Below are 72,089 nucleotides of genomic sequence, written 5' to 3'. Positions count from 1 at the left end.
GGCACCAGTGAGTCAATTCACTTAGATCAAAATCTCCAATGGGATTACTCCTAGGCATTTCATGGACCAATGGGAGCTTTTGACTCCATCGTCGATTACAATAGGCCTTTCCTGGTTTGGAATGGGAGAGCTGTAATGCAAGTGTTGTCTGGTGTCTCTGAGAGACCCTTTTCTTTGTGATTCTTCCCAAATCTTTCCTAGTTGTGCCTATGTCAGATGTGTATTTGACCAATAAATGAAAATTTTTCATAAAATACTCCTGAAAAATGCTCTTTGGATCAGATTGAGTGTTTATCTAAGAAAGAAGATTGATAAGTAGTGCTTCTCAAAGTGAGGTTTGTGGACCCCTGAGGCCCTTTTAGGGGATCTGTGACTTTAAAATTATTTTTATAATAATGCTAAGATGGTTTTTGCTTTTTCCAGTGTATTGATATTTGAACTGATCATACAAATGCAGTTTCATCTGTTGGCACCTTAGCACAAATCAAGCAATGTCATCAAACACTACTAGTAGTCACTGATTCCTCCCTACCACTGAGCTTGCAGTAAAAACAAATGAACAAAATGCCAGTTCCACTTAAGAATGTCCTTGATGAATCAGTAACAATTATTGATTTTCTTTAAACTCAACTTTTGAGTACACATCATTTTAATATTTTGTGTATTTGAATGGGAAGTGCATATGAAGCACTTCTCATGCACATCAAAGTAAGGTGATTGTTGGAGCAAAGGCGTTGATGCGATTGAGTTGTACTTTCCTCATGTAACATCATTTTTAATTGAAAAGACAGTTGACAGACTTGCTTATTTATACCTGGATATTTGGCAAACGTTTTTTGGAAAATGCATAAAGTGAGTCTATCACTCCAAGGAAAGCAACCAACAGTCTTTGTTGCCAATGAGAGCATTTGAGCTTTTAAGAAAAAATTAGAATTTTGGGAAACTTGTGCCCACTGCTCTGAGTTTGATAACTTCCCAACACTTAAAGATTTATCTGATGAGATTAATGATAGTATTAACAAATATGATATTTTAATATTGTACAATGAAATGTGCCAATATCTGGAAGATACAGATAAGCCAGTGGACCAGTATTTTCAAATGACCAATGCATCAGGTTACAAAGTATACATGGATAAAAGATATATACAAAGTGTAAGATAGATCAATCAATTTAATATAAGGGTGTAAAAATGTCACAGATTTCACATAGCAGCTAACCTTTCAGAAACGGTCACTCGTTGAGCTTTGATGTATTACTGACGAGGAAAATGCACAATTCTCTGAAAGCTATTAAATTAAATACTCCCTCCATTTTCTACTACATATGTATGTATGAGGGCAGATTTTCTTCATATACTTCAACTGAAACAATATGTCACAAGAGATTGAGTAAAGAGGCAGATATGAGAATCCAGCTGTTTTCTGTTAATCCAGACATTAAAGAGAATTGCAAAAAGTAATCAAGCCCACTTTTTCAAATAATTTTTTTGTAAAATACTTTTTTAAAATGAAGATGTTATTTAGGTTAACATGTAATGATTTATAATTGTACTTTTAAATGATTTAAGAAATATTTAAAATTTTTCAGTTTTAATTTCTAATATGTTAAATATCAATACATATAACGCACATAAATAAAGTATCTTTGGGATCCTCAATAATTTTTAAGAGTCTAAGGTAACCTGGAAACCAAAATTTTTGAGAGCCACAGTGTTAAAATATTAACCAGTTTCTGTTGCTTTCTCTTGTCCTATCTTGATTGCTAGTTGAAGAATAAATTTTATAGTTAATATGTTTTGTTATTACAGTATAGGGTATATCCTATTAAAGATGGGGAAGATGGCAAATCTCTGTCATTTATGTTGTGTGATTCCATGGGGCTGGATGAGAAAAAGGGAGCAGGATTGTGCCTGGATGACATACCCTACATCTTAAAAGGCTGCATACCAGACAGATATCAGGTAAGAATTCTCCAATCTCTAAAACATTTCAAATCATTTTAGTCAGTGCTTTTTGTTGAATTTTAACCCAATAAAGCTGTTTCAACTGTCATAAGGTGGTCTCCACATCAACCGATGCTACTTTACTTTAAATGAATAAGTATTCACGTAAGTAAAGAACAGTAACTGCTCTTCTAGCATTCTAGCATTAAGAAATATAACCAAAAGGCAGGATTCTATTCCTACAAGTTCCTGGCAAAGGTCAGGAGAAGATTGTGCTTGTATCCCTCTTTGCAATGATGTAAAGTAATAGAAAAGTAGTTGAATCTCCTGCACTTTTTTGATCACTTAGACAAAATACTGGAACAATTAACCACTCTTTCTTGATGTGTGATGTTATGCTGTAAGTGCGTAAGCTTCGCTACTTAAATACTACATAAACACCTAGACCCAAAGTGGTCTCTGTCACTAATTAGATGTGTACCCATAAGCAAGTTACACACTTGTCTCTGTAAGTCTTAGTTTTTTCATGTGTGAAATGTAGGTAATAACAATGCTCATCTCATGGGGTGACTGAGAAGATTAAATGAGGTGATGTACTCTAAATTCTCAAAAATTAACAATTATTATCACTTTTTTTTAGGTATTGGGTGTAAGACAATCAGCCTCAGTTTCTAAACAGTGACTTCTTTTGCCTCTCAGTTGTCCTTGATCGGAAACCTTAATTAACCATGTACTCATTTATTCAAAAACCATTTATTAAAAATCCAATTTGTGCCAGACATTATGCTAGTTACTGGAAACACATGGTTGAATAAGAACATAATTCTTGTCCTCATGGAGCTCACAATCTAAGGAGACATAAGATACAGGGAGAAGGAACAGAGCAGAGAGATGGGAGAAATCATGAGCATACCAACACCTTCATTTTTCACAGCAGAGAATCAATCAGTCAGTCCAACATTGAAATACATAGTTAAAAAAATAATGAAGCCAGCCTTTTATTATGTTTTGTAATCTATTTTCTTAATCCTAGAGAGTATTGTCTTGTGGGAAGGAGATATTCACATGAAATTTGGTATTTCTTCTGTTTCACTTTAGTTTCTTTTTCTTCTGTAAAATTAAAAGAAATCACAGTATTTTAGTTCAAATGGAATTTTCAATATATCTTTCTCTCTCTCCATGGGTCTATTTAAATAGGCAAATGCTTGGAGATGGGTCTTAAATAATGTGTAACAGGGGCTGGCCCCATGGCTGAAAGGTTAAGTTTGCGCACTCTGCCTTGCTGGCCTCGGGTTGCACCAGTTCGGATCCTGGGTCCAGGCATGGCACCACTCATCAAGCCACGCTCTGGTGGTGTCCCACATAGCACAAATAGAATATACAACTATGTATTGGGGGCTTTGGGGAGAAGAAGAAAAAGAAAAAAAAGAAGAAGAAGATTGACCACAGATGTTAGGTGCCAATCTTTAAAAAAAAAAAGTGATGTGTAACAAATGTTAATGGTAGTCTTCTTCTGGAGATTGAGATTGGAAGTTAGCTGTTTAAAAAAACATTGTTTGTACTTTCTTGAAATATAATGTAAATTATGGATAATTATCATTTTCACCAAAGTAATAAGGTGATTTTTCTGTAAAAAAGGTATAATGGCATTATGCTCACAGTGGAGAAGTATGTAAGGGGTACTACTAACTAATCTGGGAAGGAATAGCTAGGGGGAGGGCAAGTTTTGGGTTGGAGGTTAGTGGTGGTCATGTTTGAAGCATGAATTGTGTCTGAAAGAATTCATCAGAAACTCTGTAAATGTTACCTTATGTTTTTATAACAGTTTAGTCCCCACAAACCAGTTACACCCAGTCATCCTACTTTCATCACCTCTCCGTCACTGAAGGAAAGGATTCACTGTGTGGCTTATGTCTTAGATATCAACTCTATCAGCAATCTCTCCTCTAACATGGTGGCCAAACTCAAACAAGTTCACAAAGAAGTGTTAAACTGCGGTGAGTCTCATTGTACTTATCAAAAAATTTTTATTACAAAATAACTATAGATTCACTGGAAGTTGCAAAGAAAGCACAGAGAGGTCCTGTGTACCTTTCATCCAATTTCCTGAGCCCTGGGTTGCTTGGTAACAAGAGCAGGCAGAGATCATTCACAGGCTTGACTGAAGGAAAGGCCCTAAATCCTAGTCGTCAGTCGTTAAATACTAGAATGGCCATAGTTTTTTGTCATGTGTGGTTTTCCTATGGCTTGATAGGGGACTCGTCTCCCTACATTATGTGACTAGATCAAAATCCTCACTGTTATAATGTGTGTGTATAGCTCTACGTCATTTTCTCACGTTTAGATTCGTGTACCTACCACTTCGATCAAGGTACATAACTATTTCATCAATACAAAAATCTCCCTCATGGTACCCTCCTAATCCCTTACCATCTCTAAGTCTTGGCAATCACTAATCTCCATTTCCATAAATTTGCCATTTTAACAATTTTATATAAATGAAGTCATACGGTATGTCATCTTCTGAGACTGACTTTTTTCACTCAGCCTAATCTTCTTTGAGGTCCATCAAAGTTGTTTTGTGTATCAATTATTTATTCTTTTTTATTGTTGAGTAGTATTCCATGGTGTAGATATACCACAATTTGTTTAACCATTCTCTATCAAAGGACATTTTGATTACCTTTAGTTTTTAGCTATGACAAATAGAAGTCCTATGAACCTTAGTGTACAGGTTTTTTGTGTAGACATAAGTTTTCATTCCTCTGGGATAATTTTTCAGCTGTGTGATTGCTGGAACCCATAAGTGTTTAATTTTTAAGAAACCACCAAACTACTCTCTAGAATGATTCCACATTTTATATTGCCACAAGCAATATATGAGAGATCCAGTTTCTCTGCATTCTTGTTAGTATTTGGCATTATTGTTACTTGTAAAAATTTTAACTCTTCTGATAGGTGTGCAGTGATAGGTCACCGTGATCTTAATTTGCATTGTCCTAATGACTAATTACATTGAACATCTTTTCATGTGCTTCTTTGCCTCTGTATATCTTCTTCAGTGAAATCTCTCTTCATGCCTTTGGCCTATTTTCTAACTGGACAGTTTGATTTTTTACTATGGAGTTTCAAGAGATCTATGAATTCTAGATATGAGTCAATAGTCAGATATACGATTTGCAAATATTTTCTTCCAGTGCCTAGTTGGCTTCTCACTGTCTTAACAGAGCCTTTCACAAAACAAAATTTTAAGAATTTTGATAAATTGAACTTCAATTTATCAATTTTTTCTTTTAAGGATCATGCTCTTCATTTTGTGTCTAAAAATTCTTCACCAAGCTTTAGGTCCATCAATTTTTTCTGTTTTCTTCTAAAGGGTTCATAGTCTTATGTTTTACATTTAAATATATGATCTATTTTGAATGAATTTTTGTGTAAATGTGAGGTTTAGGTCAAGGTTCGTTTTATTTTATTTTTGCCTGTTAATATCCAATAGCTCTAGTACCAATTGTTGAAAAGACTGTCATTTCTCCTTTGAATTGTTTATGCTTCATTGTCAAAAATCAGTTGTCTTTACTCTTGTGTGTCTATTTCTGTCCTCTCTGTTCTGTTCCATTGATCTATGAGTTTATTCTTCCACCAACACCATACAGTTTTTATTAACGTAGCTACAAAATAATATAGTAGGTCTTAAGTTGGGTAAAGTGATTTCCCCTACTTTATTCTTACTTGTCAAAATTGTTTTAGCTATTCTAGTTCCTTTGCATTACCATGGGAATTTTATAATTACTTTGTCTATTTCTACAAAAAATCTTGATGGGATATTGATAGTAATTACATTAAACCTGTATAGAAATTTTGGGGGAATTAATATCTTTCCCATGTTGGGTCTTCCAATCCATAAATGTACTATATCTCTCCATTTATTTAGATCCTTGATTTCTTTCATCAGTTCTCTGCAGTTCTCAGCATCCAAGTCCTGTACATGTTTTATTAGATTTAAACTTAAGTATCTACTTCTTTTGAATGCTTATGAATGGTATCATATTTATAATTTTGGTTTCCACATGCTTATTGCTAGTATATAAATTTACAATAGAATTTTGTATACAGATCCTATTTCCTGTGACCTTGTTGAACTCATTTATTAGTTGTAGGAAAATTTTTCTTGATTCTTAGGGATTTTCATGCCATCTCAAATAGGGGCAATTTCTTTCTTTTCAATTTGTCCTTATTTCCCCTTTCTTGACTTCTTGTCCTGGCTAGGACCTCCAGTGCTATGTTGAATAATAGTGGTAAGAGCAACACCCATGCCTTATTTCTGATCTAAGGGGGAAAGTATTCAGTGTTTCATCATTATCACCCATTAGCCATGGGTTTTCTATAGTTGTTCTTTATCAAGTTGTGGAAATTATTCATTATTTCTAGTTCTCTAAGAGGTTTTTGTTTTTTTTAAATCATGAATGGGTATTGAATTTTGTCAAGCAGTTTTTCTCCATAGATTGATATGATCGTGGGATTTTTTCCTTTTTATCCTGTTAATATGGTGAATTACACTTATTAATTTTTGAATCTTGAGCCAGCCTAGTCTTCTTAGAATAAAACCCATGTATTTCATCGCCTATAATTTTTTTTATATACTGCTGAATTCTATTTGATAATATTTTATTGAGAGTTTTTACATCTTCGTGTTTGAGGGATATTGGTCTGTAGTTTTCTGTTTTCCTATGGTCTTTCTCAGGTTTTGGTATCAGGGTAATACTTGCCTCATAAAATGAGTTGGGAAGAGATCCTTCTTCTTCCATTTTCTAGAAGAGATTATGTAGAAATGATGTTAATTTCTTTTTAAATGTTTGGTAGAATACTCCAATGAAACCATCTGGGCCTGGAGATTTCTTTTTCAGGAGTTTTTAAAACCAAAACTTCAATTTTACAATAGTTACAGAGCTATTAAAATTATCTATTTCATATTAGGTGAGTTGTGGTAGTTTGTAGTTTTTAGTTTTAGTCTATTTCAACTAAGTTGTCAAATTTATATGTGTAGAGTTGTTCACAGCATTCCTTATTATCCTTTTTACATTTGTAGGGTCTGTAGGGATACCCCAGTCCTTCCTGATATGGGTGATTTGTGTCTTCGCTTTTGTTTTTCTTTGCCAGTGTTTCTAGAAGTTTGTCAATTTTATTGATCCTTTCAAAGAAGCGTTTTGGTTTCATTGATATTTTAAATTGTTTTCGTGTTTTCAATTTATTCATTGATTTCTGCTCTTTATGATTTCTTTCATCTTCTTGATTTGGGTATAATTTGCTCTTCTTTTTTCTAGTTTCTTGAGGTGTAAACTTAGATTATTGATTTTGGACTTTTCTTCTTTTCTATTATAAGCATTGAGTGCTACATATTTTCCTGTCAGCACTGCTTTAGTCATGTCCCACAAATTTTGATATGTTGTGTTTTCATTAACATCCAGTTTAATGTATTTTTCTTTCCCTTGAGAATTCCTCTTTGACTCAGGAATTATTTAAAGTGTACTTTTTAACTTTCAAGTGCTTGAGATTTTTCCTGTTACCATTCTGTCATTGACTTCTAGTTTGATTCCATTGTGATCAAAGGACACACTCTGATTTAAATTCTTTAAAATTTTTTGACGTTTGATTGATGGCTCAGGATGTGCTATATCTTGGCAAATGTTCCACGGATACTTGAAAATAATATGTATACTGCTGTTTTTGGTGCCATGTTCTCCAAATGTCAATTAGATTGGATGTTCTCCGTTTTTGGTATAAGTGATTTTTTTATTATAGCTTGGGTATTTGGGGTATTCTGCTACCAGACTCTGGATTTTATTTAAATCCTGTGTCTTAGCAGACCTCTTCTGACACTGTGCTGGCGAGAGTGAAAGTACAGCTTCCCCACTAGGCCTTGTTTGACGCCTTTTACTGGGAACAGCACTTTGTTATTACTCCCCATGTGACCTTCACACATACCCCAGGGAGGTAGGAGCCTCCTTCAGGCTGGGTGAATGGTGGTTAAAGTTGAAGTTCCTCACTTGGGCTCCTCTGACACTGGTAGAGAGGGAGAGGGGTACCTCATTACTGTTAGTTGTGGTGGATGTCCAGGATCCCCAAGTAGCCTGCACTGACACCATTAGGGGCACCTAGTACAGTGCAGGTATAAAAGTCCTGGCTACCTACTTGTTCTTCTTCTATGATACTACCCTGGAAGGGGGTAGAATTTGGAGAAGGGAAGATACATTTCCACGAGTGGGACTGAGGTTATTTCAGTGGTGTTTGGATGGGATAGTGTGGCTGTTGTCTGAAAGTTTTGTGTCTTTCTAGGTTGCACCTTTTCTCATGCTTTGGCTGGAGAGACAAACTTCTTTCCCTTCTCTTTCCTCTTTTGTCCTTCCCTTCCCTTCCCTTCTTTCTCTTTCCTTTCATCCTTTCTCTTCCTTTCTTCGCTTCTCTTCCCTTTTCCTTCCTTTCCCTTCCCTGCTTCCCCTTCCTTTTTTCCCCTTTCTTCCCTTCCCTTTCCTTTCTTTGATTTTCACCAGCTCCAATTGACATTTCCTGCTTCTCCAGTAGCCAATATGGGATATACAAAGTAAAGGGAAAACCTAGAGAACTCGCCACCACGTTGTTCCTTGGTTCCCAAGGTCCCTAGCCAGTCTACCTTCTCTCCATCTTTCAGTCTTTGCATTTGATTTACATGTAATATTCAATGCCTTTAGCTGTCCTTAGCAGGAAGAATAAGGAAAAGTGTGTCTACTCCCTTTGGTCCAGAACTGGAAGTCCTCTCATTGAACTTCCAAAAAAATTTAGCGTAAAGAATTGTCTGGGCATTTATACTCTAGAGCCTTATTGTTTAGTATATCAATATGAAGACAGATTATATTTAGGGTCTGAAAAAACTGTGCTGTTTAATGTACAGAGCATGGTCTTAGTGGCTAAGTAAATCTAGATTTTTTAATAGTCATAAATTTTGATCTTGATAAAGTTAAGTGCACTGAACTTTAGTTTCTTCTATATAAGATGAGAACAATAAGTTCTGCATCTAAAGATTGTAGTAAACCTTAGATGTACTCAATGTAAGTATATAAACATATACAAACATTTACCAGCTCTAAAATTATGGTGAGTGTGGGATAAGACTCAGTTACAGAAGGGCTAAGATTTGAGATAAGTTTTTCAGGGGCACGTGACTAGATACCATGCTGGGTGGCAATGCTTAATGCATCTGACTGTACTGACTTAGGACCTCTAAGAAAACATTGCTTTAGTTCTGAAAGAGAAAAATGGTATTGTAACAGAAGTTGAAAAAAATTATACATGTCACTTGAGAACTGCCCTCTATCAGAGGCCAGGTTTTAATTGGCCAACTTTGCTAGTTATTCCTCTGAGACTTGAATGAAGAGAAGATAGTAAAGGCAATCATTTAGTAATAGGGATCACAAACACAGGGTTTCTGTAACGGGAAAATACGGAAAGCTCTGGTAAAAGAGTCTTATGAGTATCCTTGACTGGCATATGGAAATCTCAACTTTATAATATTTTTTCCTGGGGAAGCAGTTGTTAGTAAAGCAGAACTTTGACTGTGTTGGATGGTGAGTGTGATTTACTCATCTGGTCTCTGTGGTTTGAGGGAGATGGCAAGAGGTCCTTAGTATGACTGTGAAATCAGTGTATTTTGCTTTCATAAATGTTCACATACCACCCTTCTCACTTTCTCTCTCTCTGGGGGTTCATTTTCAGTTCTCAAGGTCCAGCAACCACTTTTCCCCCTTGACCAGTTTAAAACACACTATTTAAATGAGATAGTAGATAATTGCATCTTAGTGTGAATTTAGTTGAATTTAGGAATGATCTCTCGTATTGGAAGAAAAAGATCATTTTTTCTATTAGAAGAACTTCACATCCCATCTTTAGGTTTATTGTGGATATTTCGTTCTTTCCAAATCTTAAAATCAACCTACAGAGAGCTGCTTTAACACATATGTAATTACCTTGTTGACACATTGCTGTTTATGACATAAAATAACTAATTTATCTACTTGCTATAGGTATAGCACACGTAGCCTTGCTTACTAAAGTGAATAATTACGATGAAGTTCTTCAAGACGACCTTTTAAACATGAGTAAATCTATGACTTCTAAAACCCAGGTAAAGAATACTGTTTGTAACCCGATATTATTGCAATAGTGTTATACTGCGTGTGTGTGTGTGTGTGTGCACGATCACACTACATATTCACAGGTAAATGAAGAAATGGATCAACTGTCTGGTTAATTCAAGTTTACCCACTTTAAAACAATAACTGTCTGAATTATAATCACATTAAGGAGAGAATTTATCAAGTTATTGCTTTTTTGGTCTCTTTCTTAAATTATATTAATTTCAGTCAAATTTCAGATATAAAACATGCTTATTAAATTCATTTTTTCACAGGTAATGAATATCCAAAGAATGCTAAACATTCCTATTTCTAATATCTTGATGGTTGAAAATTATGCTTCTGAGTTGACGCTGAACCCTTTAAAGGACGTTCTGATCCTCTCTGTGCTGAAGCAGATGTTACGGGCTGCAGATGACTTCTTACAAGATTTGCCCTGAGAAAACAGGTAGTCTGGCCCCTTTCTGGTCCTCTCATAAAAGGTTAGTGCTTTTTGAGAAACACTAAGTTATACTTTAATTGGATGGCTGGTGCCCATATGCCCGCTCTAGTTCTGACAGCCAGGTTAGGATATGTGCTCCTTTTCTACTCTTTTTTGTTTCATGTTCAGATGAAATTGCATGAAATTTCCAACTCTGCATGTGACATCAGTTGCCTTGATTATGATGCTTGGACCAAACCTGGATTGGCGCACCCGATTTGAGTTGATGTCTGCTGACAGCTTCCTTGAGACTCTGCTTTCATTCATGTTTTGTTCTCTGTCCCTGACAGCATCTAACTGATGGTACCTTCTAGGATCAGTCATTCCTCAAGCCCAAAGGCCAACCCTAAGAAGTGGTGGGCCAAGATATGCCCTCCTGCAAACCACCTCCCATATTTCTGCATCACTTACGATTTAATTTCTGTGACAGCTTTCTAAACTTCCCTAGCAAAATTAACTATTTCCTTACTTATTCTTCTATAGTACTTTATATAAAACTCTATGTGAATACTAATAATACTGAATAATGATTCTAAAATGATTATATAGATATCTGCCTCCCTAGATAGATTGTGAGTTCTTTCAGAAGCAGAGTTCGGATTTTACTTATCTTTGTTTTCACAGATCTTCGCACGGTACCTGGCAGGGAGCAAGTATACTCGCCATTAGGCATCCCTCCCACGCTCCCCAGAATGATAACATGTGCTTAAAATTTGCCTTCTTATAGAATGGAAGACTGAGAGAGAATGAAATGCTAGAGAGAAGAAATGGAAATAAAGGAGAAGATGTTTCACTTATCTCTGGATGAAAATATGAATTTAAGTTAATTAAAAAGAGCTAATATTTCTTAAGAACTTATACTTTATTCTGTGAGAAAATAAAATTTCCTCTTCTAATGAATCTATGCCTGATTTTCATTGATTGAATTCCAGACAATCCTAGCCGTGTATGCAAAGAAGAGTGATCAAGCAGGTTACCAGTGCAAGTCGATAAGAAACTTGTCATATGCCAGTGCTGCCCAATGATTCTCAAGTCCTCTAGGTGGCTGTCCAAGTTAGGACTATTAATAAAGAAAAAAAGAATCCCAGAAGATAGTTTTCAGATTTTTCTAATCTTATTTTTTTCCCCTTCTTCTTCTTCTCCCCAAAGCCCCGGAGTACATCGTTGTATCTACTAGTTTTAGGTCATTCTGGTTGTGCTACGTGGGATGCCACCTCAGCATGGCCTGATGAGTGGTGCCATGTCCCTGCCCAGGATCCGAATCGGTGAAACCCTGGGCCGCTGAAGCAGAGTGAGCGAACCCAACCACTCGGCCACGGGGCCAGCCCCCAGATTTTTTTTCTAAAGACTTTTCAACTTTCTTCTCCAAATTTCTTAGTCTTTTTCAATGAATATGACTTGATTCAATAGTTATCTATATTACACTAGTCATTTACTTTTAATCCAAATTGTTGTCTTCTTTGAGAAGTCCTGGGTATTACAAAGGCAAGAACATCTTAGGGATAATTATGGGAAAAGGAATATTTCCTAAAGCAAAATTGCAGGTGAAGCTGTGCTCAAAGGAATGTCCAGAACCATGGTTCATTGGAAGAGATGAACAGGGTCTTTAAAAAAGATCTAGGAATAGAATAGTCATAGGTATTAAGGAGAGGAGCCAGAAGAAGACATTGGGAACAAAAGTAGATTGGCAGCCAGGATGGTAATGATATGGATGTAGGGGGCAACAGGTCCCAAAAGTAAGGTGTGTTTATCTCCATGTGATCCAGGGAAAATGAAAGGCACCACCATTGTTGGTTGGGAGAGACTGAAAGTGATCGAAGACGCACCATTGTCCTCACCATCTATAGGGCCATAACTCATCCTTGCCCAGGTTGGAGCCAGCAAAAATCTAGGCAGAGGAAGGTTTTGCCAGATGCAAAGTTAGATTCAAGGTGGAACGTCTATACTCTATTTGAGTGAGTAGCATGAAGTACACTTATGAAGGAGATGGAGACCTTGAAAGAAAAAAGAGGAGTAAAAGAGAGATCAAGAGAGAGAAACAATGAAGGGCTGTTCACGTGAACCAACGTTGTTAGAGAGCATAAGTATTGAGGCTAAATTCCCCTTTTTGTACTAAAAAGGACAGTGTTAGATAAATGATGTCAAAACTCCTAATCTTCTGGGTCTATACTGCTTTGGGAACACTTAAGTATCTAGTTGAGTTAAATGTATATTTGGAATCTAGGTTGGAAAAGATTGGTGAGACGGGCTTCCAAAAAGGGAGAAAGCTTTCTTTCATCTGAGAGAGGACCTTCCCTGAATTTGTAGATTCTGCTGATCTTTCCCTAACATCCTGAGAGAGAGTGGGACTTAGCACTCTGTCACATTTTAGGTGCCATTCAGGATTTTTGACACTTTACATAATTTACAACTAAGCTAGATGTACAGTCCAACCTAAGTCACTAAAATATTTCTTAGCAAAATAGTGCTAAGGGACTTAATGGGTGAAACTTAAGTGTTGTTGGAGGTAGAATATCATCGTAAAGTGGGAGGGGTGTTGCCAAGATAGTTTAAGTATCTGTGGAAGAGCTTTTGCAAGGTGAGTGGGTGGGTTGGGTTGTGCATTAAAAAGTGACCGTTTCTCAACCTGTGCCCATCGGCAGATGAATGGATAAAGAAAATGTGGTATATATGCATAAAAGAACATTATGCAACCACAAAAAGAAGGAAATCCTGCCATTTGAGACAACGTGGAAGGACCTTGAGATCATTCTGCTAAGTGTAATAAGTCAGACAAAGAGAGACAAATATGGTATAATCTCGCTTATATGAGGAATCTATAAAAGCTGAACTAATAGAAACAGAGTAGAATGGTGATTGTCAGGGCCTGGGGGAGATAGGGAGATGTTGGTCAAGGGTACAAACTTCCAGTTATAAGAGGAATAAGTTCTGGGGATCTAATGTGCAGCATGGTGTTTATAGTTAATAGCACGCTATGATATATGTGAAAGTTGCTAAGAGAGTACAACTTAATTGTTCTCACCAAACATATAAAAAGGGTAATTACTTGAGGCAATGCAGGTATTAAGTAACCTTAATGTGGTAATCATTTTGTAATATATATGTGAATCAAATCATCGTGTTGAACACCTTAAACTTACACGATGGCATGTGTCAATTCTATCTTAATAAAATTGAAAAGAAGTAAAAGGAAAAGTGGCATTCTTTCTGTTAGAAGTCTGTAGCATTGTACAAACTCACTCAGCATTCACTTCAATGAAATACCAATTGGGGTAGCTATGGTGGGTGATACGTAAGCCTGCGGTTTCTTTAGAAGACTAAAGATTATCATATTGCTTCTTCGTAAAAAAGGCAGGTCCATAACTAAAATGGCAAAATTGATTGGGGGACCCAAGTGGGCCCCAGAAGCTTCAGAGATCAGCTGACGAGTAATCATCTTTTAGCGACAAAACTCAACCTAATGCTGAAGTAGCTGTATGATGGCAAGGCTGATCGAAGTCTTCATGGTGTCCTTAAAAGCTGTGGGAATTTGAAAGTCCCCAAATTCCATCCCTAATGTGATAAGTATCTGGGCCAGGTTGTGGACGACAGTAAGTAGATCTGATTTTTACCATCAGTCTAAGTAAGAAGGAAACTTGCATACCAATTGCAACCCTTGCAAAATCTTACTCTGGCGTTGGAGAAAATGCAGACCACTGGGGTCAGACAGACAATAAAGTTAGGATTATGGCCAATATCCTGTGGATGTCCCCACCTCTTTCTCCAGCACAGCTCACACAAATATATTCAAGATGTTCCAGGCTTCAGGACAGAAATGACAGCGTAAGCAAAACTGCAGGTAGAGATTGCAGAAATTGGGGGTGGGGGTGGGGACTGAGACTAACAAGTTGTGCTAAACAATGCTGTATAAATAATCACTTTGGTTTGGTTTTTAGACAATTAATTTCTATCACACATTTTATGGTAATGCCTATCTGACAAAAAGAAAAATGCAAGGAAATATATATTTAAGCCTCTGAGCTCATTTCTGTTCCATTTTGGTGTTGTGTCGTGGAAGTATTTCGAATGTGAATGGACTACTACAATTTAAATAAGCATACCATGATAAATACATTTATGGTGTTCTAAGTGTATGAGACTCTGTTCTGCCTGGTAGATAACCAGTGGTTCTGTTCTTAGTGTTAGATTTATAGAGAGGGGATTGTCAAATCTCCACAACCGAAGAGTTCAAGGAGGAAAAAAAGGTAATTCATCTGCATTATAAGATTTCAGATATTTCAAATGGATGCCACATACAGCTAGACAACCTCTTAAAATAGCAATTTTCATATTTTTTTCTGTAATTCTTTGTATATAGCTCTTACTCAATTTCCCAGAGTCGCTCACATTGTCCTCCTGAGAAGATTGTTTAAATCAGAGAGTGAAAAAATCCTTGACGCAATGTTCTGACTTTTTGACTTCCAGAGTAGACCCTTGGGAGTCTAGGCCATGAAAGAATCTGACATCGAATTTACAGAATTGCTATGGATTAAAAAGGTAATAGAGGGAAAGCTGTCTACTTTCCCATTTCTATAGAAACTGCAAGATAATCACCCATCCTGAGAAGGAAGAGGGAAGAGAAATTGGACATAAATCTGGTAGAAGTATAAGAGGGGAACATAATTGGGGGGACCAAGAGGAAGGGTGCGGTCGGCATAGGGGGAATTATGAGCACCATGTGACAGAGTTGGGGCTAGGACACTGCCTGAAATCCAGGCAACATTTCCGCAGTCTTCATCCCCATTTGAGGAAGCCCCACACCTCACTTGGTAGAGAAGAAATATTATATGTCAGTCTTGTCAACGTGGCCTGTGGGTCTTTCATTAATAATAGTCTGACAGCCATCTATACATTATCCAACAGAAGGGCCTATCTCTGTTATGAAATTGAGCTAAGGCTGTCTGAACAGTTGGTGCATACCCACTTTATACAGAGCTGAGACACTCTGAATGCTCCCAACATAGAGGCTGAGTCCTTAACACTGAAAGGACCAGTAGAAGCATGGAAGGAAGAACGCCAACACAGGTCTTTAGATGAGACATATCACACTTCTGAGCTCATATGGAACATCTATGTTTTCCAAAGTCTCAAGGAAAGGAGAGCTGAGAATATCAATTTCTGGAAGGTCCAGGTTTATTCAAATAACAAAATATGAGCAAGTTCTACCTAAGTTATTGGATTATTTGTGTGTGTATGTGTGTGTGGGGGGGCAGGTTTGAAATTGAGTCTCAATAAGTGCTAATCCTACATATCTCTTGAAAGAATATGAGGTAAGTATAAACTACCAAATGATCTCTCCTCCCATCTCTACGTCTTGTTTCTTTATTATTAAAGAGCTAAGCCTTGGTTATTTCAGTTCAATTGAAGATACAGGGAATTTGTCAAATATTATCCTGATTCCCAGTGTGCTTACTGAATTAACAGCTGTTTGCCATACCATGTTAGACCCTCTGCTCCAGTCTGAGAGCTTGAGGTAGTCTTCAAAATGGAAAAAGAGAGGATCTCCAGCTCTTTTGAGCCTGTCAGGAAGCAGTAGGACCTGATCCTAGAAGGTGTTCAGATGGTGGTGACACTGTGCTTAACACTTACTGATCTCTGGAAGCCTAGTGTATTACCCACTGTGCTCTGCTTGAGACTGCTCCTCCTCTATCACAATTTTCCGAAATCTTCCCATGCTTCTCTGCTGGAGTCAGCTTCAATGTCTTTACCTCTAGCAGCCTATAAAGCAGTGGACGCTGATGAGAAAAACAAAAGGGAATTTGGTAAGAGGTCTTCTTCACTGAACATGGAAAAGGGAAATGGAACTGCTCAGCCTTGAAGATTCATTGTGACCAGGGCAGGAAGCCACCGTTGGATTGCTTTAGCAGCAGACTGCAGTATGTAACTCAGCTTCCTGAAGATCGCTACTCTGACGTTTTACTCCTTTTTCACAGCAGAGCTACATTCTCACATCTAGCACTTCCCAGCATTTTCATCGCAGGAAGCTTTTTTCCACTACCCAAATGCCCTCTCCCCACAGTGAGACAAGACCATCCCTCAAATTCTTAGCTCCTCAGAAAGAAAGTCTTTCTAGATGTGTAAACGGAGGAGGCTTTGAAGGAAAGAGCTCCATCATTTCATGCAGTTTATCACTTGGCTCCTGGGATGACTCACTCTTTTGGCTTTTCTTTGCTTTTCTGGCCACATTTCCTTAGTCTTTGTGGTTGGAGCCTTTTAATAATTATGTCCTCTGAATGTTGGGGGAGAGGCAGGCCTTGGTCCATAGGATGGGTCTGATTAGTTGAAATTCACTTGTAGCTTTAAATACATCTATATGCTGATAACTCTCAAATTTAATGTCCAACCCTGACCTCCTTCTCTGCTCCTTGATCTCATATACCCAACTGCCTATATTATTTATGCACTTATGGATTTCAGTATAAGACAGAATACTTGGTTTCCTCTCAAGAAATTTTCTTTCAGTGTATTCATCTCAATAGATGGCTTCAGCATTTACCCAGTGCTCAAATCAAAAATCCTTGGAGTCATACTAAGTTCTACCTTTTCTTTCATCCGTGCCCCCTCCCCACTCCATCCAGTCCAGCAATAAGTTCTCTTGACTTTCTTTGATCCTTAAAGACATCCTGAACTGACCACTTTTCACTACTTCCACCACTATCACTCTGGTCTACCTGACCTCCATCTCTCACATGATATTGCAATGGCCTTCTGGCTCTCCTATACTCTTCCTCTTACCAGAGCGATCACTGACATCATTCTTGAAACCTCCCTGCCAAACTGGCCTCCTCTTGCAACGAACTGCCATCCAAGATTGTTTGTGTTTGCCTTTCTCTCTGCCTACAACGCCCTTCCTCTAGATGTTTCCATGGCACTCTCTCTCACTCCGTTAGGTCTCTTCTCCAGTGTCATCTCATCAGATAGACCTTCCCTGATCATGTGATCTAAAGTGACAGACATCTTCCCTCACCACTCCTTTTCCTCTTATTCGAATTTATTTTCCTCGTATTACTTTTCCCTGGATGACATTTGTCTTGATTGCCTGACTTCCAGAGAGGAACATAGCTTCATGAAAGCAAAACTTTACCTGTCTTGTTTACTGCTATCCCCCTAGTCTCCAGAACAGTGGAAGCACATATTCAATAAATATTTAGTGAAAGAAAGAATCAATGAAATAAATATAGTTTACAACACAAATAGGAAGCTTCTCTTGCATAGCTAGAGATACTGGAGTTAGATAACTAATGACTTTGGGAAAGAAGCTTCTATTCAAGTGGAAGGTCAGTGATCTTTTCAATGTTATTTTTACACTTTAATTTTCATATTAATGAAATATGTTACTTAAATATATTTATATATGTCGTTGCTCTTGAACAGTGGCCAGGCAGTTTAATGGTATTACAAACTTCCTTACAATACAGGGGAAAACAGGATAATATATTGTTTGGAAACTTTGGTCTTTATTTTTAACAGAGTAGTAAAGTGTAGTTGAGATACATTAAATTTCACGTGTTGAAAGTATACAATTTGATCGGTTTTGACAAATGTAGGTACCTGTGAAACCATCCCTCTATCTTCATTTAGATTACAGTTCAAATTTTGGCTCTGCAATTTATTAGCAGAGTGATCTTCAGCAAATTATTTAACTCCAAAATTCTGTTTATTTATGTGATAATTGGAGATAATATTGGTATCTTTCTCGTAAGGTTATTGAAATGAATAAATGAGATACATGGAAAGAGCCTGGCAAATAGTAAGCATATAATAACTTCTGGTATTTTTTTATCTAGGTAAGTAATACCCCAAAGCTGCTTCAATATTTTTATTTGATGTTGCCATTGTTTTTTAATAATATCAAAAACTTAAATGCCTTTTTGGGCCAGGCAGGTAATTGAAATTTGTCAGAACCAGGAATAGGGGATTCGTGAGGGACAATTGGGGACTGAAGAGTGGATGCCTAATGATATAAAAGCATTCAAATTTAAAATTCAAGAAAAAGAAAAAGAATTGTGTCAACTCTACAAGACAAATCTACGAGTTGCGTTCAGCCTATTGGACACAAGCAATGCGAAGTCAGAGAAGGGGTTTTAGTGTGAAATCGACATGATTGAGTTTATATTTTAGAAGTGAAGTTGATTCTGGCTGTGTTAAGGAGCATCAGTTGGAGAGGGGGCAGGCGAAAAAGCAGAGGGACCAGTTAGGAGATGATTTTAACAACCTACGTAAGGAAATATGTTGGTTTAGAATAAATTGATAGCAGAGATCAGGAGAAATGGATGAATTTGAGATGTGTTCTGGAGTTAGAATAGACAGTGCTTTTCTGTATGTCCATATATAGACACTGATTGAATTTTCCTTAAAGAAATGTCTTTTAAAGAGTCACTTAAAAAAACGTAGTGAGCTGTTAGGTTTTCTTTCTTCTAACTTTTTTTTTTTTTTTTTTTTAAAGATTTTATTTTTTCATTTTTCTCCCCAAAGCCCCCCGGTACATAGTTGTGTATTCTTCGTTGTGGGTTCTTCTAGTTGTGACATGTGGGACGCTGCCTCAGCGTGGTCCGACGAGCAGTGCCATGTCCGCGCCCAGGATTCGAACTAACGAAACACTGGGCCGCCTGCAGCGGAACGCGCGAACTTAACCACTCGGCCACGGGGCCAGCCCCAACTTTCTTCTAACTTTAATTCCTTGTTTCTTCCAATAATATTTTTGTATGATTTTACTGTTTAACATTGTGGAATCTAAAAAACAAAACAAGTGAACAAACAGAAACAGACTCAGACACAGAACGCAAACTGGTGGTTGTCAGAGGACAGCGGGGTGGGGAGTTTGTTGAAATAGGAGAAGGCTATTAAGAGGTGCAAACTTCCAGTTATACAAGAAATAAGTCACTGGGATATAATACAGAGTGTAAGGAATATAGTCATAATATTGTAATAACTTTCTATGGTTATAAATGTATATAAATATCAAATCACTATGATGTACACCTGAAACTAACATAATCTTGTATGCCAACTACACTTCAGTTAAAAACAATAAAATAGCCGGATAAGTTTACGGTCCCCGGGAATTTGGCACACTGCTAGTGGGCGGGGCTGCACTTAGTTTCAGTTTCCTTTTCTCAGAATCTCTGAAGCCTCGAGGTTGCTGAAGAATTTTCTGCTCCTACTTTGATGCCTGCCTAGCTGTCCAGAGAGAGCAGCTGCTCTCAGCTTCAGCCCTTGTGCAGATCCTACAAACAGGTAAACGACTTGCTCCTTTCTGCTTTTCCTAGCCACTAGCAAACAACAGTCTTTAAAAAAATTTTTTTTAAAAATAATCATTTAGAAAGAAAAACTAGCTAATGATTTTTCTTGCTAGGTATTCACCCTCTATTTACTCATTTCGTGTGTAATGGAAATAAGAGGCATAAATACAAGCTTTGAGACAGTACATATTATCTGTTTTTCAATATTTAATGGAAAATGTATTTTATTTTCCACTAGATTGAGAAGTATGGCAGTGACAACTTGTTTGACATGGATGCAAGAGAAGATTCTGCAAAATCATTTTGGAGGAAAGTTTAACCTTCTCTATAAAGCTAGTGTCCATAAATTTTCCCTTGAACATTTGCTCCAGGTATGCAGTAATCAAGGACCTACTGTGACAGTGATTTATAGTAAAGATCATGTTACTGGGGCATTTATGCAGGAGGGTTACCAGGAAGGAAAGACAAGTTTCATTACCCTTTTTGCCTTACAAGAGACTAAAATTCTGGAATGTAAAATGAAACTCTGTGTACCATCTATGTTGTTTGTTACATGGACTGGATGGCACCGGCAAAAGAAATATGAATTTGGCATTGATCTAACGGGAAGAAAGTTGCATATAAGTGCAAATACAAGTAAAGAACTTGGATTACTTCAATGTGAAAGTATCTCCTTTGAGGAATGTGAAGTTTTTCAATGTGAAGGTAGGTTTAACCAGACAGGTCTATGCTATAGAGTTCTCGCTTGCATGTTTGGAGGGTTAAAGCTGACTCATCTCTGAAGGAAAAACGTCTCTTACACTTGTTCTTTTCTCCAGTTGGCCCAGACAGAACCTGGCCACCAACTGTTTGCTAAGACACAATCACAGTCAAAAGTAGTATATACAGAGTTTTCTGGAATGTGTTTGTGTGGGGAAAGGAGAAGGGGAGGAGAAGGAAGGGTGGAAGGAGAAGAGAGAAGGAGAGAAGAAAACTTGAAGACTATGAGACTCTCTTGCAGAGAAACCAGAGCTTGACGTTCACTTGATTGGTACGGGGTCCTTTCTGATGCAGTTTCCCTTTGTATCCTTTATATCAAAAGACTAAAACTAATTTACTTATTTTCCTACTAAAGAGCATTTAAATTGTTTCCAATGTTGCTGTTGTAAGCAATGCTCCTGAAATATCTGTATACCTATAATTGTGCACAAAAATACTTCCTTATAGTAACTTTCTGGCGGTGGAACTGCTGTTTGCGGATTGCGTACATTTGCATTTTGAAAGACACATTTCAAAAGCTTCCAGTGTCTAATTCTATCCCCAAGAGTGGTATAGAAATGTTATTTCCCTGTATCCTTGCCAATCTTTGATATTCTCAATATTTAGAATGTTTGCCAATTTGATGGTCAAAAGATGATTTCTCCTTTTTTTTTTTTACACATTCCTGATAACTAAGAAGTCTATGTGTATTGGCCATTTACTTTTTTCTATGAAACACTTGTTTATATCTATCCATTTAAAAGAAGAGCTTCTGGGAATAATATTCCTTGAGTATTTGCATATTGCAAACTAATTGTTTGTGGTCTTTATACTTAAAGGACTATAAGAGTACACAATTCTTGGATCACATTTGTTTTGGGGGGGATGTTGTAATGTTTCCACAGCATTGATGTTGCTGTGAAAAACTGAAGGCCAGATTCACTTATTTTGGCTCATATCAACATTAATTACTACTTTCTATTTTTTAACTTTATGTAAGTGGAACCATACCAAAGTATGTGCTCTTATGTGTCTGGCCTCTTTCATTCACTATTATGTTTGAGAGATTGAGCTAATACAAGAGATTGGATTATAAAATCAGATCTCTACAAATCAGACATCTTACCCAGTATCGAGTATTACTAATAACTTCAAGGATAAAGGCAATCAAAAGTCTCAAAGAAGACAGAAAGTGTTCTAGGATATTCTGTGAGGCTCCTATATCCCTTCTTCTCATATTAGACATATGCTTTCTGGCTAAGAACAACAGATGGGTTTTTAAATGAAGTTTGTGGGCCACCTGACATATGGAAGAGTGGTTAGGTTATGGAACATTTATATGCTAGTGCCATGGACTGAATTGTGTCTGCCTCAAATTCCTATGTTGAAGTCCTAACCCCCCATGTGTCCTTCCTTGGAGATGAGGCCTCTAAAGAACTAATTTAGGTAAACAAGGTCATAAGAGTGAGGCCTTAATTCAACAGGATTCAGTGTCCATATAAGAAGGGACCCAAGAGAGGTCTTTCTTTCTCCCCACAAACACACAAAAAGAGGTCATGTGAGCACACAGCAAGATGGCGGCTACCTACAAGCCAAGAGAAGAGGCCTCAGAGTGAAACCTCCCTTGCCAGCACCTTGATCTTGGACTTCTTAGTCTCCAGAACTGTGAGAAATAAATTTCTGTTGTTTAAGCCCCCCAGTCCATGATATTTTGTATGGCAGCCTGAGCAAACTAAGACAATCAGCTTACATGACATTTCCCAGGAAGATGTGCCTCATAAATCCATAAAATCTGGATTTATTTATTGTAAGTAATTCTTAGCCAGGAACATCCTAATAGGGACGTTCAAGAGATAAATACTTTCCTTGCAGCAAACATCATTAGTCTATTTAGCAGGAGGTAAGAGTATTAGCATATTTATAAGGAAATTAGGCTGGGTCACTTTTCTTTCTTTCCCTGAAAGTTTTACCTGGTGAAGTGAGTGACTGCATCACAGGACAGCAGTTGTAAATCTTACCTCCCCAGTGATTCATCCACATTATTATAAGTAGCAGTTATTTATTCCCTTTCATTTTCATATAGTATTCCATTGTAATGACTCTATCATGCTTTTTTAAAAAAAATCAAGTCACTGTTGGTGGACATTTGGGTTTTCCAGTTTGGGGCTATTACAAATAATACTGCTATAAACATTCTTGTACATGTCTTTTGGTTCATGCATATACATATTTTTCAAAGAATATGAGTATGAAATTTCTGGGTCATCTAGTATGTGTATGTTCAACTTCAGTGGATGCTGACAAAGTTTTCCAACATAATCACATACCAATTGTACTACCACAAGCAGTGAATGAGAGTTTCCATCACTCTAAATCTTTCCCAAAACTTTTTATTACTGGTTTTACAATATGTAACCATTCTGGTATGTGAGCTGTGGTATGACATTTTGAGAATTTGGTTTTCTTTGATTAGACTAGCTGGTAATTTATCTATTTTACATTTTAAACCAATCAGCTACTATATTAATTTATACTTTTTTCCAATTTATAAGATTTGTCTTTGTATTTTTGTTAATTCCTTCTTACGTTTCTAAGTTTGTTCCTTTATTGTTTTCTGTTCCTATTTTCTATTTTCAAAGCTTTCTTTCCTGTTATTAGTGAAATATACTTTTATCACAAGGTTGCTATAGAGTGTTTATATTGTTGTTATTTTCTCTGTATTTACAATTGTGATTTTTTAATTTCCTTTTGTGTATTAAAGTCCTTTAAGAGAGTGCTTCACAAAATCCCCAAAGGTTGCATTTTTCTTTGTTTACACTTGTTCTTTTCTAGTTTTATTATACAGTAGTAATTGACTGCAGCCTTCACTATTTCTACTTTTGGTAATTTAAAGAAGTTTTCTTTGTAACCATGCATTGAGTCATCTTTGTAAATGTTCCACACAATATTCTTCTTTTTTAGTTTAGCTAACTGCCAGCATCACTGCACCGAATCCTTTCAGTTTTAAATTCACCATAAAAGAGTATTTCTTCCCAAGAAACAAAAGAATTCTGAGCCTGAATTTCATTGGTTCAAATGAAGTTCTCAGCCCACCCCTGGATCACTCACTGTGCTCTGATTGGCTGGGTACGAGTCCTACATTCTCATCTGGAGCCAAGAAGAAAATCAATTGGACTGAAAGTTCCAGGAGCCCCATTTCTTGGTAGCAGATTTTGGAGAAAATCTGGTGCCTATGGATTTTTCGTTTGTGTGTCTCTGCATATTATCCCTTTTTGACCTATTGGGCTGTGGAGGGAAAATAATCTTAGAGTATTCCCAGTCTTTCCATGGCCTGTCCATGCCTCTATGCCTTGCTTCTCTGATTCAGAAAAGTCCCCAGCCCTCATCTCCCGTATTGGAGTGAGCCATGCACGACTTCTGAGTTATTGGGTGAGAAAAAGTCTGCCGACACTATAGTCTTGAAGTGCCCACCTTGCCTCTAGCTCTTGACTCTTCAAATGAGATGATGCTAAGGAGATTTGTCACAATTTTTGCCACTTGGTTTTCATTATACTGCACTGTTCTCCTGGAAAGACTATTTTGGTATTTTTCCCTAGTGAGTTCATTGACATTCATTCAGTCAGCCATTCAACAACTTGCAATCTTCATTATTATTTGATTATTTTCCTAGATATATTGAACAAAAGGAAGATGGAAGAGGTCACTGAGTAAGTCAATGTTTTTAAAGTTCTATTGTTCTGTTCATTATCTTAGACTTATTCGATTACAAATTCTGTTCAATAAAATTGGTAGCACAAATTATAACAGATAACTTGTGGATCATGAGGAAGAAAGTATAACTATACCTATAATCATAAAACAATTTGGTAATGGTAATGTTAAAACAAAAAGAATACTGAGAAGGGTGAAGACATTTCTAATATTTTATATACTTGAAGGAAAATAATTCTTTGGCTGCCTGTCTACATTTTTGCTTAGAATTCTTGCATTGACAGCTTTAACTACTTTAGGAAATTGCTGTGGAAGGGATGGTTGGCAGGTGGAAAATACCTATCTTGAGTTTCAAGAACATGTTAGAAATGGTCTACTTCCATAAACTTCAAAAGTCACACGTTTGCTGTGGTTTTTGAAGTCTATTACTGATAATTCGTCTTCATGTTTAGCATAGTTGATATTTATTCCTAGGTTTATATGATCTGGTTACTTAAATCTGAAAGGTTTTGTGTCTGATTGGCTTTAGTTAAAAGTGTTATTTTTACTTTTCCTTCTTTTACAATAGGATTTGAGGTAGGATGGTTTCACATCTTTTGTACAAGAAGGTAAACTACTAATCAAAAATAAATAATGATAGATAAGAAAAGAAAATGAATTATAGGAAAATTTATGATAAAGTCTTGTGACATAATCTCAGTCAACTGTTAAAATTGTCTCGTCTAAACAGGCTCAGGGAGAGTTTATGGTCTTCCATGAGAACTTATAAGCCGTATGGAGACCTGGTTCACCAAATACGAATTCTTTTGTTGGGTCCGATTGGAGCTGGGAAGTCTAGCTTTGTCAACTCAGTGAAGTCTGTTTTCCAAGGCCGTGTAGTGCACCAGGCTTTGGTGGGCTCTGATACAACCGGGATATCTCAGAAGGTGAGTCTGTTCTAGGTAACTCAGCCTTCGCTTCTTTGTTCGAGTTAATTAGATTTGAAAAGTCTTTTGCTGGTAAACTTCATTATATATAGACTTCATCTCAATTTACAGTTTTCAAAAAAATAAACTCTTAAACTTACTTTTTTCTCCTCTGTAGTACAGGACGTATTCCATTAAGGATGAGAAGGATGGCAACTCCTTGCCATTTATTCTCTGTGATTCCCTGGGGCTGGGTGAGGGAGAAGAAGGGCTTTGCATGGATGACGTACCCCAGATCTTAAAAGGCCATGTTTCTGACAGATACCAGGTATGATTTGGTTAACCATTGAAAAGTTATAACAGATAATTAAAATGTTTATTTCCGCCCACTATCGACATCAGGCTCTAGTTCAGCGATTCAGTATTTATTTTCTTAAACTATACTTGTTTAAAATTCTTTGTTCCTTTCTGATATTTTATTTTCCAAAGAGTTAAAACACCTGAAGGACTCTTACATCATTGGCGTCATAACAACTCTGAATGTTAAAACACACTCAATTGCCTTTGGCTATGTGAAACAAACTATCAACTTATTCAAATAGACAGTTTTTCTTATGTAACAGGAAGCATGAAAGTAAATAGCTTTGGGCCAATGTGGTAGCTCTCTGAGGTTATTAATTTCAAGGGTCCTCCTGTTGTTCTGTTCTGAGATCCTCAGCATGGGATGATAAAGATTAAATGTTTGTGTCCCTCCAAAATTCATATATTGAAGCCCTAATCCCCAATGTGATGGCATAGGAGGTGGGGCCTTTGGGAGGTGATGAGGTCAGGAGAGTGAAGCCCTCGTGAATGGGATTAGCGGCCTTGTGAGAAAAGCACAAGGAGGTGATCGCTTTTTCAGCCATATGAGGACATAGAAAGAACATGGCTGTCTACATATCAGGAAGAGGTCCCTCACCAGTCACCAAATCTCTCAGCGCTTGATCTGGGACTTCCTAGCCTCCAGAACTCTGAGTGATAAATGCTTATTGTGAAAGCCACTCAATATGGTAATTCAGTATAGCAGTCCAAGCTGACTAAGACATGTGGCTTTTGTCTCCACGCTCTCAAGATGTTCACGCTGAGCACTGTCAGTGTTCCAGGCAAGAGGAAGGGGGAGATTAAAAAGAAGAGCCACTTTAGTCTATCCTTTTTTTGACTTTCTATTCTTTTTTGTAAACAATTTAGATCTTGAATTAATCATTAGCTTACCTTATTTTAAATGAATAGTCAAATACGCCAACATCTTTCACTGAATTTCTTTTGAAACTGCTCCTTACCAAATATAGGGAATGTTTTTTGTATCTTCTAGTTTGTTCTATTGATGTATTGATCAATACCTTTATGATATTGCTTTCATTACCATATTGTTCAATTGTTTTAATTACCATAGCAATTAATTATGTCTTGATAACTCTCTGGACAAGTCATATTCATTATTCATTTCTCACATTTGTTTTTTTTTTTTGTTGACCATTTTCACACATTTACTTTTCCAAGTGAGTTTGTTTGTGCTTGATTTGTTTGTTTGTGTTTGATTTGTTGATGCTTTGATTGAAATTACCTTAAAATTTTGTATTTAGAGTTGATTTACATCTTTACACATCTAGTGTTCCTATCCAGAAACACAACATTTTTTTTCTATTCAGGCAAGTTTCTTTCATTCCTCAGTATAGAGTTATTTGTAGAATTAGTTAAGTTTATTTTATTTCTTTTTTCTTTTTTTTGTGAGGGATATTGACCCTGAGCTAAGATCTGTTACCAATATTCTTTTTTTTGCTTGAGGAAGATTGTTGCTGAGCTAACATCTGTGTCAATCTCCCACCACTTTACGTGGGATGCTGCCACAGCATGGCTCAATGAGCAGTGCCAGGTCTGTGCCCTGGATCCGAACCTGTGAACCCCAGGCTGCTGAAGCAGAGTGTGCAAACTTAACCACTATGCCACTAGGCTGGCCATAGCTTTATTTTTAAATATACTTTTTTTTTTTTTTAAAAAAAACCCTTTATTATAGAGAATTTTAAACTTGTACAAAAGTAGACAAAATAATTTAATGAATTTTCATTTACTCAGCTTCAAAATTTTTGACTCATAGCCAGTTTTGTTTCATCTATATATATCGGCTTTCTCCTCTCCTGTATTATTTGGGAACAAATTTAAGTCATAACATCTCATCCATAAATGACTAAACATTTATATACATAGGGACATATGTATCTTTTAATAAACACAGCCATACTGTTACCTCATCTAAAATTAATAATTGTCCCTTAATTTATCAAATGTCACTCAATATTCAACTTTCTAATTGTCTTATAAGCAGGTTAGAAACATCTTTTTTCAGCAGTTTGTTTGAAAAATAGTTCAAGTAAATTTATTTGGCCTTTTTTTTTGCTTGGGGAAGATTAGCCCTGAGCTACCATCTGTGCCAATCTTCCTCTATTTTGTATGTGGGTTGTTGCTACAGCATGGCTGATGAGTGGTGTAGGTCCAGGCCTGGGATCTGAACCTGCAAACCCAGGTCACTGAAGTGGAGCACGTAGAATCTAACCACTAGGCAACCAGGCCAGCCCTATTTAGTCTCTCTTAACCTGTACATTCTGCCTCTATCTCTTTTGGCATTTCTCCTTGCAATTTGTTTTTAAGAAATCTGGTTGTTTGTTCTGTAGACTTCCCCATAGTCTGATCTTTGTTGTTTGCATCTGTTGATGTAGTTTTCCATGTATCCTGAAAAATCGATCGTTGACTCTAGAGGCATGTTCAGACTCAGCTTCTGCTTCATAGATGGCACTCTGTTCTTCCATGAGGAGGCACACAATTTTGAATTTTCTTGCTTTTTTAATATTAGTGTTCATTAATGTTCAATACTGCACCCATTTATTTATTAGAGTGTGAAAATAGTGATATTCTATCTCTATCATTCCTTCATTTCACATATGAAAGAGAAACTTCCCCTTATGCACATTTGATTACTTAGTGGTACAGTTGATATATGAAAAACAGGATGTATGCTTGATTTTTTTTCCTTTTTTATGAATTTTTGAAATAATAACTTGGTTTCTTTGTATCTGCCAGTAATGACTAGTGATTATTTCATTATCATTATGAACTCATGAATTGAACATAGTTGATGTGTTTCAATCTGTTGTAATTTTTCTCCATGCCATTGTCAAATGTAACATCTTTGACCAGAGGGAACCTCTGCAATTTGGATCTTGAATCCTTTTGACATGAATCTAAACATCTCCTATATTCTTTGATTTCTGGTATGACTAGATATCCAAGCCACGTCTTGTATGTTTGCAGCCCCAGATTTTGAATCAGTTATTTCTCTAAGAAGTCTTGGTTTGGGTTCATAGCATTGTTCATTGCTACTTGGTTGCTCATTGGTTTTTGCCCTTTTCAGTGGACAGAGCTAAAAAAGATATGTTTTTATGGTAAAATATGTTGTAAATTCATTCAGAAACTCCTCATTCAAATTCAAGCCTAGACAGTTTTTGCTTAGTCTCTTCTGTCTTGCATCTGTGTCTGCTTTCTCCCAAATAGAGAATCTGTGTTTTCAAGAGATGACAGAATATCGTGTAACAACTCATTTGTTTTATTTCACATAATATTCACTGTAATTTCAGAATAAAAGCTTGAATGCTACTGTGAACTATCTAATCATAATCATATTTAATATCAATAATCACAATCAAAATTATAAACGATTCAAAAATTTTAGCAGATTTTTTATATGGTCTTTAGGGTGTCTCAAGCAGTAAGAGTATACAAATTACTGTGTTTTAAAGTCAATCAGAAATGATTTTTCTCTGCATAGTTATGACCTCAACTGGATGTGAAAGTTCACTTGTTTAATTTAATTTAGGAATTCCTTTTTAAATTTAATCTTGTTTTATATTTATAATTTATATAGTTCTAAAGCCAAATCTACAAAAAAGGGTGTATTCAAAGAATTCATCTTCTCTCTGTGTCCCTTCAAACACATTTCTCCTCTCTTTCTATAAGTAACCATATAAAAATGTATGGTTTTCTTCCTTTTTTTAATATATAAGAAAATACTTATAGATTTGTGGTTCTGCCTTTCTTGGAGCAGTGAAAGAATACTATATGTTATTGAGCTATCAGAATTTTGCCACTACAAATAGTCCTGAAGTTACTGGCTTTGTACAAATATCATTTCATGTTTTCGCGAGTGTATCTGTGGGACAAACGCCCAGCAGAGGGATTGCTAGTTCAAGAGTAACAGCATCTCATTTTGAACCACTTTTTCTCTTTGTGTTCTGCCTGATGATACCAGATTTCTGTCTGAGTGCTCTCACCTCTACCTTTGCCCATGTTGCTTCTTCTATCTAGAGTTCTTTCTGCCGTATCTTTATCGCCTTTATCAGACTAACTCTCTCTATATTTTAGCTCTCAGATTGCATGTTCTCTTCTTGCGGAAGCTTTACCTGACTAGGTGAAAGGACTGCTGGCTTCTGCGTAATGACTTTGTTCTCTACCAGATTGTTAGCCTCATAATATTAGCGACTTGTCTCTTTTGTTCACTGTGTCATTCACTATCATGGTGCCCAGTACATAGTATGTACTGATAAATATTCACTGAATTAATATGTTTCTTTTTGTTTACCTTACAGTTTAACCCCATGAAACCAATCACACCAGGTCATGATAACTATGTTGACTCCCCATTGCTGAAAGACAGAATTCATTGTGCAGCATTTGTGTTCAATGTCAACTGTATTGAATACCTCTCTGATGAGATGGTGGCAAAGATCAGAAGAGTTCGAAGGAAGCTGATAGAGTGTGGTGAGTCTCCTTTCACTTTACTACTATGGGAAATTGATTAGACCATATTGTAGAATGGTTTTGGACAGGATGAAGAATTTAAGAAATTACGTATGTGAATCTTCTTTGGTCCATCAGCACGGTTCAATCAAATCAAGTACTCACTAGCTGTATGACTTTGTGCAAGTGACTAAAGGCTTTGGAGAAGGTAAACAAGATTAGGAAATTAGGGTGTCCCATGCTGGCTTTTCTTGGCTTTATTATCCGCTCTGTTTGGCCAAGAGCTAGTTTATCACAACTTTGATTAAGTTAGAGGCAGGGAGTGGTTGACTTACCTGCTGATTGAAATTGAAAATCTCTCAAGGGTGGTGTGCAGGGAGGTCTCGCCAATATTGTGACATAGGAGCAGTTTATTTGTGATGCTTTGACACATCCTATCTCTTTGAGTCCCCTTCTGCTCCATCTTGTTTACTAGAACCCTTTGATCTTTTCTCTAGTCTCCACAAAACCACAACTGTTTGTATAAGATATGAAATCAATCAACAATATTGTAGCATAAGTTTTAGTTACCTTTTCCAAGAAGTGGTTTCACTTGAAGCCTCATTTTTACCATGGAAGGCAATGAAGGGAATTTTCTATGTTAGAATTCTAGATATTAATGGGTAGTCCAGGGGAACATTTTGTGGGGGCTGGGGGACCTTCCCACATCTCTGAAATTTTTTCGTAGATAGCCTATTGCATAACTGATAGCTGATTAACTAAAAAATGCTGATGCTGTCTATAATAATAAAAGCAATATATATCTGTTTGCCATAGGTTTGGTACATTTGGTTTTGCTCACTCATGTGGATAGCATGGATCTGATTACAAAAGATGACCTTATAGACATATACAGATGTCCGCCTGTGAAGTCCCAGGTAAAGAATGACGCCCTTTGTAAACATTTTCTGGGGCATGCCACTATAATCACATGATATTACTGTGCATAAAAATAAAAAGAGACACTTACTGAATTTAAGAAGAATTGAAACAATTGCTTGGATAATTCAGACTCACTTCCCAAGTTTTAAAAATTAAATATATATTTATCTTTACACCGATACAGATAATTCCATTCATTACAATTCAATTCAATTAAGTTCAAGAAATATTTATTGATTACCTTTAACGATCGAGCCAGTGTGATAACCTCTAATCAGATACACAGATAATTAAAACAATTCCCCTGCACTGGAAAGCTTACAATTTTATAGGTGGAGGTGAGGGGATGGGGGAGTGGGATAAGAAAAAGTTGAAAAAGTAATATGATATGATTGAATATGATAAATATCATGAAAAGACTGAAAATAAAATGCTTTGAAAGTTTAGAGGAGGAAAATATTGTGTTAAAGGCAATAGGGGAAAATTTCATTACTGAGATGGCACTAGGAAATGGCTCTCAAGGAGCCAGAGTATTTCAGAAAGTGAAGAAACAAAAAGGGGGAAAAATTCAGGCCGTGGGGACAGCATCAGTCAATACATCAACGCAGGAGAGGGCAGTGTGTATGGGAAGCATGGAGCTGTTCAGTTTAGTGGAGGGCTGAATCCTTGCGGGGGGAGATGAAGTGAGAAGGTTACCTTGGCATGAGGAGACTTAATAAGATGCATTATGGGGAATCATAGCAATTTTTTGAAAGAGTAGTGATATGACCAAAGTTAAGCTTCACAAAAATTAATCTGCCACATGTATGCAGAATAGATTGCAGTCAAAAAGAACCCAGAGGTGGGATCATCAGTTGGAAGGATGTGATGATAGCTGATATTTGTTGAGCACTAAATATGAGATAGCTTTTCTTATTCAATGCTTATAACAACTCTATGGGATGGGTACAGTCATCACCACATTTTATAGACGATAAAACGAAAACACACGGAGTAAAGCATTTGCCAATGTTTATTGACAGTGCTAAGAGGGGACAGAGCCCTATTTGGAACCCAGGAAGTCTAGCTTCTCAGATAAACTAGTCTAAGCTAGAATTAAACATCAACGTTAAACTAGTCTAGTAAAATCGACTTATCCTGAGAATAACTTTTAAAAGGAAACTGAAGGAGATTATGGACTTTGGTGTAATGGTATTAAAAATGCTTTGATTTCAAAGTAGTTTATATAGAACTATTAGTTACCTTTTATTTCTAATTCATGTTGAATCTATTACATGTATTCTAAATGAAAATTAGCAGTGATATTAGAGCTTGATTTGTGAGGTTCTTTAAGAAAGTACTTAATTGGGCCAGATCTCTATCTCCATTTTTCCCAACAAGAAAAGTATTGGCAAGCTCCTACTTTTTTGTTACTGCTTTCATAGTTTATATTGGCATAAAATAGTATTTTTAACTCTCGAGATTTCTGAGTTTTAATTTCTGTATTGCAGCTGGAGGCCGTTCACAAAGCACTTGGATTTCCTCTTTCTGACATTTTGCTGGTTAGTAATTATACTTCTGAGTGGGAGCTGGACCCTCTAAAGGACAAGCTGATCCTCTTTGCACTGAGACATATGCTGTGGGCAGCAGATGACTTCCTGGAGGATTTGCCTCTTGAAGAAACAAGGGAGATGCTTTTGGCGGTGTAGAAACTTGAAGGCATCAGCTCCGTGGCTACTTCCCGCTTGAATCTATTGGGTACGTGGCAGTTCTCTGTCTCTGTAAGTTGTTGCCGTGTGAATAGTCCTGCCCTTTAAGCCAATGGCTGGATGCATTTTTTCCCTTGACATTTCCTGATTCCTTACCCCTATGGTAGATTCTAGGGCATCTGTACTACTTCTCTTCCCTCTTGACTTGTTTTAAAATGAAGTTTTTGAAATGATCCACTTCTGCCATTCCCACTGTCTGAACATCGCAAGCGTATCCTTGCTCCCTTCCCTCAAAATGTGCTTCTTTGCTTGGGATCTAGAACTGGATTGGATCAGCATTTTTCCTGATCAGATGTGATCTTTGATTATTTGCCCTTCCTTGGGACCTCATGCTTTTACCTTTTTTGATTTGACTGTTTTGACAGCTATCCCTCCTCAGGCTCCCTCTTAATGCAGTGTGGGAAGCTCTCATACTACCAGTTTTGCTTTCCTGATTCTGCTCTCTTGGTTTCTCCATTTCTTCTGTTCCTCGTGATACATGCACTCCCAAAGTCAGGGCTGGCTCAGACCTCTGTAGCCCAATGTTCATCTTCCCTCTGGTTGCTTATCCCTAAATAATCCATTAAGAATATTTTGTTTATCTTTTCTCAGAGATTCCTGAGAAAGGAATTATCAAGTGCGCAAAAGAAGATAATAAATATGTGAACCCTTTGCATATTATTAATTTTTATCTCATCATAGAAGAGTGAAATTGAGAAATAAGGAAACAGGAAAAAGAGAAGTAGCTGAAACTGAAGGGGGATATTTTATTTATGTCTGCAGTGAAGATGCACATACAAAATTGTAATACCTATAAATAACTAGGAGCAGCAGGATTTGAAGTCACCTATTGTGAAAAAACAGTCATAATTTCTTTCGGACTTATGTTTTGTTTCTGTAAAAAATTAAAATTTCTTTTCATAATACTTGAGTCTAACTTGAGTGTGTATGTGTGATTTTGGAAAAAGTTTATTTTAATGTGAATTGCCAGCATCTTCTCATCTTTTTCTCCTTCATCTTAGTTTTGCATTTTTATTTTACTTCTGAAGTACTCGATTTTATTCTCTTTGGGTTCCCAGTTAATGTCGTATTCTTTAACCTTAAGCCATTTTTTTGTTTCATATTCTAACCCCTCTTCCAGGCTGTGGCAGTTAATATTAATGAATTCTTCAGGACTGAAAGTGAAAGGGGCTATAGTTTGATTAGTCTCTCAGTTATGACTATTTTAGATAGAAAGTGACAAAACTCCACCTGAACTACATGAATGAAAAAGAGGACTATAGTATTGGATCAAGTAATCAAATCACAGAAAAGGCTGGGATTGAGTTAAATTGGCTTCGGATATGGTTGAACCTAGGGATTCAAAAGCTGCTCAAAAACTATTATCTCTCTCTCTCTCACACACACACACACACACATACACAAACACGCACACACTCCTCTGGTTCCTTCTTTCTGCGTATTGCTGTCATTGTCTCAGGCTAACATTCTTGATAAACCTTAAACCATCTGAATTCAAGCTTCAAGCTTCCGTTCTTTCAGTCTTGTTGAGAATAAACAAGACTTTCCTTTACCACTTTCGTTGTGAAATACTCCAGAAAAAGACTGCAATTGATCTAGCTTGAGTCATATGCCTGCCCCCAAGTACAATCACTCTATCCCAAAGAGCGAGGAAATATGGTCAGCTCATCTTAGGTCATACTTGCCCAGGGAGAGTGATTTATTATTATTAGAAGATCATTAATCACGGACATGGCCACTCTTGGGTTAACTGATCTGGAGAGGCAGCATGACATATATCTTATAGATTTGAGAACTTTTGTATCTAATTCCTCATTTAGATTATAAGGTTTCATACAAAAAAATCTTATGAAGTCTAAAATTAAGTTAATTTAAAAAAAGCTACTTATTAAAGTACTGTAGACACACAAAAACTGCATGGTTCATAAATATATGGCTCAATACAGTTTACAAACTTAACAAATCTGTGAGACTAGAATTCAGATAAGAAACAGAAAATCACCTGCATCCTCGAAGTCCTTTTTGTGTCCCAGTCTAGTTATTATCTGGGATATCCACTATTTTGACTTCTAATTACATAGATTAGTCTTGTCTCTTTTTATCCCTCATATAAATAGTATTAGGCACTGTTACATTTTTAGGTCTGACTTTCATGTGATAATATATTTGTTTGATTCGTATCATTGCGCATAGATAAAGATAATTTATTCTCATCTATCTTACCATTTATGGGCATTTTGGTAGTTTAGTTATTACAAATAGTTCTACTGTAAACACTCCATTACATGCCTTTTGGAGAACATATGGAAACATTTCTGTTGGGTATATATTTAGGACTGAATTGCTGCGTAATAGAGTATTTTTAGTTTTATTTAAAAATTTAATATATTTTTAGCTTTAATAGATATTGCCAATCCTTCTTAAAGGGACTTTGAAAAATATTTAGTTCCACTTAAAAATTTAATGAATTATAGGGTCCACGATGGTGGCGTAGAAGACCCTGAATTCACCTCCTCTCATGGATACACTGAGTCTACACCTACATAGAGAGGAATTCCTCCTGAAGAAGAACTGAGGGCTGAATGAACAGCTTCTGCACAACAGGTGATAGAAGGGCCACACAGAGACTGATAGGAAAGATGGAGACATGGTATCAGTGAGAATCCCACCCCCAATGTGAAGACCTGCAGTAGGGAAGAATATCACTAAGGGGACTATGCGCAATCTTGTCCACATTGGAACACAGCAAAAAAATAGTGGTTTAAAGGGCACCTAGACTATACATGAAGGAAATCCATTTACTGACGTTAGGGCATTTGCCAAATGAGTAGAGAACTGCTGCAACTCTCTCCAGGGTTGGAGGCACTGGCAAGTGCTGATTTTTGTGTTTCTCCTTCACCTTGATAGTGTGGACAGGAGCATGGTCCAGGTGCTCCAGCTGGCCTGTCAAAGCCATCCACTGTACTCTGGGCCTCCGGCCCACACCAGCTCCAGCCATCCCCTCAAGGTGGCCCTGGTGCAGCATTTCCTGGGAGCTCCCAGCCTGCCCCAGCTCCAGCTCCAGCCACCCCATTTGGGTGGCTGTGGCATGGCACACTCCAGGCCTCCCCATCTATGCCCACTCCAATGCCAGCTGGCTTGTCAAGCCACCCAGTTCATGCAGTCTACACGTGGGATGCTCCTAAACAAGGCAACTCCTTCAAGATTGGGAGAGGTAGCTATTTCGTCTAATTCATAGAAAGTCAAACAAAATGAAGAGACAGAGGAATATGTTCCAAATGAAAGAACAAGATAAAACTCCAGGAAAAAAACCAATGAAACAGAGATAAGTAATTTGTCTGATAAAGAGTTCAAAGTCATGGTCATAAAGATGTTCACTTAACTAAGGAGAAGGTAGATGAACACAGTTAGAACTTCAAGAAAGAGTTAGAGAATATAAGAAAGAATCAGGGACTGGCCTGGTGGCATAGCAGTTAAGTTTGCAAGCTCTGCTTCAGCAGCCTGGGTTTGTAGGTTTGGATCCCAGGCACAGATCTAGCACTGCTTGTCAAGCTATGCTGTGGGGCATCCCACATAAAATAGAGGAATATTCACACAGATGTCAGCTCAGTGACAATCTTCCTTGAGCAAAAAGAGAAGGATTGGCAGCAAATGTTAGCTCAGGGCCAATCTTCCTCATAAAAAAAAGAAAGAAAATGAAAGAATCAATCAGAGCTGAAGAATACAATAAATGAAATGAAAATACACTAGGTGGAATCAATAGCAGATTACATGACACAGAAGATCGAATCAGTGATCTGGAAGACGGAATAGTGGAAATCACCCAATCAGAACAGCAAAACGAAAAAAAATTAAAAATGAGGATAGTTTACAGGACCTCTTGGACAACATCAAGCATACTGCCATTCACATTATGGAAGTCTCAGAAGGTGAAGAGAGTGAGAAAGGGGGAGAAAACTTACTTGAAGAAATAATCACTGAAAATGTCCCTAACCTGGGGAAGGAAACAGACGTCCAGGTTCAGGAAGCACAGAAAATCCCAAACAAGATGAGCCCAAAGAGATCCATATCAAGAAATATAATTAAAAAGCCAAAAGTTAAAGAGAAAATCTTAAAGGCAGCAAGAAAAAAATGATTAGTCACCTACAAGGGAAACTCCATAAGATCATCAGCAGATTTTTCAGCAGAAACTCTGCAGGTCAGAAAGGAGTGGCAGGATATATGTAAAGTGCTGAAAGAAGAATGCTTACAACCAAGAATACTGTACCTGGCAAGATTATCATTCAGAATGGAGGGAGAGATAAAGAGATTCCAAGACAAGTAAAACCTGAAGGAGTTCATCACTACTAAACTGGCCTTACAAGAAAAGTTAAAGGGATGTCTTTAAGCAGAAAAGAAAAAATCATAATTAGAAAAAAGAAAATATATGAAAGAAAAATATCTCACTGGTAAAGGCAAATATATGGTAAAGAGGGTGGATCATCCACTTAAAAAGCTAGTATTATGGTTAAAAGACAAAAACAGTAAAATCAACTATAACTACAATAAGTAGTTAAGGGATACACAGAATAAAAGGGTGTTTAAAATATGATGTCAAAAACATGTGTGGGGGGAGTAAAAATGTAGTGCTTTTAGAATGCATTTGAACTTAAGTAACTATCAGCTTAAAAAGACTGCTACATATAAAGGTCAATACACATGAACCTCATGGTGACCGTAAACCAAAACTCTACAATAGACACAAGGAAATGAAGAGAAAGGAACCAAAACATAACACTAAAGAAAACTGTCAAGCCACAGGGAAGAGACCAAAGAAGAAGAAAGGAACAGAGAAGTATAAAAACAACCAAAAAACAGTTAACAAAATGGCAATAAGTACATACCTAGCAATAATTATTTTAAATGTAAATGGACCAAATTCTCCAATCAAAAGACATAGGGTGACTGAATGGATTAAAAAAGAAGACATCTGTATGCTGCTTACAAGAGACTAATTTCAGATCTAAAGACACACACAGAGTGAAAGCGAAAGGCCCAAAAAAAATATTTCATGGGAGTGGAAATGAAAAGAAAGCTGAGGTAGCAATACTCATATTAGATAAAATATACTTTAAAACAAAGACTATAACAAAAGACAAAAAGGGACATTACACAATGATAAAAGGGTCAATCCAAGAAGATAATATGAAAGTCATAAATATTTATGTACCCAACATAGGAGTACCTAAATATTTATAAAGCAAATATTAACAGACATAAAAAGACAAATTGACAGGAATACAATAATAACAGTAAGGGACTTTAGTACCCCACTTACATCAATGGATAGATCACCTAGAGAGAAAATCAATAAGAAAACTTTGGCCTTAAAGGACACATTAGACCAGATGAACTTAATAGATGTATACAGAATGTTCCATCCAAAAATTGCAGAATACACATTCTTTTCAAATGCACATGGAAACTTATCCAGGATAGATCACATGTTAGGCCACAAAACAAGTCTAAATAAATTAAAAAGTGTTGAAATCATATTAAGCATCTTTTCCAACCTCAGTGGTATGAAACTAGAAATCAGTTACAAGAAGAAAACTGGAAAAAACACAAACACATGGTGACTGAAAAACATGCTACTAAACCACCAATGGGTCAACAAAGAAATCAAGGAAGAGGTAAAAAAATAATTTGAGAAAAATGAAAATGGAAACACAACTTTCCAAAGTCTATGGAATGCCGCTAAAGCAGTTCTAAGAGGGAAGTTCATAGCGATACAGGCCTACTTTAAGAAACAAGAAAAATCTCAAATAAATAACCAAACTTTACAGCTAAAAGAATGAGAAAAAGAAGAAACAAAGCCCAAAGTTAGTAGAAGAAAAGAAATAATAAAGATCAGAGTACAAATAAATAAAACAGAGACTAAAAAAAATAGAAAAGATCAATGAGGGGCTGGCCTGGTGGCATAGTGGTTAAGTTCACACGCTCTGCTTTGGTGGTGTGGGGTTCATGGGTTTGGATCCTTGGTGCAGACCTAGAACCACTCATCAAGCCATGCTGTGTGGTACATACAAAATAGAGGAAGATTGCCACATATGTTAGCTCAGCAACAATCTTCCTCAAGCAAAAAGAGGAAGATTGGCAACAAATTTTAGCTCAGGGCCAATCTTCCTCACAGAAAGAACGAAAGAAAGAAAGAAAGAAAGAAAGAAAGAAAGAAAGAAAGAAACTAAAAGCTGGTCTTCTAAAAAGATAAACAAAATCCATAAATCTTTAGATAGACTCATCAAGAAAAAAAGAAAGAGGGTCCAAATAAATAAAATAAAAAATGAAAGAGAAGTTACAACTGACACCACAGAAATACAAAGGATCATAAGAGACTAGTACAAAAAATTATATGCCAACAAATTGGAAAACCTAGAAGAAATGGATAAATTCCTAGACACATAAAACCTGCCAAGACTGAATCATGGAGAAATAGAAAATATGAACAGATTGATTATAAGTAATGAGATTGAATCAGTAATTTAAAAACTCCCACAAAACAAAAGTCCAGGACCAGATGTCTTCACAGGTGAATTCTACCAAACATTTAAAGAGGATTTAATACCTATCCTTCTCAAATTATTACAAAAAATTGAAGAAGGAATGCTTCCAAATTCATTTTACAAGGCCAGCATTACCCTAATACCAAAACTAGTCAAAGACACCACAAAAAGGAAATTATAGTCCAATATCCATGATGAACAGAGATGCAAAAATTCTCAAAAAAATATTAGCAAACCAAACTCAACAATACTTTAAAAGAATCATATACCACCATCAAGTGGGATTTATTCCAGGGATGCAAAAATGGTTCATCTGCAAACCAATCAATGTGATATGCTACATTAACAAAATGAAGAATAAAAATCATATGATCATCTCAATAGATTCAGAAAAAGCGTTTGACAAAATTCAACATGCATTTACAATAAAATCTCTCAATAAAGTGGGTATAGAAGTAATGTACCTCAAGAAAGTCCATATATGACAAACTCAAAGCTAACATCATACTCGACACTGAAAAGCTGAAAACTTTTCCTCTAAGATCAGGAACAAAACAGAAATGCTGATTCTCATCACTTTTACTCAACATAGTACTGGAAGTCCTAGCCACAGCAATTAGGCAAGAAAAAGAAATAAAAAGCATCCAAATTGGAAAGGAAGAAGTAAAACTCTCACCATGTGCAGTTGACATGATATTATATATGGTAAAATCTCAAAATTCCATCAAAGAACTATTAGAATTGATAAATGAATTCAGTGAATTTGCAGGATACAAAATTAATACATAGAAATTGGTTGCATTTATATACATTAATAATGAATTATCATAAGGATAAATTAAGAAAACAATCCCATTTATAATTGCATCAAAAAGAATAAACTATCTAGAAATAAATTTAACTAAGGAGATGACTGATGTGTACTCTGAAAACTGTAAGACACTGACAAAAGAAATTGAAGACAACACAAATAAATGGAAAGATACACCATGCTCATTACTTTGAAGGATTAATTGTTAAAATGTTCATACCACCCAAAGCAATCTACAGATTCAATGCAGTCCCTAATAAAATACCAATGGCAGTTTTCACAAAACTAGAATAAAGAATCCTAAAATTTGCATGGAACCATAAAAGAGCCTGAATAGCCAAAGCAATCTTGAGAATGAAGAACAAAGCCGAAGGTATCACAATCCGATTTCAAAGTATAGCACAAAGCTATAGCGATAAAACAGTATGGTACTGGCATGAAAACAGATACATAGACCAATGGAATGGAATAGACAGCCCAGAAATAAACCCATGCGTATACGGTCAATTAATCTATGACAAAAGAGGCGAGAATATACAATGGGGAAAAGACAATCTCTTCAATAAGTGGTGCTGGGAAAACTGGACAGCTACCTTCAAAAGAAAAACTGGACCGCTATCTTACACTAGATATGAAAATAAATTCAAAACCGGGGCTGGCCCTGTGGCATGGTGGTTAAGTTTGGTGCACCTTGCTTCAGGGGCCCAGAGTTCTTGGGTTTGGATCCCAGGTGCAGACCTACACCACTTGTCAGCCATGCTGAGGTGTTGACCCACATACAAAATAGAGGAAGACTGGCACAGATGTTAGCTCAGGAGTAATCTTCCTCAAGCAAAAAAAGAGGAAAATTGATAGCAGATGTTAGCTCAGGGCAAGCTTTCCTCACCAAAACAACAACAACAACAACAACGAAATAAAAAATAGGTTCAAAATGGATTAAAGACATGAATGTAAGACCTGAAATCATAAAACTCCTAGAAGAAAACATAGGCAGTCAGTTCTTTGACATCAGACTTAGCAATACGTTTTTGGACTGGTCTCCTCAGGCAAGGGCAACAAAAGCAAAAACAAACAAATAGAATGACATCAAACTAAAAAGCTTTTGCATAGCAAAGGAAACCATCAACAAAAAAAATTGGCAAACTACTGAATGGGAGAAGATATTTGCAAATCATACACTCTACAAGGGGTTAATATCCAAAATATATAAACAACTTGCACAACTTAATATTTAAAAAACAAGTAACCCAATGAAACAATGGGCAGAGGACTTGAATAGACGTTTTTCAAAGAAGATATACAGATGGGCAACAGACATATAAAAAGGTGGTCAACATCACTAATCATCAGGGAAATGCAAATCAAAACCACAATGAGATATCACCCCACACCTACCAGAATGGTTATTATCAAAAGACAAAGAATAACTAATGTTGGTGAGGATGTGGAGAAAGGGAATCCTCATACGCTGTTGGTAGGAATGTAAATCGTGTAGCCACTATGGAAAACAGTATGCTGGCTCCTCAAAAAACTAGTAATAGAAATACCATATAATCCCACAATTCGACTTCTGGGTATTTATCCAATGAAAATGAAAACACTAATTCGAATATGCACCCCTATGTTCGTTGCAGCATTATTTATAGTAGCCAAGATATGGAGGCATCCTAGTGTCCATTGATAGATGAACGGATAAAGAAGACGTAGGATACATATACAAGGAAATACTGCTCATCCGTAAAAACGAATGAAATCTTATCATTTGCAACAACATGGATGGACCTGGAAGGTATTATGTTGGGTGAAATAAATCAGACAGAGAAAGACAAATACCATATGATTTCACTTATATGTAGAATCTAAAAATCAAAACAAATGAACACACAAAACAAAACAAAAACAGACTCATTGACGCAGGAAACAAACTAGTGGTTACCAGAGTGGGGGGGTTGGGCAGGCAGGTGAGACAGGTGATGGAGATTAAGAGGGACAAATGTCTGGTTATGAAATAAATGTCAGGAGGATGTAATGTAAAGCATAGGGAATATAGTTAGTGACAACATAATAACTTTGTATGGTGACAGGTGGGAACTGGATCTAGCATAGTGATCATTTCATAATGTATGTAAATATTGAATCACTGTGACGTACACTTGAAACTAATAGGATATTGTATTTCCATCATACCTCAATAAAAAATTAATGAATTAAGCCTTTTAAAATTTTTAAACTCCATGTAGAAATTTAATATATTTAATTTCCTATTTTAGTGCTTCAATCATTAGATTAAACCTTCCTTAGGACTAAATGACTCTTAAGGATCTAATATCTTGACATTAAAATCATAAAAAACCTAAAGTTATTCTAAATTTACCAATATATTACACAAATTTAGTCAGATTTCAACTTAAATTGACAAGTTCAAATTAATTACTCAGATATTTTAAATGAGAGACTTGACCTGTTAGTACCTTATATTTGATTAACTCTTTCTGCCTAAGAAACCACTCTAAAATATAGTGGCTTAAACAAGAATCGTCTATTATCATCTGTGTCTGAGGACTGGCTGCAGGTGGGTTATTCCAGTACAGGCTCAGCTGAGTGGCTCCGCTTTATGCTATGGCTGTTGAGGTGGGTTGGAGGGGCTGTTCCACTCCAGCTTTCTGATGCCCAGATTAAAGAGATAGTAGCCTCCTGCTGGGAGTTCTTCTTGTTGTGTGACAGAACTGCAAGAAGGCCAGGGGAACTGTGCAAGGTCCTTTAAAGCCCAGGCTTGTGACTAACACATCACCACTTCTGCCCACCTGCCACCAGCTAATGCAAGTCATATGAGTAAACCAAAATGAAGAGGCTGAAAAATCCCATCCACCCACAGTGAGTTTATGGCAAGTGTGTGATTGCAGACAGAAGTGAAGAGTTGCAACAAATAACGTATGTATATGTCTATCTATTACATATACAGGGTAAGAAGTTGTACAGTTTCCTTTGTATGCTTTGTTTTCCATTCCATATCAAAAGAAAGCCAGGCTTAGTTTGCTTTCTCAGGGGAACAACAACAACATACATTCTCCATCCTCTCTCAAAGGTACTCGTATTCTCTAGTGTACTGGCATAACCTAATAAGACAAGATTTATACTCGATCATTATCAAAAGTGAGTTGATTCATTACTATGGTGCTATCATGACAGCTTCGCTATCAGAAAAGAAAGCCAGGGAAGAAATAAGCACTGCGGTAACTTATTCAAGTTAATTTTAAGGGAAAAACTTGGGCTGGGATCACAGGAGACTTTCCAGAGACAGTTCAGAATATATATATATATATATTATCTTTATGCATGCGTACAGTGCTATTGCCAGGCCTTACTAACTAGAAAGAGGCTCAATGGCTTGTAGGGATATTTGGATTTTGGAGGATATATATGTTGCACCAGAGATATTATTAGCCTTTAAAATATCAAGTGACCAAAAAGAAATTTGAGTTTGAATGGGATCTGGAGCAAAAGAGGCTTTGAGAGATTTACGAAGGAAGAGCTATAGCTCAAGTACAAAATCAAAACCATGTAATGCTGATACACAAATTATTTTGAAAGTATCTACTATGCTGACACATGCAGACTAAATTCTCTGGGAGAAGTCTATAACCACTCCCATTCGGTGACTACTCATATATTTGAACTTTCAAGTTACCTGATGGCAATAGTTAGATGTAGTCACTCCAAGGGACCAGTGTTAACCTGCAAGTGGGCTTTAGTGGAGATAGTTTCAATTATTGAAGGACATCAAATAAGTCTGAGACCCAAAATACTTATTATATTATGGGTAATGTCAGAGAGATATTCCAATAATGATGGATCAGCTCCAGAGATGGATAACATGGAAATGAAGTAGTAACTGGAGGTGGCTCCTAGAAAGTACATTGTATCCATGAACAGGTTGCAACTCTGCCTTTGAGACAGATGAATGAGCCATCAGAAAAATTGTTAGTTTCCATTGTTGAAAAGTCTGAACTTATGATTCTCATTCTACTAAAGAAACACAAGCTTCCTGGTTGACTGATGGAAGTCCCCTAATTGAGGGATGGGATGCTTCCTGTTTGTGCAAACTTCTTTCAACATAGGGCTCCACCTAACCCACCAACGTGCCTGTCTCAACAAGAACATGAAGAACTGGCTGGCTTGACTGGGTCAATATAAGGTAAGAAAACCATTGGGGAGGTTTTTGATATATGGTGTTAGGGCTAAAGAGAAGAGTGATGATGTAATCACACAACTCTACTTCCAACAGAAATTATTTTTTATCTTGCTAGATCCAACTGCATCAGTTTGAGGATTATAATAGATAGAGGGAGGCACTGATATTCAGGAAACTATTTCAATTCCTATGAATTTGACTTGCATACTGATAAGAAAATAAGGGACTTGATAGTCACTCATCTCGTGTGTCTAAACTAGGACTAAGTGCTGCTCTGTTGCCTAGAAGTAGAGTAGTCCCATCACTACTTGCCTTTCCTTCTTCCTGGGAATGGACAGAAGGGGAAGCCCTGGCAGAGATATTCCAGCTTTCTGCTCTTGAGGTAATCAGTATGGAGACACATCCAGGAAATAAAATAAGTAATAAATAAGTAATAAATGGAAAGCAAAGAAGGAGCTATGGCAGATGGGAAGGGAGCACATACAACGTGTAATGATGCTGAGAATGGATGTATCACTCTTTTCCTGAGATAATATCTCGGAGCAAGAGAAAAACACTCTCAACTGTTTCACTCAAATATAGTGCCAAGTAATTGCCAAGTCAGAGAAAAGATCCTGGATTTTTCGTTTCCTCTGGGAAGAGAATGGCACTGAAGCCAAACTGCAAGACTGACCCATGACCTCTGATTTAGTTATTTACTGAAAAGACATCAACTACCCTTGATGAACCACCTCAATATTGATCAAAAGGAGAAAGGCATGAATGAATCTATACAGCATGTGCCATGTAATGACCTTTCAGTCAACAACAGACTGTATATACCACGGTGGTCCCATAAGATTGGTACCATGTAGCCTAGGTGTGTAGCAGGCTGTACCATCTAGGTTTGTGTAAGTACTCTCTATGATGTTTGTATGATATGACAAAATCGCCTAATGATGCATTTCTCAGGACACATCTCTATCGTTAAGTGACACGTGACTGTATACCATAAATAGGTTTATATAAATCTCACCAAAGTTGTATATAAAAGAAAGGGAATGATGACGGTAAGAATGAAGATGATGATTACGTTTCAAAGGGAAGGGGTTGTAAAGAGTGAGGGGCTCACCCGGTGCTTCTTCAGGGGCTAAAAATGTCTTTTGTTTTGAACAGGGTGATGGTGAAATGGATATTTGCTTTACAATTATTTTTAAGCTGTACATTTGTATTTTATGTCCTTTTCTGCACATATTTTATATTTCAAAATTAAAACAGAAAAACAAGAAGTAATGTCCCATACAAACTTTGGAATCAGAAAAAACTGGGTCTGAATCCCTATTCTGCCGCATAATTTATGATCTTTTAAAAATTTCTCATTTCCCCATCTTTCTGATGAGGATAATACTTTATTCATAGATAGGTTGTAAAAACTAACTTAGATAATATGCTAACTAGCTAACCAAAGTAGCCACTTAGAAACACAAACTCAGGTGCTCATGAATATTGCCAATCCTCTAGAATAACAAACTGATAATTTACTATGTCTGTCGATTGTAAATTTAATTTTATTGTAGTTGAAAACAAAGATACGTCCTGGACTTGGTAGCTTATAAGAAAATGAAAAAGATTGAATGTTGAATTATCAGAGGCTTTTTTTTTCTTTTTGCTTGTTTGTTTGTTTTTTGATATGCAGTTTTAAAGAAAATACACTTTGGCTTCAAGAGAATACTGCATCTCTGATTCAAAATTTAAAACAGCGAAGAGAAACGTTATTAGATAGCTTGGTCACGTCTGCCCCCTAGTGGCCAGTGCTCTGCTAAATGGAGAGGATGCTGAGGGTAAAATTTGGAAGCCTGAATAAAAACTGCAAAGGATTCTAATTCTTAAAAAAGCGATCACAATAGAAAAATTTTAAAATTAAATAATTTTATAAAAAGTATGCAATATTTAAATGGAAGACAATTTGCTCCTGATGTTGAATATGTGATAGTACTTAGAAATGCTGTGTTCTGTGTTACCTTTTGTTACTTCTGGCATTAGATCAGACTTACTATTCATGCATGGTGGCATTTTAAGCTAACATGAATGTGTCCCATTTGAGCATGTTTGCTAATATGCATAATAGAAATTTGAATGTGTCCTACTCAGGACTTATGGTGATCAATGAGCACATAATATGGGTACTTTTGCCCTTGCTTTTCATAAATGTGATCCCCAATTACATTACTTTTGGATAATGAGTATTGAACCCACTTATACGTGAGTTAATTTGTACAGGAAAATTACACTCCTGTGGAACTGGAGAAACGTTATGTTTCAAGTGCCACGTTCCTTCAATTTTAATTTATATTTGATTTAGGATTATTCTATATGAACCGAGAGTTTGCAAAGTAGTTACTATAGTAAATTGCCACAAGACCATGATAATATGCCCTGCTTCCCGGCCACTGTTTCCTTCACAGGGGTTTACAATGGATTCCCTTCAGCTACATAGTATTGAGTCTAAACTTCTTAGGATAGTTTTCCTAATCTGGACATATTTGATCTCAAACAGTAAAACAAGAGATCCACTGAGTGACTTCCTCTTCCTGACTATTTTATGCGTTCTCCTGTCTCCATGCCTTTGTTCATACTTTGGAGCAGCTACTCAATTTCTATCTGCCTTATTTTCTCATCTGGCAAATGGGGATAATTACAATACCTACCTCAGAGAGTTGTTTCGAGGATTAAATGAGATAGTCTATGTAAAGCACTTTTTGAAAAGTGTCAGAAACACAGTAAGCACTAAATAAATGCCTGTTATCATTATTCATCTTTTCCTAACCTTCCTTCTGTAGTCTTCCTCCATCTACACCCCTCCATCACCTGCCATTTGCATTCTGCTGACTCTCCGTAGATATTATTTAAGCATTATCACATTATATGTTAATTATTTAGCCACATGGACGTGCACACGGCATACTGCTTTTTGTGGGTGGGAGTACAAGTAGCACACTTACTGCACATGATGTATGTTTAATAATGTTTTGGGAGATTAAATGAAATGATTATAAAACATGAAGGTTGGTAGGATGTGAACCTGCTTCATTAAAAGCCAACTGAGAACAACAACAAACACAACTCTTTTTAAATGCAGAGGACTAAAATAGGAAAAGGCGAAGAAAGGTTGAGCTGAAGCTTACTACTCCTCCTCCTCTTGTTATTTGTCAGTCTTAATGGCCACCTGCATTCATCCCATGCCCGGCAGAAAATAGAAGCAACTCTAGGTCTTTTAAGCAAAGTAATCTAAAGTAGAAATTTGGTTATAGCAGTGATAGTAAAACTGAGAAGGACAGAGAAGCAAGCCATAGGTTAGCTGGGTAGAGGAGGCAAAACTTGACCTCCACTCATCTTAGGTTTTCAGCTGAGGCTCTTTAACAGAAAGACAGATCAACAAGAGAAAAGCAGTTTATTAACACGTACAGTGCACATCACGCGGGAGAAACCTCAACGAAAAGGAGCTCAAAGCTGTGGCTTAGAACTCCAGCGTATATAGCATCTTCAACAAAGAACAAGAAATTCATGGAGAAATCACAGAACAGAGGGAAGCAGTTTTAGGCTTCCAAGGAGGGCAAACTGTTGGAAGGTAACTATGTGGGAGGGAATTAGTGGGGCAAGTTGTGTTTGCAGATTCCCCTGGTGCTGTCTCTGGGCTGATAAGTCTATCTCCAGTAAAAGGAGAATCTATATTCTGCCTGTAGGCAGAAAAGGAGAGGGTAGAGGGTATAGAGAGAGCTTTTACTGCTTCTTAATTGCCTTCAGCTCAAAATAATTTTTTTTTTTTTTTAAGATTGGCACCTGAGCTAACAACTGTTGTCAATCTTTTTTTTTTTTTTCCTGCTTTATCTCCCCAAATCACCCCCTGGTACATAGCTGTATATCTTACTTGCAGGTCCTTCTTGTTGTGGCATGTGGGACGCCACCCCAACGTGGCCCCACGAGCGGTGCCATGTCTGTGCCAAGGAACCGAACCAGCGAAATCCTGGGCCGCTGCAGCAGAGCCCGCAAACTTAACCATTCGGCCACTGGGCCGGTCCCAGCTCAAAATAATTTTTATGTCAAAGGCTCATATTTTGGGGTAACAAATTCTGATTTCTTTCAACTAAAACAGGAATCTTCTACCACCCTTAGGGTGAAGAGAACAATGTGACAAGAAGGTGTTACCAGATCCAAGAAGCCAAAGCTCTTTGGAGGAAACTCTAACCATAGTGGGGCTTCCTAGTAAGAAGTGAGCTTGCACAGGGTGGAGGTGTCCCACGGAAGCTGGGGCTGTGAAGAAGACGCAGTTGCTGCCAGAGGTCATGCCCAAGAGTGAGAGAGAAGCAGGCATACCCTAGGATCTCCACATCCCTGCCCTCCATTCTGTAGCCAGTGTCTCACACTGGTCAAACCCAGCCATAAACCAGCTGTGGTGGGAGCCTGGAAAAGCACTCTGCAGCGGCATATAGCGCGGAATCAGATGCCTGCCAGAGGAACAGATCTGGAGGCAGAAGTGGAGCCTCTTCTTTCCTTCCACACAACTTCTGGTCTTATTTCCGTTCCTAAATGCAGGATAAATGTTCATGCCTTTACTACTCCTGCAGCGTAGAGCGCGATCTCTATGCTTTTTCCTATTGGAATTCAACAAATGGTTTAAAGCCCAATTTGAATGCCACCTCGTTATATGACTTTCCTCATCCTATCAGTTAGATAAATACCATGGGTACTTTATAGCACTTTGATTATACTTCTCTCGTAGCAGTAATTTTTGCTTTACAGTATAGTGATTTATGATATGTCCTTCTCTCCTAATATTAAAAACATTTTTGGCTATTGCTTGACTAAAAATCCCCACAGATCCAACACTTTCTTTAGTGCCAACATGTGTGGACTGTGAACTGTGTTCATAGAGCCTTACCTGAGGTGGTCTGCCTCCACCCACAGCCCAGGGACTATGGCACCAGAGGGGATTTCTGTTAGCTCAGAGATGAGAGGAAAAGGACTTCCTCCCTGAGGCATGGGGAGGTTGAAGCTATGGTGGATGTCAAGATTTTGCCCTCACTCTCTTTGGAGAATCCATCACTGGCATGAGTTTAAGTTATTTAGAAAAATAAGTGTTATAAGAAAAATAATTGAACTTTTTAAAAAGATTGCTTTCTTCTTACAAATACGAAGATTTTTATCTTTTTTTTAAGAAAAGGATTCAGAGGGGGAGGAAGTTATGACCAGTATGTTTTTGATTTTCAAGTGATATGGAAGCTGCTTTAGTCACACAACTGTTAGGGTTGGTCAGTATCTGCAGAGATAGCTTCGAACTACATATTTCCCAGTGTGTCAAACTACAAATTTTGTAGTATTCTTGGAAGAGAGAATTCACCTGTTCAACAACATTCTTTATTGACCATCCATATGCCATGGACTGTGCAAATGTCTTAGGAAGGTCAGCTCTGCACAGTTCAGTCACAGCGATCGCTGGGATGACACAAGAGTTCTTTTTAGGGATGTGTTTTCGGGCTATTGAGGGGTAAATATGTTTTGGGGCTGCCTGGATTAAAATGACACAACCTAACTGCACCATAGCAATGCGTTTCAACATAAAGGCCTCGGTTAGTCGTCCCAAGATCTCCATGTCTAGAAACTTGCAACTATGCAATCTCCACAAACTTGAGATATTCTTCAAGAGTCTCAGACTATGTTTTTGAGACTCACTCCCTTACTATTCTAATTTTGCTTCTTTTCTTGGCACATTTTTTTTTAAAACATTTAACACTCATCTGGGCTACATTTTCTATGCATTCCATATGAATGGAAAATATGCTTATCCTGAAAACCACGTAAATTGTAAGTTACATGAATGGACTTCTATTTGTATTTAGGAAAATTGATTCCTTCCATCCTTCATGATTATTATTCATGAGATTCTCCACTGTGTAGGTATTGTTCCAGATTCTAGAGTCTGAGGAGGGGCAGCATTAAAATGAGACCCTAGAACCATGGATTCAACATTTTGCTCTATCGTTAGGTAGCTCTGTGATTTGAGGTTAATTTCTTTACTTCTGTAAGATTTAGTGTTTTTTTTTTTTTTTTTTGAGGAAGATTAGCCCTGAGCTAACATCTGCTGCCAATCCTCCTCTTTTTGCTGAGGAAGACTGGCCCTGAGCTAACATCTGTGCCCATCTTCCTCTACTTTATATGTGGGATGCCTACTACAGCATGTCTTGCCAAGTGGTGCCACCTCCACACCCAGGATCTGAACTGGCGAACCCAGGCCACCGAAGTGGAACGTGTGCACTTAACCACTGCACCACCAGGCTGGCCCCCAAGTTTTAGTTTTATATTTGTAAAATTAGTAGCTTGGACTTCACGATGTTAGTTCTATGCTCTTTTTCCAGATCTGAAATTCTATGATATGATACTTATAAAAATCATGATCTAAACATTTACGTATATGGGACAGGCAGTTAAAACACTATAAAGTATTATAAAGTACAACACCTATAACACATAAGGTTCTAAGTGACCTGACTTGATTTTGAAGGAACCTTGATGAGCAGGTGGTGGGAGAAATACTTAAATAAAGACATTGGCAACCTGCAAGTTACCAGCCATCTTTCTGTGACTTTTATCTCACCTTTCCCTAGTTTTCTATTCAAAACAAGTTTTATCACAATTTGCAGTTAAGTAGAATCAAAGTAGAATATAAAAATCAATCCTTGTTTATTCTGTTTTCACACATCATTTAAAATTACCAAATGATGTACCAAATATAGGTAATTGGTTTCAGTTTTTCATTCCTGGGCACAAATGACAAGACTGTATATCCAGAGAAGCAAGAATATTGTTTTATTACTTCAACCAGGTTAAGCCTGTGTCACCAAGAAGGGACAAGTTCATAATCTGCAATGAGAGTTGGGCAGGGGACCAGAGAGGAGAATGAGGGACCAAGCAGACAGTAAGAAAAAGAAGGAGTAGCAGGAGAGAGGACCGGATAGTTTGGGAACACCACCGCACTGAGAAAGAACCATCTTAAGGCAGGCCCAGGGGGCTTCCACGGTGATCGTGGATCAGCACAATGGCCGGCTGGCTCTGTTCAGCCGCCAATTTCAAGTTTCCTCTTTTTTGCTATTAGTCACAAAGTGAATCACTTGCTTTGAGAACCAGTACAAGTCATAAAACCCAAATACACTATGTTATTTTCCCTACACAAGATTTATTATTGCTGTTTTCTCTTAATGTTAGTTATGATAAATACATTGCATAAATTTAGGATAATATACAGGATTATAAGACAAGGATTCACTATGGCTGATTGTAACCCATGAACTCTTTTAAATCATCATTTATTAATTTATGTGATACTTTAGAGTGATCAAATCCCCTCACTAAAATTAAAGATAAGGAAAATCATCAATGCGCAGCAAAACTAAGTGTAAAATATTCAAAGAAACAAATTTTTATTTCATTCTTCCCAGGTGTCTGCCAAAAAGTACCTGGATATGCAAAGAAATAGGGAATCTGGTAGAATCTTGGCTGTGCAAGTTACCAAGGAAAACTGCCTCCATCTCTGAGAGTTCTTCTCAAAAATAACTCATTAAGAGGGGTCCCATCTGGGCTCAAATGGGTGTGTTGCTCTTCTAACGTGGTGCTTCCTAGCTGGAGCTGTGAAAATGTACCAGAAAGCGTGCTCACACTTAAATGTTCAATGATTTCTAGTCAAAGTTCCAAAGTCATTCAATGGGAAAAGATAGCCTTTTCAAAAACAGTGCGGGAACAAATAAATAAATGCAAGGAGAAAAGAAACTTCAACCTTTACCTCACCCCATATACAAAAATTAACTTAAAATGAGTCACAAAATTGTGAGCTAAAATTATTAAATTTCTAGAAGAAAGTTTAAGAAAAAAGTCTGAATGATATTAGATTAGATAAAGATTTCTTAAACAGGACACGAAAAACCACATAAAACTTAAAAAATTGCAAAATGGTCTAGATCAAAATTTAAAACATTTTCTCTTTGAAATCCCTGTATCAACAAAGGATTGATATCCAGAAAAATAAACAAAGCCCTTATTCAGAGCATATAAAGAATTTGTACTCAAAGAAAAGAAAAAACTTTAAATGGGCAATAGCTGTGACTACACGCTTCATAAAAGTGGCCAATAATCACAAAGGGTGATCAACATTAGTAGTCATCAGGGAAGTGAAAATGGAAACATCAAGATATCGCTATACACACACCAGAATGGTTCAAGTTAAGAAGAAGGACAATACTAATGCTGATAAGGATGTAGAGCAACTGGAACTCTCATATATTGCTGTGGAAATTCAAAATAGCACATTAACTTCGGAAAACAGAACAGTAGTGTCGCTGGGCTGGGTACCTGACCCGGGGCCACGGGCCCCAGAAAGTGGGTCCTTGGCACCTTCAAGAAAGAATTCAAGTGAGAGCCACAGAATAAAGTACAAACCAGTTTTATTAAGCAAGACTTCCATGAGGGAAAGGGACAGGCTGCAGATAGCCTGGGCGGTCTTGGAAAACAGAGAGAGCAGTCTTGAGCTGGGTTGAAAGGGATTTTTTATGGGACCTCGAGGGGAAGCGGTGGCAGCAGCTGGGGATTAGACCTCGGGACGCATGATCAGTTGGCTGATAGGTTCTGGAGCTGCATGTTTAGTCTGTGGTTCCTCTGCAAACCAAGTGGTTTGTAGCAGGCATGGACGGGCTGCTGATTTGCTCTGTGTTACAGGATGTGTAGGTGACTTCAGGTGGATGTGGCTTCCTGTTTGTGCAGACTTGTCTCACCTGGGGCCCCACCTAGCCCACCAAGATGCTTGTCTCAGTAGCATCTTATAAAATTAAACATCTACTTACTATCCGATTCAGCAATCCCCCTCCTAGGTATTTATAACAGAAATGAAAACTTATATTCACACAAAGACTTGTGCGTGGAAGTTACTTGCAGCATTATTTTTAATAGCAAAACCTGTAAATAATCCAAATGTCCATCAACTGGTGAATGAATAAACAAACTGCGGTATGCATGGCATATCCATATGTGATGGTTAATTTATGTGTCCACTTGATGGGATCATGGGATGTCCAGACATCTGATTAAGCATTATTTCTGGGTGTGTCTGTGAAGCTGTTTCCAGAAGAGATTAGCATTTAAATCAATAGGCCGAATGGAGTGCACTGCCTTCCCGAAAATGAGTGGGAATCACCCAATATGTTGAGGGCCTGAATAGAACAAAAATGTGGAGGAAGGGAGGTTTTCTCTCTCTCTGCCTAACTGCACCTGCTGGGATGTCAGTCTCCTCCTGCTATTGGTGCTCCTGGTTCTCAGGTATTCAGATTTGGCCTGGAGTCTGCACCATGGGCCCTCTGGCTCTCAGGCCTTTGAGCTGCACCACGGGTCTTCCTGGGTCTCCAGCTTGTGGAGAGCAGATCATGGGACATCTTAGTCTTCATAATTGTGTGGGCAATATCTTATAATAAATAAATACATACATATATATCTCCTATTGGTGCCATTTCTCTGAAGAGCCCTGACTAACACACCATGCTATGGGAGATGATTCAGCAATTAAAAGAGGCAAAATATTAATACACAAAACGACATGGATGAAACTTAACACCACTATGTTGAGTGAAAAATTTCAAACATAAAATATTGCATACTGTATGAATCCATTTATATGAAATTCTAAAAAAAGCAAGACTACAATGACAGAAATTAGATCAATTATTGCCTGGGGCTGGGGTTAGGAATGTACTGACTTCAATGGAGCATGAAAAAGCATTTTAGAGTGATGAAACTGATTGTGACGGAGATTGCATGATAGCATGCAAATGCAAAATTTATCAAACTATTGAACAAAAATGGGTATTTTTTATTGTATGTGAATTATACCTTAATTAAGCTATTAAAAATTAAAAAATTGAAAAAATAAACCCATCCACAAAGAAGACTCCATTCCCAGGTGAATTTTGCCAAACGTCTTATGTACTTTCACACAGAGAACGGATAAAACAGGACTACTTCCCACATTTTATGAGACCATCACAAACTTTATATCAAAATCTGTCACAGATAAAACAAAATTAAAGGCCAATATTCCTCCACAGTGTAACTATTTATTTATGTCTTCTTTAATTTTCCTTTTCAATGTTTTGTAGTTTTCACTGCAGAAATGTGGCCTCCCTTTTGTTAAATTTATTCCTGAATATTTCATATCTTGATGTTCTCATAAATGAAGTTCGTTTCTAATTTTGCTTTTAATTGTGATTACATAGAAATAAAATTGATTTTTATGGGGGCTGGCCCCGTGGCCGAGTGGTTGAGTTCGCGCGCTCCGCTGCAGGCGGCCCAGTGTTTCATCGGTTCGAATCCTGGGCGCGGACACGGCACTGCTCGTCGGACCGCGCTGAGGCGGCGTCCCACATGCCACAGCTGGAGGAACCCACAACGAAGAATACACAACTATGTACCGGGGGGCTTTGGGGAGAAAAAGGAAAAAATAAAATCTTTAAAAAAAAAAAAAAAAAAAATTGATTTTTATGTTATTGATGTGTCCTGTGACTTTACTCAATCCACTTATTTGTTCTAGTAGTTTTTGTAGAGATTCGTTAGGATTTTCTGTCTTCATGATAATGTCCTGGGTGACTAAAGACAGTTTTTAGTCTGTCTTTCCCATATTTATGCCTTGCTTTTATCAATCAACCATCTCTCTCTCTCTCTCTCTCTCTCTCTCTCGTCTGTCTATCTATCTATCTATCTATCTATCTACTTTTTTTTGCCTTGTTAAAGGGGCTAGTTAAGCACTCTGAATCCATTTGGGCCTGGAATTTTCTTTGTGGTAAGGATTTTGATTACAAATTCTAATTCTGTAATTGCTATTGGGCTATTTATGTTTTCTATTTCATTTTGGATGTCTTTTCATAATTCCCATCTTTCAAGGATTGCCCGTATCATCAAAGTTTTCAAGTTTATTGCTACAAAGCTGTTCATAATACTCCTTTATTATTCTTTTTTAATGACAGTAGGATTGACAGTGGTATCTCTCTCTTTTGATTTTTCTTCTTGATCAGTCTAGCTAGATTTGAATAAATTTTCTTAATTTAATCATTTCAGAGAATAAGCTTTCGTTCCACTGATTTTCTCTATTCTGTTTCATTTTCTGTTTAATTGATTTGTACTCATCTTTTGTTATTTATTTTCTTTTATTCATTTTGAGTTTAGCTTATGCTTCTTTTTCTTGATAAGTATTGTTAGGGTTTTATCAGCTTTATCAGTCATTTCGAAGAATTAGCTTTTGGTTTTGTTGATAGTCTCTATTATGCCTGTGTGCTCTACTTCACTGATCTCTTCTTTCAACCTTATTATTTCTTTCCGTTTACTTCACCCTGTATGAGCCTATTTCTCTACTGGGATGTTGTCGGGTCTAGTCCATCTATGAAAGTATTATTTGTTGCAGAATCTATTTCAAGTTTACAACCTTTCCACAAGGTCAATTAAAGAGTTTCTAGAGTTTTCATGAATCAAAGCACTGTATTACCCATGACTAGCTTACGGCAAGGCCTGCTTTTAAGAAATCAACTACCATCACACTGAAGTTTTCTATTTCTGCTGGGGAACAGAACTATTTCCACTGGGGAAATGAACATTCTACAGTTACTGAGAAGCAGAAGGCAATAGTGAAGAGAGAAAGATACAGGTAATTGGGGTCTGCGTCCTTCGTCTTGGGCTCTATATCTGCATGGAAACATGATTGAAGGGACAATTGCTGGCATTCAATGAAAATTCGGACATGAGTAGTTATCACAGATTCTTACAGTCTCTAATGACATTTCACCTTCTAAAGATCTCCTTGGGACAAAATTCTGTTCTCACACAGGTCGTTGTTTGGACTCTTCTGTGGCACACAGTTGTTTTATCTCCACTATTGCAAAGTGCTTCCCACTGACACTCAGTGAAAATATATTTTACACTATAAAGACACTCTCAGGATTTCCAGCCCAAGGTTATTTTTTTCTTGGAATAAAGCAAACCGCTTTATCATTTGGCAATCCTAGTGGAAAAAGACTTGAGACTACTATTTACTTTTAAAAAGAGAGGGGAAAAAAATAGTTTTTCTGGTTTTAAGGGAATAACTTGCATTAGAACAAACTTCCTGTCTTGGAACAAAGAATGAAAACTGGATACAATAATAATAAAAGAATCAATAAATAAAAACAGCTATATAAAAGCACTGGAGGGGGAACCAAGGCCATCAGAAGTAAGAAAAAATATACCGGGGTGAGCGCCTCTTACTCTGCAACTTGCACCCCTTGAGGCACTTGCTGATTCATAGTTTTGAAGGTCAAAAGTTAAACAAAAGGGGCTTAAAGCTTTCTGTAGTTTCACGGGGCTAGTGATATAAAATAGGAGTTCAGACATACCAGAGAACTCACCACTTTGTGGGCAAGGTCCTGAAGAAAATGGAAGCATAGAGAAGTGAACCCAGCTCTCTGTCTGGCCTTTGCCCTCAGATTATATTATAAAATGAGTGAGGACCCTACTTCAAAGGACCTCATTTTGTTTTCTGTGGACATACCTGAAGTTTCCCGACTGTTTCTTCACAATTAGCCTCCAAAGACCACCGGAAGTCAAGAGTTGGAGGGAAAACTCTAGTACAAGGCCTTCTTTTGTGTGTGTGTAGTTCAAGGTGAACTAATACACCATGGAAACAGCAATAAGGGAACTCCAAGGTTCTGTTTTTTAAAACTCAATTTATTTAAACTAAAAAAACGAAAACAAAAACAGTTCACCCATTTCTCTCCTCCCCTTCCCCCTCGTTCTGGCAGCCACTAATCACTAATCTGTTCTCTGTATCTATGAGCTTGTTTATATACATACATATATACATACATATATATATATATATATATATATAGTATATTTAGATTCCACATATAGGAGAAGCTCATACAGTGTTTGTCTTTCTCTGTCAGACTTATTTCATTTAACATAATGCTCTCAAGTTCCATCCATGTTGTCACAAATGGCAATATTTCATTCATTTCTACGGTTGAATAATATTCCACTGCGTATATGTGCCACAATTTCTTTATCCATTCATCTACCAATGGACACTTAGGTTGTTTCCATATCTTGGCTATTGTAAATAATGCTGCAATGAACATGGTGGTGCATGTATCTTTTCAAATTAGTCTTTTTGCTTTCTTCAAATAAATACCCAGAAGTGGAATTGCTGGATCACATGTAGTTTTATTTTTAATGTTTTGAGGAGCCTCCATACTGTTTTCTGTAGTGGCTGCACCAATTTACATTTCTATCAACAGTGCACAAGCGTTCCCTTTTCTTCACATCCTTGCCGACACTTACTATTTCTAGTCTTTTTTGATAATAGCCATTCTAACAGGTGTGAAGTGATGTCTCATCATGGTTTTGATTTTCATTTCCCTGATGATGAATGATGTAGAGCATCTTTTCGTGTACCTGTTGATCATCTGTATGTCTTCCATGGAAAAATGTCTATTCAGATCTTCTGCTCATTTTTTAATCAGATCGTTTGTTTTTTGCTATTGATTTGTATGAGTTCTTTATATATTTTGGGTATGAGCCCTTTATTAGATATGTGATTTGCAAATATTTTCTCTCATTCATCAGGTGTTCTTTTCATTTTGCTGATGGTTCCTTTTCTGTGCAGAAGCTTTTCAGTTTGATGTCCCACTTGTTTATTTTTGCTTTTGTCACAGTAAGGGAACCTCAAGATTCTTGAGACCAGTGTGTGATAATGAAAAGATTTAAAGTATAAGGAAGAAAGAGCAATGGGTTCTGAGAGGCGAGTGGGCTGCCTGCATGGGTTCTCATGTTTTCCCTGGAAGCTATTCACTAGTGTCTTGGGCTGTCTTCTCTACCAAGGACTTTATAACAACTCACCTCTCTTTCACCAATCTTGATATTAGGGTGGGAGTTAGCAACTTTTTCTGCAGAAGCAGTTAGTCAATATTTGCAGCTTTTGGGGCCATGTAGCCTCTGTTGCAACTACTCATATTAAGGGTATATGATGATATACATCCAACTGTGAGTAAGATTGTTATAGTTCAGAATTTACATTAACATAAAATACCCCTAGAAATCTCTCCCCAAGATTATGATCAGTTTATGCAAATCTTTTTAATTCAAATAGGAAAGTGGTATAAACGCATTTTAGGTGGACATAAGGACATTCCAAGGTAAGTTTCCAGTTTTAGAAAAGTCAAAGCTGATGTGATGTTTATAGCATATCTGGGAAATGGTTTTCTTGCCTCTATCAGAAACTGCCTTCCTGAAAGAGTACTTTTAACAGAGGAATTAGTTCTGCAGAGTTTGGCTAACAAAGAAAAAGTGTACGGTGGGACATACCAGTATAGGGGCAAGAGGTGGCTTCAGAGAAGAGATCTTTAGCAAGAAATGGAGTATTCGAATAAAAAGACTTTTGGTACTGGCTCCCAAATAATTGTAAAGTTGTCCAAGTCAAGCAGCAAGTTGAGAGTTTTGGAAAGGCGATTAATTGAAAGGACCAGTAGATGGCATAAATAAGTCAGGATAGACTCGGAGAATCGAGGAAAGAAAAAGGACAATTTGGCAGCTCCCTTCTTTGATGTCAAACCTTTCTGTCTAAGCTTGTACTATTGGCCTCTCTGATCCTAGTATTCTGAGCTACTACTGCACATTCAGTCCATACTCAAGGAGGGTCCCATGTGCACATCCTGAGGGACTTAGGACCAAAAGTGCAATGAAATGTTGAGATCAGAAAAGAGTTATATTAACCATTATTATTTTCCTACTTCCATCCCCAGGCTCACTTCCCTTCTTTCTGCCTCCCGCCGCGCCCCCCCCCCGCCCCCCCGCCACCCCCCCCCCCCCCCCGCCACCTTCCCTTCCTCCGTACCTCAGGTGCTAGTATCTGAGCCACTTACGCCCTGCTCACCATCATCACTGGTTGCAAACCCTTCTCTCTCTTTTTTAAAACGTTTTCCCTCTTTTCCTGGACTTCCAGATCAATCTCCCCCATAGGCATTCATTTGAATGTATTTGATATCTACCCTTGACGATGTATGTACCTGTAAAATGTGCAGTGTTTTGTCCATGCATATATTTTTAATTTTCATAAGTGGTATTATGTTGTTGATTTTTTGTTTCTTATTTTTTTCACAGAACACTGGGTTTCTAGGAAATGTTCAAGTGGCTGTTAATTCTAACTGCTATTGGTGATTATTCCATGGTATGCACCCAGTACATTTTAATTGGCTGTTACTTTAGTGATGGACAAAACTAGACCTCAGCTATTTGGGGGTATTCTTTTATTTTTCTCTTTCCTTTTCTTAGAGCATGGTCAGACTTTAGGGAAAAAAATTTTGTAAAATGACTTCTAAAAATGTGATAAACAGTGAATAAAACTGAAAAAACAAGGTGTGAGTGTGTGTTGGGAAAAGCATTCTGTCCTCCATTACAGGTCTGCTCTGTTCCTTTAAGGCTCCTAGATTCTAGAAAGTCTAAAGACTTTTCAATTCTCCTTGTTACTCACTTTCACCAAGTATAAACTATGAAACCAAGGAGATGTTTATGTTCATTCCACTCTTAGATTTATTTTCTCTTGTTCTAACAATGTGTTTTAAAGAAAGAGAAAAAGTGAGAATGTTATAAAATTAAAATACCTGGTCAGTGATTTACAACCAACATCATGGCTATTTCTAATCTGACTCTTCTCTACACATGTAGTAATTTTTATGGAAAATGTGTATGTACTCTGCAGCATTAGACACCAGCAAAATAGCTGTGCCAGATAGATGGGCAATATGGTGGAGTGGAAAGACCATACACTTGTATAGACCAGAAGTGGCAAACTTTTTCTATAAAGGCTGCTGTGGACTGAATTGTGTCTTTTCAAAATTCCTGTTGAAGCCCTAACTCCCGTGTGACTGTCTTGGAGAGAGGGCATTTAAGGAGGTGATTAAAGTTAATTGAGGTCATACGGGTAGAGCTCTGATTTGCCAGAACTGTCACCTTATAAGAAGAAGAGAAGACACCAGAGAGTTCTCTCTCCACCTCGCGAGGACACAGTAGGAAGGCAGGCTTCTGCAACCCAGGGAGAGGGCCCTCACCAGAACTTGCCCTGCTGGCACCCTCGTCTTGGACTCCAGCCTCCAGAACTGGGAGAAAATAAATTTCTATGGATTACACCACCCAGTCTGTGGTATTTTGTTATGGCAGCCAGAGCTGACTAATGCAAAGGCCCAGATAATAAACATTTTGGGCTTGTATGCCAAGGCCAGCATTACAGGACTTATTCTGGAATGCCTTTCTAAGAAGGTGACAGTTGGCTGAAAAATCAATCATGAGCGGGATCCAATTATGCAAAACTCAAGGTGTTCTTGACAGAGTAAACAATAAGTGCAAAGTCCTCAAGGTGTTGGAGGTGGCATGCAGCTTGTAGGGGGTAGAGGGTGCTCAGGACAATAGGCCCAGTGTGTCTGGTTTAGAGTGTGAGAATGTGAGATATATGACATTAGGAAGGAGAATGAGGAGGGTGAGGTCATGGCCAGAACACGGGAAGGAATTTGGATTCTATCCTAAGGGTTGTGGGAAGATTGTGGAGTGTGTGTGTGTGTGTGTGTGTGTGTATGTGTAACTTTGTATTTGTTTGGAGCACTTTAAAGCTTGGAAGTAACTTGATCTGATTTACTTTTTAAAAAAATCACTTAGGCTGCTAAATGGAGTAGCAGCTAGGAGCCGAGCTAGAAGTCAATTGCAAGCCTGGAACATTGGTGCTGGAAAGAGTGGGTAAATTTCAGATGTTATTTAGATTCAGAATCATGAGAATTTGTTGATGGATTGTAAATGGAAGGCAAGAGAAAAGATGACACTGTTTTTTGGTTCCAACAATTATAAGGGGGTGGTGCAATTCATTAAGATGGGAAAAATAGTAAAAGAATAGAGTTTTTTTCTGAGGAGAGGGAGGCAAGATTTTATTCTGGAAATGTTGCATGTAAGATGCTTATCACACATGCATGGAATTATTGAGTAGGTAGTTATATGTAAAAGTCCACACTCTAGTAGAGAATGTAGGTTAGTGGGTGGTCTTCAGCATCAAGATGGAAGAAAAGCCATGGGACTGAATGGAAGTCCCCAGGGCAGGAGTGAGCAGAGAAAACAAAAGAAGAAAAGAAAAGAAATGTCCCAAGGCACAATCCTATGCCTTGGGACATTTCAAGGCTGAGCAGAGGAGGAGGAACCATCAAAGGTCACCAAGAAGCTTCCAGGGAGGTAGGAAGAACACTTGTCTCAAGATAGAAGTCATTATAGAAATGAAGATCAGAGAGGATTTCAAGAAAGAAGAGAACAATTGCTTTGGATGCTGATGAGAGGTTGTGAAGGATGAAGACAGAACAGTGACCATTGGGTTTGCCAGTTGAGGGTGTGGGCAGGTCTGACAGGAACAGATTCTCTAAGAGAAGAGGATGGAAACTCTAATGGATAGTGTTGAGAACAGAACAAGGGTACTGATTTGAAGGTTAAGAAGAAAAATAGGGTGAGTGCTGAACTTGCTTAGTAAGAGCTGAGATTGAAGATGATCTCTACCACTTACTAACAGAACCATCTGGAAGAAAATCACTTAATTTCTTTGAATCTCATTTTGCTTCCCTGTAGACTGAGGATAAAATACCACACACAAATGTTGTTTTGAGGATTAAATGAAATGATGTATGTAAAGTGCATGATGTATGTAACAGGCACGTTTCAAGTATCATTTACTTTTTCCTCTCACTGTATTCACTCAATCTACCCCCTTCTTCAGGTAATGAACATTTCCAATATAAAGAGCCACAGGTGGTCTTTCCAAGTGCCAGGAAATTCTTGTGTTGTGAGTGCAAATACTGCTAAGAAAACCAGACTTTGCTTCTCTGGTTCCCCCACCTGTACACTATGGGCAGTAAACATGAAAGCTCATATCTTGGTCTCTGGGAGCCATCCACATGGGACAGCAGGAGGATATTTGCAACATATTCTGAAAATTCTTCTTGGAATCTATCAAAAGGTTCTGATCTAAGGTCCATATACATCTAAGGTGTACATCCCTACAGACTATGAGTGACAAGAGAACGTGTAACAGCCAAGGCTGATGCCCTTTCACTCAGAAAAGCAAGATCAACATTGTCGAGCGGCTGCGGAGAAGTTCTAGGAGCCCTGTAGTGTGCTGCTATTCTATTGCATTGCACACGCACTTATGCCCATAACAGGAAAACGGATTGAGAGGAACCAGTGGACAACCTTCTCTGATCTTCGACAGTGTTGCTTCCCCCGAGAGATTCTGTTTTATAGCAGGCCTCACGAATGCCACAATCAAAGGAAAGTGAGTTATTCTAATTGAGGGACCTGCCACATTTGGTGTGCCTTTTTTAAGCATGTCTCCTTATTTCTCTCCTTTCCCCACCCCTGCACCTGTCTCTAGGAAAAAATATTCTCTTTAAGCTTCATAATTAAAAAATGCTTTACTGATTAAAACATTTGTTTATGTAATAACAGTAATAATAACTAATTACATCCAGCCTGATGAGTTGTAGATCATGTTTCAGCCAAGTAGGAGTCAAAACAGCTGAGCTATTAAATCCTGATAAGTGATAATGGAAAAGGCTGCTCAGCTTTAACTATAGTGATGCTACCAGCAGTGCTATAATTATAATTTCCTCTTTCATTAAGGACTATAATCTCCCATTGATTTTTATGTAAAACCTCATTCACTTCAACAGGTATTCCTTATGTATAGCAAAGGGAAAATATGGCCTTTGTTATTTCCTTGAATGTTTCTAAAATATTTAAACTTTTAATCTTTACAAATAAGAATGGGTGCCATATCACACAAATTTTCATCCTAGTCTACATTTTATATTCTGTTAGAAAGCATACACAAAGTTACTACAATTCTGCTTAAAATGTTTAGTATTTTTGGAAAAAGTGGGTAGAGAATCATATTCCCAAGAGAACTATAACACAGATTGTGTCTGTTTGAAGATAGATTTAAGTGAAGAGAACAATCCTCATGGAATCTACAGAATCCCCTTTCCCTTCTTTCTTGCTACATTCTGTCCTACTTTATTGTTGTTTTTGTTTATTTGTGTGTGTGTCTGTGTTGATAATTTCTGATGTCTGTGAGCTCTCTGGAATACGTTCATGTGGGATATGAGGCACGCTAGAAAGGAGGCAAATTCCCTTTTCCTCCCAACTCTCCACTCACCATTTCAGCCACCCATCCTTCCACACTTTCCACCTCCTTGCTCCTCGTCTTACAAATACAGACCCCTGTACCTAGTTGTCTTCTATTACACGGGCACAATCACATTTGTTGTCAGGCAAGCATGGTGCCAAAAATACCCTAATGGCCATCATGCTTTTGGTCTATTTCACTTGCCATCAAAGCAGCAGAGGTGGAGAACGGTAACTTACTAGATGTCTTGTCAGTATTCATTAAGCCTTCTTCCTTCCTTCCCATCCTCCCTCTCTGTGTCTTTTCTTTTCTTTTCTTTCCCCTGCTAAGGGCTCTATGCTCACTATTGAGAGCATTGGTCGCTCCCATCTTGTTAGTTAAAGCAAAGAGGCATGAGTAATCTTCATTGTGGGAGGGAGCATCCCATTTCTAGGGCTTACTGAGGGTCATGTAAGAATTATAGCTGCCTGTGGATTCCACCTTTAGGAGTGGAGCTGCCTCCAGGCCCATGCACAATGTTGGGGGACAGAGAAGCATGGTTCTCCCTTGCTTATGTTTTTCTAAAGCAAAGCATGCCCAAGCAGTTGGAGGTAACTGTGGTTTCACGGGGACCCCTCAGTTTGTGTGTGTGTAGGGAGCTCAACTCTGCCCCTATCTCACCAGGTGAACATGGGCAAGTTACCCAACCACTCTGGGCAAAGTTACTGACTTTCACAAGCTGAGGAGTTAAGAATCAAGTGACTCTAAGGTCCTGTGTCATCAATTATCACTGCTTAACAAACCAACACAAAATTCAGGTGCCAAACAATAATTTATTCCTGCCCATGTGCCCATGGGTGGCCTGGGCGCAGACAGATCTAGAGTGAGTGCAACTGGGCAGCTCTGCTTCAAACTGTGGATTTGAATGAAATTGGCTCCTCTGAGAGTTGAACTCTGATCTGCTCCACGTGTGTTTACTCTGGGCTCAGGCTGAAGGGTAGCAACCACTCTGGGGAAGCTCCTCTTATGGCGACATCAGAGGCGTAAGAGAGCAAAACCAATTTCCCAAGTGCCTGCCGTGCCTCATTTTGTGTCACGACTGCTAACATCCTGTTGGTCAAAGCCAGCTGTGTGGTTACCCTGAAGTCCTGGTGGAGAAGGAAGTGTATCTCGTTCATCAAGGTGGGGCAGGGAAGAAGAGCAACGATTTGTGAACAAGAAGATTAAAAGCAGAATTTATTTTTTCTAAATACTTATGTTTCCCTTCATATGTTGGTACCTCCAGAAAGGAGGGCTTCAACAGAATACATTTTGGGGGGAATTTTTTAAATTGTGGAGATGGGGTGCCGGGGATAAATGAAAAACAAGTCTATCAAAGTACTAATTAAGTAAACACGAAAAATTTCCCTACAACGATTTTATTGTTTCTTTCTTTCTTTTTTCAAATTTCAACATTGGTTTGATAACATTTATGGACTCAGTAAAGCAATAGAAGCAGTGTTACTGTGGACCAGAGAGGATAAATGCCTGCAAGAAACTTGAAGTAGAATCTCTGAGTGAAACCTTACTGTCCCACTTTATGTAATGTTGTCTTATCAGAAATAGCAGCATCGTGGATATCAATTTTCACAGAATACATAATCATTTGCTCAAAAATATAACTTCCTTTTTCTGTAACTGATTTAAATTTCTATTTCAAGCTGGATTCCCATCTAAAGGCAGGAGGGCTGTTTATCTTCCTCTTTACTCTAGCAGGAACATTTAGTCAAATTCAGGGATTTGGGGGGAGGGGTTATTTCAAGTTTAAACTAAAAGAAAATTAATGTTTCCCCCTTCCTATTTCTCCTCTTTAAAGATTTTTTATTTTTTCCTTTTTCTCCCCAAAGCCCCCCGGTACATAGTTGTGTATTCTTCGTTGTGGGTTCCTCTAGTTGTGGCATGTGGGACGCTGCCTCAGCGTGGTCTGACGAGCAGTGCCATGTCCGCGCCCAGGATTCGAACCGACGAAACACTGAGCCGCCTGCAGCGGAGCGCGCGAACTTAACCACTCGGCCACGGGGCCAGCCCCGCTATTTCTCCTCTTTGATTGTAATTCTCAGTCCTGGGGCAAATGGTCCACTGCTATGGTGGCATTCACTAAGATGTTCAAATCGCCTATTGGGCTTTCAAATGGTGTCATCCCTTTATGGCATCTTAGTTTGGAACTCAAGTGTATGATATTGGTTTATGGATAAATTCTCCCATCCCAGCGCTGAGGCTCCTTGGTGCAGCCCATTTCCACAAACTCAGGCCATACAGGAGAAATGAAAAGTAAACCAGAAAATGTATCAATCTCAGCATCCTGTTGGGGCTTGCTGGAGCTCTCTGAGGATTCCAAGGGTGTTCTTGGGCATTTCCGTGTAGCTGCTCTCTCTACTCCCCTCTACTGCCCCCATGACTCCAGAAGGATAATGACGCACATACCTCTCCGTCCACAGATCCTCCAATTTGTCTTGGCCTTTGCTAACTCCTCCCCAGGGGCTCTGCAGCTACAGGCAGGGCATAGGCCACCTGGGCCAGTGACTGAGGCCCCTTCTTCAAATCTTCTTTCTTCCAAGCTCAGAAGATCTTTATTAAGTGGGGTATGGAGGCAGAGGGAAAAGTGTTTCCCTATATTATTTTAAATATTTCTACTCTTTCCCATGGATTTACCAAAGAACTGATTTGACCTTTAAAATCAAGAATTTGACATCTTTCTTCTGTAACACTACTTGCCCTTGAGGTGATGAGCTACCTTGAGGAAAGATGATCACAAGGCAAAAAGGAGGAGAAAAATACCCCAGTTAACATTTCCCCATATCATACCATCTCGACTGTCTTAGGAGATGAGAAAATCACACTTTAACAACAATAGAGGAGTGCAATACTAAGATGTCTCAGTGTTTCCAAGTATTTTCACAACATCATCTCATTTAATTCTTGCAATGCCCCTCTGAAGCTGAGCTCATTTGCAGCTGTGGAAATGCGAATATATTTTATCACTTAATGAGCTGTCTCCTGGGACTGTCACTTTAGCAGGGTTAGGAAATGCAGGTATCCATGCAGCTGGAGCCACCTTGGGGAAAGTGCCACACCTTTTCAAACATAGTTCTTTTTTATTTGTAAATTTGAAATTGCTAAATAGCAGTGGATATTTATTGAGGCTTTGCCAGGTGTACAGAAAGATGCTTCTATTCATAGATATTTAGCCTTTCAGAACACTTCAAGGTTTCAGCATAAAAGGCATAGCTATTTAAGTTCACAGGAATACCATCCTTTCTCCTCTACTTTATGCTAGCCCACTAAATTAGCTTGTAAAGTCGGATGTCCCAGCAGAGTCTAAACCTAGATTTGGACTTGCTGGTGAGTGACATGGTGGCACATGCATCCTGGGCTCCATTTACCTGAGCTGATATGAGGAGAGCAGGCAACTTCTGAGAAAGAAATTTCATAGGGGGCTGGCCCTGTGGCACAGCGGTTAAGTGCACACGTTCTGCTTCTCGGCGGCCCGGAGTTTGCTGGTTTGGATCCCGGGTGTGGACATGGCACCGCTTGGCAAGCCATGCTGTGGTAGGTGTCCCACATATAAAGTAGAGGAAGATGGGCACAGATGTTAGCTCAGGGCCATCCTTCCTCAGCAAAAAGAGGAGGATTGGCAGCAGTTAGCTCAGGGCTCATCTTCCTCAAAAAAAAGAGAAGGAAACTTCATAAAAACCCAGCGGTAGAAGTAGAAGAGGCAAGGAAATGGAATAGGGTAAAGCAGTAGGATGAGGAGGATTAATTGCAAAATAGTGTGTCTATTACTTGGTCCTGCTCCTTTGACTAGTTCTGAGCTTCAGAGAAAGAGAGTGGTAATGAAAAAAACAGAAGGAGCTTTTCTCGGGAGGGACTTGGTGAGATTCTGCTTTAGGTCCCAGGTGGTAAAATATGCAGAATGGGGAGAAGGTGTTCTCTCAGTTTCTGCCTGTAGCAGCCTGACGTCATCTTAGCCAACACTCAAAGCTATAATTGTGGGTAAAGCTTAAGAGTTTTCACAGAAGTCCATCCTGAGGTCAGACTCTTGCATAAGTATAGAGACTAAAAAGGCTGCCAGGAAATACTGAAAGAAAAATTTTGTTTAGCACTGTAAATCATTATTAGCACACAAGTCCATCAGGGTTTCATAGAAAAGAAAGTCAGTCATTCTCCTGCTGCCAAGACTAGTGTTTAAAAGAGCCTAGTTCAAACCCTATCCCCACAATGTATTAAGCAGTGTGACTTTAGGCAAGCAACTAAACTTTCTGTGGCTCAGTTCACTCACCTCTGAAATGGGCAGAATAAGAGCAACTACTTCATTGGTTTGTTAGGTTTAAATGAGTAAATGCAGGAACCAGATCATTTGCGGGTTCAGGGAAAATAAGGCCCTGTAATGCTACAGTTATAAGGAGTTGAAACAATTTCTTTCCTTCCTCCCTTCCTTCCTTCTTACCTTCCTTCCTTCCTTCCTTCCTTTTTCCCTTTGCTCCTTCTTTTATTTGAAATTATCATCTTCCATTATTTTCTTGATCAATTAAGATTGCTTTAATTGGCCCAGTATGCCCCAACACCAAATATTACTGATATTTCTCCATTTTATTTCTAGATTTTAAAAATAACCTTTTTATTTTGGAATAATTTTAGATTGACAGAAAAGTTACAAAGGTAGTAAAAAGAATTTCCCATACACCCTTTACCCAGTTTCCCCTAAAGTTAATGTTTTACCTAATCATGGCACATTTGTCAAAACTAAGAAATCCACACTGGTTTGTTACTATTAGTTAAACGAAAGACTGTCTGAGTTCCACCAGTTTTTCCGTGTGTCATTTTTCTATTACAGGATTCAAGGCAAGATAACATATTACATTTGGTTATTTCTCTTTTTAAAAGATAAAATATAACTCTGGAAAAAATAAAACCAAACTTTTATCAATTTGTTTATAATACAATGATTTTGATAAATTAGGCAATGATGTGACAAGAAATTAGAAAGTTTTGTTTCTTAAATCTCATTAATATAACTGTATTCTATATGTATAGTGTCTCAATCTCCTTTTTATTTCTAAAATACTGGAGAAAATAAGTAGAGGAAGCCCAGAAAATGTAATTATTTATTGAGTCTGGGTCTTTTAAGGTAAGATTCAGGAGAAAGATGATATACATTATAAATGCTATTTATTAAAGTCACTCAAGTATTTGGACTTTAGTTTAATTGGGATAAATGCTACATCTAAGTTTTAATTTATATCACTTCATTAATAATTAGTAACTACATTAATAATAAAAATAATATACAAATTATTTCATTAGATCATAATTTAGCATTAATTTAATTTTTGGTATTTAAATACTGGGTGACCTTGGAAAAGTTACTTAACTTCTTTTTTGCTTAAGTTTGTTCATATAAAAATAAAGAGATTGATTCAGGTGATCTCAAAGGTCTAATTAATTCTAGAAATCCCCTGCCTATGTTTTATTTTGATATATTTTTTTTAAACAGCAACTCCATGAGACAGGTAAGGCCTGTGGCCCAATAGGGTTCAGTGATTCATCTGTGTCACCCAGTGAGTAAGTGGTAGCTCTGAGGCAAAAGAGGGTCTTCGGACTGCAAGACTGGTGTCCTTTCTACCCCATGGAGACTTTCTCCCTGAAATACTCTAGGAATGGGAGACACACACGTAGCTCATTAGCGGTGGAGAAACACATTTCTTCAAAAAATCAAAAGGCGCTCTGGATTACTCACTCTACAGAAGCATTTTGCTTCATTTTCCCCAAGATCAGAACTATTATAATTGTTTTATTGTTGATAAGGTTATTTCCATGATTTCCTTTATTTTGAAAAAATAATCTTTTATTTAACTCATTTTTTGGCAATTTGTGACCGCCAAGACATCGTATGACTCATCTTTTTGGAAGAGGAAGTTGAAGACTAGAGACAATTAAATGACTGTGTCACTACTACCTAAGAGACCAGCGCTTTACCCCTGATGAGACCATAAGTCTCTGAGTTCACGCCGGCTCACATTCTGACTCCACCACTAACGCCGCTCTGCTGAGCGCGCTCCTTGTCAGGTCTCGGCGCTCTAGTTGCAAAGCATTACGTGGTTAACTGCTGCTTCTTTTACTTTCCCTGAGGGTCACATATGCAATAGTGGGGCACTTCTACTACTGGGAAGACAAGGGGCTAGCTGGGTTTTCAGATGCCCATGGTCTTGGCTCTCATTTTTCACAAAAGCAAATGAAGATCTGAATTCTGAAGCTTGTGGGGGTTGCTCTTGGGTTTCATTATGGCTGGCGTATTGACGCCTCCCTGCAATCCGTCTTTCTTACAAAGATGTGTAGGCCATCACAGAGCGATGGCACTAATGAGCCTTCCAAACAAGCAGGATCACACCCTTTAATAAGGATTGGAAAATGAGCCCTATGATTTCTTGCCTGTCGGAGAGAAAAAGGAATGTGAGAGATACACAAAGTCTGCCTCGTGTAAATTGGTACTGCCTTTCCAAATGATGTGTTTGCTAGTAAAGTATACAAAGATGCCTTAGCAGCTACTGGAGAAGGCTGTAGGATCTGCGGGTGTGCAGCAAGTAATCTTAAATTCTCTGAGCTTAGGGTAGGGTGAAGTGGCGGTAGGAGGAAGCAAAAACTGTTGTACATTGTTTTGTCTTTCTAAAGACTTCCTTAACCCCATAATAAGAAATCATAATTTTGGCTTCAAGAATGCTACCAGCACTTCAGGTGCTCTATAGAATCTGCCTAACTATATACTAGAATGAACCACAGCCAGCTTAGCCTGATAATTAATTGTTCATTAACAGAATGGGTCTTTAAAAATACAGGGGTGTAAGGATACTCAGGAATTAAGGGGTCATTCGTCCAGATGAAAAATAGTAGAGCAGAGGGGACCACATTGCCAGCACCCAATTTAATCCTTATTCTGAAGACAGAGTTTTGATCTTAGCCTAAGAAATGCTTTGGGCAAGTTCTGTTCCAGAAATGTGATTTGGATACCTAACATCTCATCCAGTGGATATGAGTTGTTCAATCTGACAAACAGAGGAGAATATTGAAAGAAACAAATGCAGTCAAATTCCTTTAGAGATCGGGAACCAACATCATGTCCATTTACTGATAATCAAAATATGATCTTTGTAGCACAGAAAGCCCCTGAAATCTTCAGAGTAACTCTAACTAGCCGCAGTTACTGATCTGTATTATACTTTAAGATTAGTTCCTGGGTTAGGAGTAAAAAGCTGCAATTTTTTCTCCTCTATGCTGGAAACATGAAAGACAAAAACATGTGTGCAGTATTTTTAGTAGGCTAAATATGAAATATTTTATACAAGGAAATATTAAAGGTAACCATTTCTTGTTTCTTTTCATCTGAGCATGATTTAAAAAGGGAATAATATGATTATATTTTTGTATAGGAGGGAGTAGAATTTCTGGATAATCTTATGCTCAGCTTGATTGCTTTATTGATAAGAAAGGAGGAAGTGTGAATGGATATTTTATGAGTAATGCATTTATTAAGCACGAACTGTATATAATGCATTAGGCTTTATGTGAATTGCATTGGATTTATCTTTCTTTTTGAGCATATTTTAAAAATGTTTTGCTGCATCTATTATAACCCCTTTACAGCTGGGGTGTAATAGTGGTTTAGCATCTTAGAGCAACTTGTAAGATGCTAGTCGAGGGAAAAAAGGACACTCAGGCATACACAATCAATAATCAACATCTCTAGTCTCTCCGTTTCCCGTTTTCCTTGAACAATGTTTCTTTTTCTCCTGTAATCTTCTAGTCAGTCAAGTTCACTGACAAATCTGTGAAGAAAGTAGAATGATTATAATTTAATAGGAGGAGAAATAAACAGAGCTAAAAATAGGTTGTAGAGGTAAAGTCAAACGCCTCAGTCCAAGAAAAGTAGCATAAAGCTTGAGCGTGTCATGTTTTCCGACAGAGAGGAGCATACTTTGCTGGCTCTTTGTTGAGAACATCCACCTCCTGCAGGCCCCCGGAGCTGGCTTCCAGAGCCAGCCTTAAAGAGGAGACCATTATGGAAATCATGCACCAGACACCTGTTTTCCCTTAATCACTGCCTGCATATTAGCTAATATATTAGCTCTAGATTTGTTTTAAGTTCATTCATAAGGATAAACCCTTTGGAGATTTTTCAGAGTTTTATAAACTTCTAATTAAAATTTCCCGTATATTCTCAAATCTGGCATAGCCTGTGTCAGTTTTAGCATTAACCTGACCACACAGCTTTATCATCTGCAGCATGAATAAGCCATATCCTTTAATGCTGAAATAATCTAAATGGAATAATAGGGTTTATCCTCCCAATAAAAATTCTCAGCTGTTTGGAGGTTTATCATGGTATAGAGATGAGTATTCGAGCCTCCATTTGGATTAAGTTTGCATAACTAGAATGTGCAAAGCTTCCCTAATTTTTTTCCCGGCTTTGCTATTTATGAGAAGTATATTGCATATCAAGAAAGTTTAAAACAATTGAAAACAATCCAAATTACACTGTAAATTTGAGTTGGGACTCTCAGTG

The 72,089-nt window shown here is 37.7% G+C and overlaps 2 protein-coding genes across 10 annotated transcripts in view; both read left to right on the top strand.

Moving 5' to 3' along the window:
- Nucleotides 1-11,492, top strand: part of IFI44L (interferon induced protein 44 like) — a 21,032-nt gene extending 9,540 nt beyond the window's left edge. For 2 of the 4 annotated variants that reach the window (XM_008522457.2, XM_008522456.2), the window contains exons 5-9: nt 1,812-1,964; nt 3,772-3,943; nt 10,001-10,101; nt 10,387-10,559; nt 11,217-11,492. In XM_008522457.2, coding sequence (XP_008520679.1) covers nt 1,812-1,964; nt 3,772-3,943; nt 10,001-10,101; nt 10,387-10,551 — 591 coding nt within the window. In that variant the 3' untranslated portion in view covers nt 10,552-10,559; nt 11,217-11,492. The remainder of the gene's footprint in view (nt 1-1,811; nt 1,965-3,771; nt 3,944-10,000; nt 10,102-10,386; nt 10,560-11,216) is intronic. The other 2 variants (XM_070592840.1, XM_008522458.2) reach the window with 1 other exon arrangement.
- An 8,210-nt stretch (nt 11,493-19,702) lies between these two features.
- IFI44 (interferon induced protein 44) lies at nt 19,703-33,628 on the top strand. 6 transcript variants are annotated; one of them, XM_070592812.1, is made up of 10 exons: nt 19,747-19,868; nt 20,112-20,244; nt 20,452-20,578; nt 24,282-24,318; nt 25,053-25,248; nt 25,406-25,555; nt 29,904-30,075; nt 30,871-30,971; nt 32,466-32,712; nt 33,315-33,628. In XM_070592812.1, the coding sequence occupies exons 2-9, from the start codon at nt 20,122-20,124 to the stop codon at nt 32,661-32,663; spliced, it is 1,104 nt and encodes a 367-aa protein (XP_070448913.1). In that variant the 5' UTR covers nt 19,747-19,868; nt 20,112-20,121; the 3' UTR covers nt 32,664-32,712; nt 33,315-33,628. The 6 variants fall into 6 exon arrangements, with proteins under 6 accessions (XP_008520681.1, XP_008520682.1, XP_008520683.1 ...); XM_008522460.2 differs by having other exon boundaries at nt 19,736-19,868; nt 20,112-20,578; XM_070592811.1 differs by having other exon boundaries at nt 19,737-19,868; nt 32,466-33,628.
- Nucleotides 33,629-72,089: the final 38,461 nt, after the last annotated feature.

Source organism: Equus przewalskii, chromosome 24 (genome assembly GCF_037783145.1).
Source record: "Equus przewalskii isolate Varuska chromosome 24, EquPr2, whole genome shotgun sequence".
Classification (NCBI taxonomy): Eukaryota; Metazoa; Chordata; class Mammalia; order Perissodactyla; family Equidae; genus Equus; species Equus przewalskii.
This window is presented reverse-complemented; position numbering and strand designations above follow the sequence as displayed.

Excerpts from the sequence above, each read along its gene's own strand:
- IFI44 (XM_008522459.2), top strand. The coding sequence starts at position 20,122 with ATGGCAGTGACAACTTGTTTGACATGGATGCAAGAGAAGATTCTGCAA. Across the intron at positions 24,319-25,052 it reads AAGATGGAAGAGGTCACTGA|GCTCAGGGAGAGTTTATGGT; the intron begins GTAAGTCAATGT and ends TCGTCTAAACAG. Across the intron at positions 30,076-30,870 it reads AAGGAAGCTGATAGAGTGTG|GTTTGGTACATTTGGTTTTG; the intron begins GTGAGTCTCCTT and ends TGTTTGCCATAG.